Below are 72,089 nucleotides of genomic sequence, written 5' to 3'. Positions count from 1 at the left end.
AGCTTAGCTCAAGATTACTTCAAAACATGTTTCGAGAAACAGATTAACAAATTCCTTTCCTTCGAAATTCGACTTTAACAATAACTCCCTAGTAGTAGACGAAATCGAAGAAGAATTCCCCGCAACTCTTTTGCACCGCTTTTTACCACCGCCGAGTCCCCTTGCCAACAACCATTCATCCCTTGATGCTATGACGGAAGATGAATTTTTCAATCTCTATCCCAGTGATCCTTTTGACCCACCTATTGAGGAATGTCTTGCATATATCAAGATTTCGATGATATGGACTTGAGAGCTCTAGGCGAGAATCATTCACCTTCCATCACCAATATTTTCCACCCTCCCACCTTTTCAAAGGAACCTCGAGTTTGCACTCAATCCTTTAGTTTCTCCCCGTGCTTCATGATTTTTAAATCCACCTAGTAAACAAATACTTACCAAGGATAAACCACTTGACACCTTCATTTTCAGACTTGAGACAGTCCCCTAACTACACCATGAATGAGTTTTGTGCTAAACCCACACCCTCATTTTTTTTCCATGCTTTCCCTCTAAAACTTATCCCAATCCACCATATTTTCCACAACCATTCACTTTTCCACACTTATTCACTAGGACACCCTCTCGCTCAAAGATGAAACATAAGGTGCATGCTTCGGTTATGTTATAGGTCTATCCGACTTCGCTTTCATTCCACTAGGTCGTCAGAGGGAAATCTTGGTGCTTGATTGTGTTTGGATATGTTTTCTGTGATATTTATTTATGGAACGATCCACAACTATTTCGGTTGTTGATATATGATAAACTGCATATTCATACATATGTTTAGATAAGTCTAGGGAATCTGACTTTAAAAGACCCAAGTTTTCGTACAATACCAACTTTCTGGAGTATAGGCCAAACAAAATTTTCAAACTTAAAAAGAGTTTTCCAATTTTGTTTGGGGGTGGCGTATTTTGGTATTCGTTTCAAATCATGTTGCCACCCTAAGCCTGTCATGTTGACTCCAGTAGAGTTTGTGTTAGTTAGTACGTACCAGTTTAATTGTGCTTCATATTATCATTTCATCTTTATAATATTTCTGTTATAGGTACTACCAATTTTTGCCACGTTTCTATAGTAAATTCTTTCCTTATCTCTTTACACTTTGAGGACAAAGCGTTCGATTGTTTGGGGGTGGGATAGAAACATTGCAAAAATTAGACACTTTTAGGATGTAAATTACGCACTTTTATTTATAAAATGTTAAAAATTATAAAAATTAGTTAGTTACATAATTTAATTGTGCTATTGAATTGTTTCATGAACCCCCTTCTCCCAAATTGTTTGGGGGTGGTATAGAAACACGATATAAATGTTAAGCACATATTAGGTTGTATATTACGTATTATTTGCCTTAAAAATAATAAAAATAAAAATAAAAAGTTTATGCTATACACTTAGGAATATTGGTATTGTTTCTTTCTCTATGCTCTTAATAATCTAGAAGTCTCAATGTAGCTTTTGCATTAGAATAGTTTTTAGAAACTTAGGTTAATATGTAGGTAATAATCTTTGCATCTATCTATAAATATATTACATGAGTATCTATGATTGTTTGGCAGTAAGTTTCTGAAATTTAGGCTAGAGTACTTATTCTACAAATCCTGTGAGAATATAGCCTAAAGCCTTATATGAGTGAAACATTTGAGAAATGACACAAGGGAGAAGTATATTCCGAATAGAGAAATCACACGTCCACTTGCTTGACCACTATATCATGTCCTAAGAGAGAATTTAGGCCCTTTTTGGATCGATATAGCTAGAAATTCTGACCTAAGTATATTTTCCGCTAGTCGCCCCACTGAGCCTTTCATTAGCCCTTTCATAAACCACAAATCATTTACCCTGTTACAAAACAAAACAAAATAAAAAATTCAACGTACCCAATTTAGATAAGTCTGAGAATAGAATGAGGAAGAAAGAAGAAGAGAAAAACCTGTGTAAACAAAAGTTAGTTAATTGCTTCAGAAAATAAAGAAAAGAAGTTTCCATCCAAAGAAAAGAAAAATAAAAATATAAATAAAATAAAAAATCCAAAAAAATAGAATAAAAGGAGTCAAAATCCAAAGAAAAAGAAAAAAAAAATATGGCTAAGGATGGAAACAAAGTGTAGAAGCAAAAGTAAATAACAAGGCTTTCTCTAGTTACATAATATGAAGACTCTATTATCTTAGCCTTGTCCTTTTTGAATATCCATTTCCTTCCTTCTTAAACCATCTCCTAATCCCCGCAACACCTAATAAAGACCTCTAGCTCAATTAGGAATAAGTTAGTGGGATAGTAAGTGGCAGATGTGTTTGATCAACTTCGCTTCCTTGTGTGTCATTGAGATTGTAAGGTAAAGTATGCCCACTGCATTAATCGGAGTAGCAAAATTGAGTGGAAAAATCAGAGTGATTTTTGTCTTGACTTTTATGTGAGAACCTATTTAAGGACGCTTATTCCAAAGTTTCAAACGGACTTCATTCTCGCATTTCATAGCATTACTCATTGTATATATGTTTATTCGTAGATGATTGATTATTATGCATATATTAGCTTAGGTTTTGACTTGGTTATTCTTATTCAATTGCTAGTGAGATGTATAGATAGTTGAGACATGAATGAGAAAACAATAGTTTTATTTCTTAGACGTTGTAGTATAGATGAAGTTTGTGAGTACCTTCACTTGAAAACTCTCACGAGGCTATAACTCGTCCACTAGGGAATTCCTAGTGGTTTAAGGCCTTGTTGCATATGGTCAATGCAATCGCACTCAACGAAACGAGAGTAGATAGAACTCCATTTTTGGTCACTTATTCTAATTTCTCATCTTTGCTTGAGGACAAGCAAAATGCTGTTTGGGGGTGGTTTGATAAGAGCCCAAAACTGTAGTTTTAACCCCTTAATAATCATATTTTTAGACCAATTATGTGAATAATAAGTAAGAGTTAATACTGATTACGTGTTTTTATGCATTTCAGGCTTCAAAGTTCATTATGTGCAGAAATGTGCCACTTTAGCTAGATAAAGGAGCAATGGTTGGTTGCTAAGGAGTTCTGTGATTAAAGGCCAAGATTCAAGAAGACAAAGCCTTTCTAAAGCCCGGTCAAAGCTGAAAAGTCAAAACGCTAAAAGAGTAAAACAAAGACACAAAGTGAGCAGAACTTCCGAAGACCATATCTTTGGACTCAGACCTCGGAATTGGGCCTACCTTATGTCAAAACGACCGGATCAGAAAGAGCTTTCCAATGGTCTAAGCCTTGACCCAATTAGAGGAGCAAAAGTGGACGAAACATCTGTCGAAGCCAACTGCAGCTGAAGAGCCCATTTTGGACTAAAGAAATTGGGTTTTGGGCCTGATTCTCTGGTCCAAAACATGGCTCCAAGCCCATGCACGATTTTTGGATCTGAATGTATAAAAACCAAAGCTTCACTCTTTGTTAATGGTAGATAGTTAGACCTAGATTAGAAATTAGATTAGTAGCCTCCATTAATTAGTTTTAGATCTCAGTTTTAGAATTTCATTCTCTGTTTTAGATTAAAACTTTAAATCATTATTCTTTATTGATTAGATAAATAAAATAGTTATTCTTGTCAATTTCGATTTTTGTCATTTACAATTTATTAGATCTAATTTCAATTCTTGTTATCATTCAATTCTTAGTTATTAATTAGATTTCGATTATTGTTTAGTTAAATTTCATAAAGTTAGAATCTTTGTAATATGTTGTATTCAATTTCAATGGGAAATGATGGTTTGATGAATCAAGGCTAAAACCTCCATTAGAGGGGTTGATGAAGCCTTGATGAAAACTTAGTTGTATAGTGTAGAAGCGTTGTAGAGTCTATTCCATTCTAGAAGGTCGTGTTTCGCCATGAGAATGGGTGGACGACCTCACATGCTAGTTATAATTGGTAGAAATGCCATGTTAATTAGGGATTAGAACGAGCAATTCTTACCGTAAGAATATAAGAATTGGATTACAACAGTCTATTCTAGGTGATTAAGTTGGATTCGAGGTGGATTCAATTCCCCTCTAATTCTTTATCTAGATTCAAGAACATTAGTATTTCCATATATTTCGTAGTGACATTCAACATATTGCTTTTCATATTGCATCGTAGTATAATTCCCCTTCGTAAAGCTCTCATTAGACTTAAGACCGACTAATTAGATTAGAAAACATTTCATGCTAGAGCACTAGGAGTGGAACGAATTTGTTACTCCACTCTATTTCGATAGATTCGAGAGTAGAAACTTTGATAAAAATAGACACTTAAAATAGTTGTAGTTTACTTACGTTTTGAGTTCATCGTTCATTTCGTAGGTAGACTATTCAATTTTATGTTTATCAACTACTGAAAAAGAATTCTTAGCTGTTGTTTATGCTTTAGATAAGTTTTGTCTTTATTTGGTTGGTTCTAAGACTCTAGTTTACACGGAGCATGCAACCCTTAGGTACCTTCTCGTAAAGAATGATGCTAAGTAGAGATTAATCCGATGGATTCTTCTCCTGTAAGAGTTCACATTAGAAATAAAGGACAAAAGAGGGGTCAAAAACGTAGTTGCCGACCACTTATCTAGACTTACAAACGACGATGATAGTGATTATGGGTCCATACCAAACTTTTTTCCTGATGAGCATTTGTATGCTATTTTTTCCGCACCATGGTATGCTGACATTGTGAATTATTTAGCGTCTGATGTAATTATTTATGATTGGTCAAGAAATGAACGTAAGAATTTCTTTGCCAGAGTTAAGCTATACTACTGTGATAAACCCTACCATTTCAAGTATTGTGTGGATCAGATTATTCGTCGTTGTATTCCCCAATGGGAATATAATGAGGTTCTCTCATTCTGCCATGACAAAGAGTGTGGTGTCCATTTTAGTGGTATGAAAGCAACTACTAAAATTTTTCAATGTGGGTTTTATTGGCCTACTCTCTTTAAAGATGCTGAAGTGCATTGCAAGATGTGTGTTCATTGCCAACAACTTGGGCAAATCACGAAGCGTAATATGATGTCATTAAATCCAATCATGGTGGTAGAAATATTTGACGTATGGGGCATTGATTTCATGGGTCCCTTTCCAGCTTCCCACGGTTTCATCTATATTCTAGTTGTCGTGGACTACGTGTCTAAATCTATAAATGTCATGGCTTGTCGTAGCAATGACCATAAGATAGTTGTGTTTTTTGTTACATAGTATATTTTCTGTCGATTTGGCATTCCCAAAGCCATCATTAGTGATGGTGGAACACATTTTTGCAACAGAGTTGTTACATCTCTCGTGAAAAAGTATGGAGTTACACATAAGAAAGCAACTCCATATCATCCACAAACTAACGGACAAGTAGAAGTTTCTAATAGGAAAATCAAAAAGATATTAGAAACAACTGTAAATCCTGATAGGAAAGACTGGTCAAAGCGTGTATCTGATGCCTTATGGGCATATAGGACTGCTTTCAAAACTCCTATAGGTATGTCTCCATTTAGACTTGTATTTGGGAAACCTTGTCATTTGCCCGTTGAATTGGAGCACCGCGCTATGTGGGATATAAAAAGCCTTAACTTCAATTTTGATGAGGCGGGTGTCAAGCGCAAGTTGTAATTGAATGAGCTTGAAGAAATCCGTAGCGATTCTTATGATCTCACGAAGGATTATAAAGCTAACATGAAACGTGTTCATTATAAGCAAATCTTGCGCAAAAAGTTTGTGGTAGGTCAAAAGGTCTTACTTTTCAACTCCCGTCTACATATTTTTCCAGGGAAATTAAAAACCCGTTGGTCTGGTCCTTTTCTAGTTACTGAAGTCACCCCTCGCGGGGTAATCACCTTGGTAAATCCCAAGGACAACAGTACTTTTCAAGTCAATGGCCAACGGTTGAAACATTTCCACGAGTTTTTGTCCCCTGATGTAGAGGAAGTCTTTTTACAGAACTCTATCTATGAGGACTGACCTTTGTTGGGGTGTACTTCCTTTCATTTCCATATATTGGTAAGTGCACCATTCAGGTAACCGGGCCCTCCCTATGGAATGTGTGGATGTAAGTACCGAATCCTAAGTCCACGGTTAACATAATTCACGTTTTACACTCTTGCATGTTTTCTCGGATTTTGAGTCATGTTCCTCTATGGTGTGAATTATGCATTTATTGCTTTCTTGTTTTTCTTATATTAAATATTTTTCATAAAAAATCAAAATTGTTAAAATCATAAACATAGTAATTTAGAAAGTCTCGGGAATCTGACTTTAAAAGACCCACTTTTAGAACAAATTTTCAAACTTCATCGCCAAAAATTTGTTTGGGGGTAGGGTATTCGTTTTTCTATCCGGGATTGTTCAACTTTCCATTTGTGTTGCTTAGGCCATTTAATTGTATTTCGATTCGAGTTGACATTATCTATGAAATTAGATTTCACTCGTTCGCATAACTTACGTCATGCACACACTTCGAGGCATTTTCCATCTTCTTATATATCACCCACGGTCGGAATAGAGTGTTTTATGGATCATTGGATTGGAAATTCTCTCCTGATTATTTCCATAGCTCATTCGCAAAAATTGCCACCAGTAACGAAGCGGCAAATTTAGTTTGAAGTTGCGCGAAAAATCGAAAAAATTTAAAAAATCAAATTGGGCTTGGGCCCAATCTCATGCGCACGTGCGTCCCTTTCCTTCAAACCAACAGTTCGTGTTTTCTATTCCGCCACCGCCATTAACCAAACTTCAAACCCTAGTTCAAAATTTAAAAAAAAAAAAAAAAAAAAAATTAAATACACCCACGCCCAACATTTAAAACAACTCCAAATCTTCTCCAAACATTTCCCACCACCATCCCCAACAATTTCAACCACCGAAAACATTAAAAAATCAAAATAATTGGAGGTGTCGGGCCACCACCATTGTTTTTCTAGTGAGGTTGTTTTGTATTGTTTCCTAAACCATAGACAAACCCTCAAATCAGTTCAAAACTTCCAATAGCGCAGAGACGGAGGATTTTGCCAGAGCAAGCCTTTACGGCCGACCACTTCGCTCCGTTTTACGGTGACGAGATGGTTAGGAGAGATTGGAGTAGGTTGTGGTACTCGACAGACAATTTTTACCACGAAGATTTGGTCCAAAAATTTTATAGGACGACGGAGTTGGATGGGAATAAAATTTTTGTTAAGGTGGCCGGGAGGAGGAGAGAAGTATCTACTAGGTTCTTAGCTGAGATTTTAGGCATTCCGCCTAGATGCCATCTCGATGCCATATTATAGGAATCCCAATTTACTGGGATCGAGTCTTTGATGAATGCGACTGTTTTGGAAGGGAACTACAGTGCGAGCTCGCAATGTGTTCGCCAGTCGTCTCTGAGAACCAACCAACTGGCTGTAGCTCATTGGATTGGTAGGAATGTCATCGGGAAGGAGAAGGTCAGTGACATCAATCTGAACTTCCTTCACTTTCTATAGATACTCCAGGAGCAGAAGTATGAATTTTGTATTCTAGAGTTTTTGAGTAATATGATTAGGGGAGTTGGGAAGAGTATTGCACCTCTCCCTGTTTTGATAACGAAGATCATGATGACCTTAAGAGCGACTCCGACGTTTGATAGGATTTGGCTGAAACAGCACAAAAATCCTACTATTTATACGGAGTGTATCCAAAAGGTTTGGAGGTTGCCTGAAGAGAGGGTAGTTGAAGAGGATGACTCGGAGGTTGAGGAGGACACGGCATGTCTTGATGCCGATGCCTTGGAGAGGTGTAGGTCGGATGCAAAACGCATGTCGGTGCTTCATCGTGGCATGCGTTCCCTCAATACTATTTGCAAAGATCTCCGGACTCGGCAGGCTACCATGCATCATAACTTCGAGACTCGTGCCCAGCGCGAGGATGAGCGTTGGGAACAGATGAAGGCCGAGATGGAAGCTCAGCCCAAGTTTCGAGAAGATATGCTTGAACGCTTCCCACCCCAGGGGGGTTCTTCTTTTGAGGAGGTTTCTGTGAGGCACGTGCATCGTCGCCGCAGGACAGATGGCGCTGGCCCATCGGGAGCTCAGGGCCCATCCTCCTCTCATGCTCCATCCTCTACCAGTAGTGCGTGGTTTAGGGATTTTATGAGTTGATGTTGTTTTGTATTTGTTTTTATTTAGTTCGGATGTTAACTTTTTTTTTTTTGAATTCAGTTATTAGATTTGTATTCGGTAGTTAATTGTATTTGAATTTTAATTTTAATATAATATGGTTCTTTTCAAATTGTGCATTGTTTTTATTGTTAATCCCACCTTCCCAAATTGTTTGGGGGTGGTATTATTTACTCTAGCATAATTTGTTATATGATCTTCCATTTTAGAAGTTGTTTTGGAGTGATGGTTGAGAATATTGCCGATATGGGCATGGCTATTGTCACACCCCGAATTTCGACAGAATTCGGAAAAACATTATTTGTCCCCGACTCGTCGATTTCCGAGGTGTGACACACTCTCCACTTCCAAAAACCCATAAACAGTTTAAAATATGCGGATAATTAAAAACCAATAAAAATTTTAACTTAAACAACAGTCATCTTCATTACCAAAAACAATTTACAAATGAAAATGCAAATAATCTTATCTCAACTGAAAATCTATATCACCTCAAGGGAAAACAAAACTTATCCTGAGATGCAACGCTAACGCAAACCACAAGCAGCAACCGATCTTCTTCAACACTAAACCTGTCAAAACTTATCAACTATGTTCATTGAATGAACACACCCGATAAGCAAACATGCAAATCGGGTCAGCATTATAAAATGCTGGTGTGAGTAGCCCTAAAATACAACATATAATTATACATATATATACACAACCCATACGGCAGTTAGTTCCTCCACCGAGGCGCCTTAACTTTCAACGACTAATATAGCATCCTTATGTACAATAATTAAGGCAGGTAGTTCCTCCACTGAGGCGCCTTAACTTCCCACTAACCACACAACAAACTATACGCATCATAAATAAGGCATGTAGTTCCTCCATCGAGGCGCCTTAGGTTCTAACTAAACACATAACCAACCAAACATATTACCATAATTAGATTATTTCAGGCTTTCTTTGCGTGTCCCTAAAATTCACGTCGTATCTATGTCTTACCTAGTTTCCCTGGCTACCACAATCGCAAACCCAACGCCCGAACATGTACATCCACATGCCTCCCTTTACATAATGAGCCACTCCGCGCGTAACCACCCGGCGGGATGCCGCGACACCGTAAATCCTCACACACGGAAGCCAAATCTATGTAAGCACTGCCACTATTCGGCATAAAATATTGCGCATCATCGTTCTATTTTGCGAACGGAATATATCAAGCCACTATTCGGCTACGATTGCCCAACACATGGGTCAATCACATCTTATATATACACCCAACACATGGGTCAATCATATCACATAAGCCCACACAAGGCAAATCTCATGAGTTGTGGTAGTCAGGTTCTAGGATTTTCGTTACGTAATTTATTCAGGTGTCATACATTAATGACTCATAAACATTCCATTATATCACGTGCAGGTCAATTACCTTATTGCACTAAGCCACAATCTCTAGAAATATCTCAATATATCTCATAACCATATTTCATACTTTCACGTGCCAATATCTTATTGCACTACACCACACTCCCGTGGGCAAATATTCACCAATGCTATATTAGCATTTCACATATAAAATAATGGAGTGTATATACATTTCTCCAAGATATTGCATTAATACAACTATCCTAGCATATTATATCATGTCACAATGCTTCAACGTATCACATACATTATAACGTATTAGGAATATAATATCTCCTAACATCTCAATATCGTCACGTGTCAAAAATACACAATATCAATGTCAAATCTTTATTAGATAATGACAACCAAAGTTGTACAAGCTTCCACAAAGATTTTATTACTACATATGTCCATATAATATACAACATAAAACGTGGTACAATTAAACAATCCATTATCCCACAATCAAAGCCCAATATGCTTTACACACTACTCACGCCAAATCTAAATTAGATAATTTACCAACCAAGTTATACAATATCCGACAAGATTTTATTACTATATATATCCATATAAACAAACATATGAAAAACTTGAAAAGTCAACATCCACACCAACGGTCAATACCAAAGTCAACGGTCAACGGTCAAAGGTCAACACCTCATGGTCAAGGTCAAACTCAACATGCCATGGTCAAAGTCAAACCGCTATCGCCAAAGTCAAAGGTGAAAGTCAACCGCCCATGGTCAAAGGTCAAAGTCAATCGTCCATGGTCAAAGGTCAAAGTCAACCGTCAAAGTCAACGGTCGATGGTCAAAGTCAAACTGTCCTAGTCAAAGTCAAACTATCCTGGTCAAAGTCAAACTGTCCTGGTCAAAGTCAAACTGTCGTTTTTGTGTTCGACAGGGCTCAGGTCATAGCCATGGTTCATGGCTAAGGACAAAGTGCATGGCTCATGGGCTCGTGACCAAGGTCATGGTTCGGACCCAACTGGCCAAGCCCAAACCTTAGAACCCGAAAGTTTAAACATGTAAAAACCCAGAAAGATCTATTTTAAGTCCAATGGACTGGTCCAAGCAATATTAGAAACGGCCCAAACACTGTTAAGTTAAACTGGTCCACAAATACAAATGTAACGGACCATAGGCTAATATTAGAACTGGTCCCAAACTTAATTAAAATCGGGCCCAAACAAAACAACCAAAATCGGGCCCAACCAACAAATGAAATTAGAATCGGGCCTAAGCAAAACCGACCCACTTGGTCTTGACCCAAGCCCAAGCCCAACCCGAAAATTACTGTTCATCTTCTTCAATCTTCTTCCACCACCAAATCCGGCCACCACAAGCCTCCACACGACCACCCAATTCAACCTAGCGGTTTGACTCCTCATAGAAACCCACACCACTTTAATGAAAACAAAAACTCCAATATCAGTGATTCAATACTCTTCTTCAACCTAGATCTAAGATTTCGATCTCCATTAAAGCTTGGTTCAAGCTCCCCACCGCCCTCACTCAACAGCCCTCACACCCATACATCAAACCCCAACAATCAATCAACACAAAAACACAACAATGACAGTCCTCATACTTTTACTGGCGATTTCTAGCCGCCATTAATGGAGCTTCCCGACAGCTCGTCCATTCTCCAGCACGCCATCCCTACAACCCATCCCAACAGTCCGTCCAACACTCCAATACTCCAATACTCCAACCCCCACTACGGCTAATCATCCGACAATCAACAGTTTAAAACAACCACAACCACCACAGTAAATCAACAAGAGTATACACATAGAAAACAAAGAAAATAACGATTTCTCTAATGGGGCTTTAACTGCCCTTAACGCCCATCCGCTTCGACAGTGAAATGTCGAGTTTCCGAGTCTCAACAGAGTTAAATCTACTAATACGACACTTTCGCCGAAAAACAATATAATGAACAAAAAAAAGAAAAATGTAAACATTAAACAAGATCATATACGAAAACTATAACTCCGTGAAATAGCCAAATAGCTACTCACTGACGTAATGTACTCGACCGATCCTCCTAGCCCGATTCGTCAAGGGCCCAACGCCTCCAAAGAAACCAAACTTCTCTCGCCTCCATTTTTAATATTCTATTCTCCAGAACCCTATTTTCTAGAAAAATGTGTTTATATACTTGGGTCCTAAACCCAAGCCCAACACCGACTTCGAGACTGCCCAAAACCGTGCCCACGTATCCCGAAGTCCGTCCCATCTAATTTTTAAAATAAATAATTTAATTAATTAATTAAATAGAAAAATACGTATTTAAAAATACGGACGTTACAGCTATGATTAGATATTGTGGTAGGATGAAATCTCAATGAGTTAGGCAGTTACTATCCTAAATTCAACCTAAAAGATATTGGGTTTGTTTTGGAATAGAGAATATGGGTTGTTTCCGTTTTCGGTTTCAGAAATATTTTGTTTCCGGCAATTGCCTTAAAACTTTTTGGCAACTTGCCGATTCGTTTTGGAAGCTCACAATCTATATAAACTTCCTTCATTCTACACTCATAACCCACACTACACCTCACATTCATCTCTCACCTTTCACTCCCAACTTTTCCTTCTTTTTCCTTCTCACTTTTGCATTTAAGCACCTCAGAGCGCACCTGCGCCCCAGTGGAGCACCACCTTTGCCCTAGGCACTATCAATCAAAATTTCTTCAGAGCGCGACCCGCGCCCTACCAAGCCCAAACCTGAGCACGACCTGCACCCAAAACACTGGAATTCCGCCATCCCGAAAGGCGACTGCGCCATCCCAAAAGTGAGCTGCCGCGCTGCCAAGTGCCCGAACTCAAAATTCACAAAGGCTTAACCCCGCAAATACCGACCCCCGGGGGCACAAAAACTTCCAATTTTTTGTAGGTTGTTCCAGGATCATTGCAGCTGTTCTAGGGAGTAGTTTTGTGATGACTTCTCATATAGTGATACCGGTGCAATCTTTCGAACAATTGTTAGGAAGCGAGACTTATGGACATTGGTTCCGCGAAAGGATCTTGCAGTTAGGATGGATGCATCTACTAGTAAGTGAAGACAACTCGTATTCACCTAAGCTTACTGCATATTTTTACAATAATGTTAACTTCAATTGTAACCAGGATGGAGAACAAAAATTCTCCGTCACGGTTGATGACACGCCACTAGAATTCAATAAGTATGTGGTAGCGTTAGTTTCGGGAATACCAATACCTGATCCTATTCACACGTGGGGATATATGACCGATAATGCATACCTCTATGACTATACATATTTCTATGAGTATTATGAGGGAGGGGTATTTCGTATAATGGACCAAGGGCGTTACAACATAGCCCTTGGTAGGCTATCCTTAAATGTAGGCACCACCATGTTATTCATCCTAATGAATATTTTAAGGGATTAGCAGTTTACCTCTGCAAATAGTACTGCTGGTGACGTTTTCCTTGCTATAGCTAAAGGACATCGCCGATATGACATTCCCCGAGTATTAGTGGCTAGTTTTAAGAGAGCCCAAAGTATGAGGCATAAGTATCTTCTTATGCCTATTTTGGTTTGTCGCATCATGCTCAGTTGTCTACCTGAATTCTGTACCCAGTTCATGGATTGGAAAAGGGTTGAAGTCATGAGACCCACCAATTGGGTAGTTCGCTCATTTTGAGTAATGACTTGGCCGGGATGGCAGGTCCAACCTTATTTGGTTGCTCCTTACACCCTATCAGACATAGTAACATTCGACAGGTTAGCACAAGTTGATGACATACGGCGACAGGCTTGGCAAGTTATCATGGCATGGCAGGATGCGAAGGAACCTAATCTCTTTGGAGAGGAGGATGACGCTTAAATGGGAGTTAAGGTTAGTTTTTATTTCAGTTAGTGTCTGCTTATGTCCCAAGCAATTTGATTCTTCTTAACCCCATAACGGGTGGAACTCATATCGAGTTGCGCCAGTTTTTATTTTCTATATTAGTATGTTTTAACCTTGTTTTGCAGATGTTCCAGAATTTCACATGTTTCCATGGTATTTCTCTACCGTTTTTATTTTAATACTTTGAGGACAAAGCATGCTTCTTGTTTTGGGGTAGAAACACGATAAATTAAGGCATCTGTTAGGATATAGGTATGTATAATATGTACTTGTTTTCTAGTTAAAAATTCAAATTTTTTTAAAAAATATTAATAAAAAGTTTATGATGTACACTTAGGAATATTGGTATTATTTTCCTTCTATAGGCCCTTGATAATCTAGAAATCTCACGTAGCTTTTGCATTAGAATAGTTTTAGAAACTTAGGTTAATATGTAGGTAATAATCCTTGCATCTATCTATAAATATATTACATGAGTAGCTATGATTGTTTGCAATAAGTTCTTGAAATCTAGGCTAGAGTACTTATTCTACAAATCCTGTGAGAATATAGCCTAAAGCCTTATATGAGTGAAACATTTGAGAAATGACACAAGGGAGAAGTAAAATCCGGATAGGGAAATCACATGTCCACTTGCTTGATCACTATACCATATCCTAAGCGAGAATTTAGACCCTCTTTGGATCGATATAACCAGAAATTCAAGCCCTATGAATTATTTTTCCGCTAGTCGCCCCTCTGAGCTCTTCTTTAGCCTTTCATAAACCATAATTCCTTTACCCTGTTACAAAAACAAAATAAAATTATATATATATATATATATATCAACCTACCCATTCTTTGAATAAGTCTGAGAATAGAGATGAAGAATAGAAAAGAGAAAGACCTTTGAAATCAAAAATTTGTTAGTCGCTTCAGATAAGAAAAGAAAGTTTCCATCCAAATAAAAAATAAATAAATAAATAAATAAAAGAAAATAAAGAGTTAGAACTCCAAAAATAGAATCAGAGGAGTCAAAAGCCAAAGAAAAAGAAAAATATGGCTAAGGATGGAAACAAAGTGTAGAAGCAAAAGTACAGAATAAGGTTTTCTCTAGTTACATAATATGAAGACTCTATTATCTCAGACTTATCCTTTTTGAATATCCATTTCCTTCCTTCTTAACCCGTCTCCTAATCCCCGCAACACCTAATAAAGACCTCTAGCTCAATTAGGAAACTGTTAGTGTGATAGTAAGTGGCAGATGTGTTTGATCGACTCCGGCTTCCTTGTGTGTCATTGAGATTATAAGGTAAAGTGTGCCCATTGCACACTGGAGTAGCGAAACTTGAGTGGAAAAATCATAGTGGTTTTTGTCTTGACATTTATGTGAGGACCTACTTAAGGACGATATTCCGAGTTTTTCATAAATGGGCCTGCTAGTGTATTTCATAGTATTACTCATTGTATATATGTTTATTCGTAGATGATTGATTATTATGTATATATTAGCTGAGGTTTAGACTTGATTATTCTTTATTCATTGCTAGTGAGATATATAGATAATTGGGAGCATAAATAAGAAAACAATAGTTTTATTTCTTTGTCGTTGTAGTATAGATGAAGTTTGTGAGTACCTTCACTGGAAAACTCTCACGAGGCTATAACTCGTCCACTTGGGAATTCCTAGTGGTTTAAGGCCTTGTTACATATGGTCAATGCAATCGCACTCGGCGGAACGAGAGTAGTTAGAACTCCATTTTTGGTCACTTATTCTAATTTCTCATATTTGCTTGAGGACAAGCAAAATGCTTTTTGGGGGTGGTTTGATAAGAGCTCAAAACTGTAGTTTAAACCCCCTAATAATAATACTTTTAGACTAATTATGCGAGTAATAAATAAGAGTTAATGTTGATTACATGTTTTTATGTATTTCAGGCATTGGAGCCAATTATGTGCAGAAATGTGTCACTTTGGCGAGATAAAGGAACAAGAGTTGCTTGCTAAGAAGTTTTGTGATTAAAGGCCAAGATTCAAGGAGAAAAAGCCTTTGTAAAGCCCAGTCAAAGCTGAAAAGTCAAAGTCAACGCTGGGTAACAAACAAGACAAAAAGTCGATAGAACTTCCGGCGTCAGATCTTTGAACTCAGACCTCGGAATTGGGCCTATCTTATGTCCAAACGACTGGCTCAGAAAGAGCTTTCCAATGGTCCAAACCTTGACCCAATTAGAGGAGTAGAAGTGCATAAAAAGTCTATTGAAGTAAAATCCAACTAAAAATGCCTTTGTGTACTGAAGAAATTGGGTTTTGGGCTCGATTTTCCGGCCCAAAACATGGCTCCTCAGCCCATGCACGAAAATGTGGATCTGGTCTCCTCTATTTCCATACACAAGACTTAGCTCTTAAGTCATATTTAGTTTAGGTAGCAAGTAGCCATTAGAGCATAGTTCTAGATCTAGTTTTCTTCAATTAATTAGTTTTCATACCTTGTTTTAATTTAGATTATTGAATCATTATTATTCATTTATTAGATTAATAAAAATAGTTAGTTCTTCATAATTTCAGTTTTGATTTATTAAATTACTTAGATTTAAATTCATATCTTAGTTGTTAATCATTTCATAGTTATTAGTTTAGTTTTGAATTATTGATTAGAATCTTTATATTATTAAAGTTAGAATCTTTATATTATGTCTTGTTTAAATTCAATTGGAAATGATAGTTTGATGAATCAAGGCTAAACCGCCATTAGAGGAGTTTGATAAAGCCTTGATGAAAACTTGATTGTGTAGTGTAGAACTAGTTGTAAGAGTCTATTCCACTCTAGAAGGTTGTTGATTCGCCATGAGAATGGGTTGGACTTCTTCACATGCTAGTCATTATTTGGTAGAGATTGTCATGATTGATTAGGGATTAGAATGACCAATTCTTATCGTAAGAATGTAAGAATTAGATTACAACAATCTATACTAGTTTATGAAGTCAGATTCAAGGTGGAATCAAATTCCCCTAATTCTTTATCTATATTCAAACCTTAACATTTCGTAGTTAAGTTATTCATATCTTGTTATTTGAATTCACATCGTAGTATAATTTCCTACCATTACTCTCATTAACTTTGGCTAGGACTGATAAGATATAGAAAACTTTGAATGCTAAAGAACTAAGAGTTAAACGAATCTTTTACTCCACTCTATTTCGATAGATTCGAGAGTATAATAATCTTTGATAAATTAGTATTCGTAAAGTTTTAGTTTTACTTACGTTTGAATTTCATCATTTATTCGTAGGTAGAAATATCCATTTTTACATTTATCAAGAACATTGAAGGAGGAGCTCGATCCTAGCAATTTCATAGCTCTCAATTCCACGCCTGAAGATATTTTGCAGAGAATAGCGAAGGAAGATTTTGTGGTGTGGCCAAAATATACTCTTAGGGAAATGAAAGGAAAGCCTTATTGTCAATTTCACAAGATCAAGAACCATGAGACTTATAGGTGTCTTCAATTATTAAAAGAGATAGACAGGCTCAAGAAAGATGGGAAGCTGAGAGAATTTCGTGCTAATGTTAAACCTGTAGAGACAGCGACCATAAGGGAGAAGCCATTGGGCGTGATAAACATGATTTACAAGGGGGAAATTCCTCAGAAAAAGATTTTTCTAGATAAGATAAGAAAGATCTCAACGGTCAAAGAAGTGCTCGAGGTCAATATCGAACCAATACCAGTGAGTCAGCATCTAATATCGGCTAGCATTCCTGGGGCAATCATGTTCGTACTGGAGGACTTGTCTAAGGTAATGTTACCACATGATAATGTGTTGCTAATCACTTTGCGTATTTCAGGCTATGATATACAGAAGATATTAGTGGACTGTGGTAGTTCAGTTAATATTTTGTTTTGGAAAGCGTTCAAAGGAATTGGTCTCGATGAGTCACATTTAAAACCGCCAAAGTTCAACTTATATGGTTTTAATGGAACTTTTACCAAACCTGCTGGAGAGATAAAATTGCCAGTTCGAGCTGGGCCTCAAACGGTGATGACGAAATTTGTGGTCATCAAGCACCAATCTGATCACAATGCCATATTAGGAAGGAAATGGATACACAAAATGCGTGTTGTGCCTAGCACATTTTATTAAGTTCTCAAATTCCCAACTGTATATGGATTACACGAGATTAGGGACGATCAGTCCGAATTAGAAAAGTGTAATTTTGTCACAGTAAAGGGAATAATGAAGGGCAAAAGCCAAGACAGTGGGGGCGTCTTGGAAAACTCTACTTAGCAGTTACAGCAAGCTTTACCTGTCGATACCAACATGCAGATACAGAAGCAGGTAAAGTTCACTCAAGAGATGAACAAACATGAAGAACCACCATGGGAAAGAAAAATCATAGAGGCGGTGGAGAAGATTAATATCGGTAAAGGGGAAAATGAGCGTCACACGTCGTTCATTGGTACATAAATGGATGTAAGTATAAGAAAGGAGTTGGTGATGTTTTTGAAAAAGAATCAAGATGTTTTTGCATGGTCGATGTCGGATCTCACCGGTATCGATCCAGATATATGTTTGCACAAACTAAATATGGAAGAAAACTGCAACTCCAGTGCATCAAAAGCATAAAAAAGTGAGGCCAATATATGAAAAAGTAGTGCAAGTGGAGATACAAAAGATGTTAGATAATGACATTATCAGAGAAGTTGAGCATTCTAAATGGGTATCAAACATAGTGGTTGTACCCAAGAAAGATGGTAGAGTTCGAATTTGTGTCGACTTTACCGATGTGAATAAAAAGTGTCCAAAGGACCACTATCCCATGCCTAGAATTGATGAATTGGTCGACCGAACGGCTGGTTTCGAGTTGATTAGTTTTTGCGATGGTTATTCAGGATATTTTCAGATTCTAATGGCTATGCTAGACCAGTTAAAAACAGCATTCGTGGTTAATGGAGGAATATACTGTTTCATCAGAATGCCATTTGGATTGAAAAATGCAGGAGCCACTTACCAAAGGCTAGTGGAGAAGATGTTCAAGAAACTCATCAAACGTATTGTCAAGGTCTATATCGATGATATGGTCATCAAATCTATGAAAGCTGGAGATTACATAAAGGGCCTCGACACTGTATTCAAAATATTGAGAGAGTTTAATATGAAGCTTAATCCTAAAAAATGTACTTTCGGGGTCAGTTCTGGCAAGTTTTTAGGGTACATAGTTACGAAGAGAGGTATTGATGCTAATCCTGATCAAATACGAGCACTTTAGCAAATGCCATCACCTACAACTCGAAAGCAAATACAAAGGTTGACGGGGAGAATAGCGGCGTTCAATAGATTTATCTCCAGAACTTCTGATTAATGTAAGCCACTTTTTAAGTTGCTTAAAAAGAATGTCAAATTCTGTTAGAATGAAGAATGTGAAGAAGCATTTTCTGAATTAAAGAAATATCTGCAAGAAATGCCAACTTTGACAAAGCCAGATGAGGGAGAGAGTTTGCTTATTTATTTGGCTGTATCATATTTTGCTATAAGTTATGTCCTCGTAAAAGTAGAAAATGGATTGGAAAGACCAGTGTATTTTCAAAGTAAAACAATGCTTGAGGCTGAGACTCGATATTCGATGATAGAAAAGTATGCCTTGGCACTGTTATTCTCGTCTCAAAGACTAAAACCATATTTTCAAGCACATTCGGTGATCGTGATGACGAATCTCCCATTAAAGCAAACTCTGGCGAAAACTACTAAGTCAAGAAGGATGTCTAAATGGTATGTACTAATAAATGAATTTGGAGTCGAGTATCGAAACCGCGTATTAGAAAAGAGTCAGGTACTGGCCGACTTCCTAGCTGATTTTCCATCTGAGGATGCCAGTTGGGGCATGGAAGAAGAAGAATTCGCGATGCTGCAAGAGCCTGATGATGTTATCAATGCAGACGATCCATAGGATGGAACAAATGGTTTGAGACTTTTTGTCGATGGATCCTCTAGAGGAAAGGGGTGTGGCATCAGAGTGGTGTTGGTTACTCCTGAAAATCAAAGGCTCGAGACTGCAATAACATTGGGTTTCCATGCGTCCAATAATGAGGCTGAGTATGAAGTCTTAATAGCTGGTCTCGAGATGGCTAAATCTCTCAATATAAAAGAGTTATCGATTTTTAGTGACTCGATGCTCGTGGTCAGCCGGATTAATGAGGGATACTCAGCAAAATGTGAAAATATGGTCGATTATGTGAGTTTTATAAAATCCAAATTGAAGAATTTCAGTAAAATAAGACTTCAGCATCTCAATAGAAATGAGAACAGGCATGCGGATGCCTTTGCATATGTTGCAACGATGCTGGAAAATACAGAGGGTCGTACTCTGCATATTGAAGTTCAACAGAAGCCAAGCATCGACATTGACGACTCAACAATCATGGAAATTGATACACTGGGGGCATCATGGATAGAAGCATATGTCTCATATTTAGCTGATGGGAAAGTAGTGGAGGACAAAAATGAGGCCAGAAGAATTAAGTCTGGCACCCAAAGATATGTATTGGTTGATAATGAATTGTATCGAAAGAATCTTGGAGGTCCACATTTGAAATGTATATCGTATGAGGAAGCACAGTTGATCATTGCTGAGCTTCACGAAGGCGAATGTGGAAACCACTCAGCTGGTAGATCGTTGGCCAATAAAATCACAAGACAGGGATATTTTTGGCCTCAAATGCGAAGGGATTGTCTTCGATATGCGAAAAAGTGTGTACAGTGCCAAGTTCATGGGAAAGCCATACATGTCCCAGCTGAAGAGTTACATTGTCTCAAACCCATGGCCTTTTGCTCTATGGGGTATGGATATTGTCAGTCTACTTACACCAGGAAGAGGCAAAAGAAGGCAGTCACAGATTATTTTACAAAGTGGGTAGAAGCCATAGCTCTACAGCATATCAAAGAACAAGATGTCATAAATTTCCTTTTTGAACGAGTCATATGTCGATATGGATTGCCTTATGCCATTATATCTGATAATGGCCTGCAATTCGAAAGAGGAAAGCTGAAAGCTTTCTTGGAATCTTACAAGGTTAAGCACTTCACATCTACGCCATACTATGCTCAGGGTAACGGGCAAGCAAAGGTAACAAATAAGACCATTATGGATAATATCAAGAAAAAAATTAGAAGACAAGAAAGGTCTTTGGGTGGATGAGCTAAATAGTGTTTTATGGGCTTATAGAATGACACCTCGAACAGCTACAGGTGAATCACCTTTTACTTTGGCATATGGTATGGAAGCAATAACTCCATCTGAAATGGTGGTATTGACATCCAGAACAAAGATGATAGAGAATGGTCAAAATAATGAAAGAATGGCTTCAGAGGTTCTAAATCTCGAGGAGACAAGGGATCAAGCAAGGGTAAAGCTCGACACCTATCATAGGCAGCTTAGAAAAGCTTTCAACAAAAAAGTAAGAGAAAGGTATTTTCAGGAAGGTGACTTGGTATTGAAAGTGCTCACTCAAGCTACTAAAGAAAAAGGGGCTGGCAAACTAGCAGCAAGCTGGGATGGGCCTTATATCATTCACAAGGTCGGAATCAATGGAGCTTATTACTTAAAAATGGCTGAAGGCGTAATATTACCAAAGCCTCAAAATGTAAACAATTTGAAAGCATTTTATCAATAAAGAATGTTTCAAGTATCATGGTGTAATTTTTGTTATCAAGGTTATACATTCAATAAAGATATTGTCATTCTCGAAATCAATATTTATACATGTATAACAAATATTTGTATCTCTAGAATTATATGATTGATAATAGGTCAAGCAAAAGCTTGGTGATCTATAGATCCTCATCTCGGTACCAGGTCAAGAAAAATCCTGGTGATCTGTAGATCCTCATTTAAATACCAGGTCAATAAAATCATGTTCTTGGCAGAAATGCGAGTTCAGGTTAATAAAATTCAGTTCTTGGCAGAAATGTCAAGTTCGGGTAAAAAAATCCTGGTAATCTGTAGATCCTCATCTCGATACCAGGTCCATAAAATCCTGTTCTTGGCAGAAATGCTAGTTCAGGTCAAAAAATCCTAGTGATCTGTAGATCCTCATCTAGATACTAGGTCAATAAAATCCTGTTCTTGGCAGAAATACAAGTTCATGTCAATAAAATTCAGTTCTTGGCAGAAATACAAGTTCATGTCAATAAAATTCAGTTCTTGGCAGAAATGTCAAGTTCGGGTCAAAAAATCCTAGTGATTTGTAGATCCTCATCTCGATACCAGGTCAAAAAAATCCTGTTCTTGGTAGGAATGCAAGTTCAGGTCAATAATATCCAGTTTCTGACCAGAATCAAAATATTCAATTCCTGGCAGCAATGTAAGGTGAATTAATAAGGTATGTATTTATAAGTGATATTTTAATACAATATTGACGTCAAAAGATATTCAAAACATATATTAAGTATCGATACTGCTTTTAGTTGGAGTGATATCAAAATTCATTTTTTATATTCAAAATATATATTAAGTATAGATATTGCTTTTACTTGGAGTGGTATCGAAATCATTTTTTATATTCAAAATATATATTAAGTATCGATACTGCTTTTAGTTGGAGTGGTATCGAAATTCGTTTTTTATATTCGAAATATATATTAAGTATTGATACTGCTTTTACTTGGGGTGGTATCAAAATTCGTTTTTTATATTCAAAATATATATTAAGTATCGATACTATTTTTAGATGGAATGGTATCAAAACTCGTTTTTTATATTCAAAATATATATTAAGTATCGATACTGCTTTTAGTTGGAGTGGTATCGAAATTCGTTTTTTATATTTAAAATATATATTAAGTATCGATACTGCTTTTAGTTAGAGTGGTATCGAAATTTATTTTTTATATTCAAAATATATATTAAGTATTGATACTGTTTTTAGATGGAATGGTATCGAAACTCGTTTTTTATATTCAAATATATGTTAAGTATCAATACTATTTTTTAGTTGGAGTGGTATCGAAACTCGTTTTTAAATTCAAGATTAGGAGTGGTATCGAAAATTAGATTGTTTCTTGTTTAAGTATGATAAATATCAGATGTGTTTGTATACAAAAGGAGGTTATAAAAAGCAAAAAGATCTATTTTTCCATAATTCAAAAGGAGTGTTAAGCAGTTATAAGATCATTTTAACCAACATCAATATCAATATTCAACATCAAGATCATTTTCAAGAGATAGCTAGATCATTGTATTAATATTACAATTGCAAAGCCTTAAGACAAGGAACTAGAGCTGGGTGGAGATCTCGGTAGGGTTTGTATCAAGTTTTTTCGTCTCGAGAAGGATATTGAGACCATCTCGAATCGCTGGATCGTCCAAGTAGTTAGTAGTGATAATGAAGGAATCAGGATTGAATACTGGGCTAGACATGTTGGCCTCGATAGTCCCAGCAGCAGGGGTTACATAGTTAACAACATCGGTATCCAAATCCTGAGCAGCAATACCGGAGGGCACCTCGCTCTCGTCATCCGAATCAAGGTTAGATTCTTTGATAAGAGCGGCAGGTAGATATGGTTTGAAGCTCTTCATAGTATCAACACAATACTGCATCTGCTCAGTGTTGGTAGCTAGTTTAGCAAGGGCCTTCTCTAGTTCAGCTTCCAGATCAATCTTTTAAGCTGCCCATTTCGTTTTCTCAGTGGCAATGGAGGTTTTGGTTTGGGCAAGTTCTTTCTCCATAGCTCCAAAAGAGCTTTGCAGTTTCTGGTGCAGCGCTATGTGTTCGGCAAAATATTTCTACATCTCGACAACATGTTCTTTCTGAACTTTCTCAAGGGATTGTTGAAGATTTTCTTTATCCTTCTTCAATTGTTGGTTCTCATCCCTATAGTGGCGGAAGTTGGCCATTTCGCTATCAAACTGTCCCACAGCAGCAACTTTAACCTGGGATTAACATAGATATAGTTAAATGAATACAGAATAAGTAAATTAAGATAAGAGTAAGGAGAATGATAGATACTTACTTTTTCAATAGAAGAACACAAAAGTTGGAATCGTTCATCTATACTGATCTCAGTCATGGTTGTCATATCTCGAGGAAGTATAGTGTTCCGCACAAAAGCTTCTCCGAGGCCTGGTATCGGAGGTTCAGAAAATAAAGTAGCAATTTTGGGGACTGTGGTGTGATCTCGAAGGACAAGTTTCACCTCGAAATCACCAGCTGAAGAAGAAGAATCAGAAGCAGTAGTCTTTGGATTGGATGGAATAGTTGAAGATTTGGAGGGCATATTAACAGGTGCAATGGTAGTAGTTTTTGCAATTTTGCTCGGTTTCGAGGCTGGTGGTGCTGGAACATGGCAAGGTTCTTTTCTTTTCTTTGAAAGAAGTCCAGTGTCGACATTCTTATCTTTGGAAGAAGTGGGAGCTTGGGAAGAATTGCCATTTGTTGGTTTTCTTTTGAGCAGAAACTTGTCTAGAGATTTTGATGATTTGACTGGAACTTGGGGAATATGAGATGTCATTTCTGTGAACAATAAGCAGTGGTGATCAAACACATCGTGCAAAAGAGGATAATTATAGAAATCGGGAATCTCTTGTTTGATTTGAGGAAAGAGATCTTCAGTCATTTTAAAACCATTAAGCATATATTCAAAATAACATCGAGGAGTATTAGCAGGTAATTCAGTGGAATCAAAAGTTTTTCTTAATACTTTTTCAGAGGAACAAGACTGTAAGGGACATGGAGTAGCATTACATGGCATAATAGATTGGGGAGGTAAAGAATCTTGACCTCGAAGGACGGTACTTTTTAAGAAGTATAAAGGAGCAACATAATTATCGACATCTAGAAGGTCGACAGTCAATTTTGGATTGCCGTTTTTTATCGGGCTCGAAAGCGGCGATGATTTCTTCATCGCCCTTTTAGAAGATCCATTACTCTAGTGGACTCTCCTAAACTTCTCATCGAGGTTGGTTTTGGCACTCAAACAAAAGCGCAACGATAGAACAGTCAGATAGCAGTTCCGAGATAGAGGAGGGATGGGGTGTCGTAAAATAGCGTACCTTTAATGTTGAAAACAGGATAGGCCAAGGATGGACAAACGACCGAAGCAGATGACTCCCATTGCCCAGATACAATGATAGGGTATAATGGCCATCTGAAATCACTATCTCGGTTTATCCTTATAATGCATGCGCGGTTAATTCGTTTTTTGGGATAAAAATAACCACTGAATTCGTATACCATGTTTATTCTTCTCGTTACGTTCAACAAAGGTATAGTGTTTCTGGATATCGATAAGGCGAATTCTTTGGGATATCCGAACATCGGATGCAAGATGAGAATTATAGAAATTACAAATGTACAACAATCTCCAGAAATTGCCTGTGCCTTGGCCAGGAGAAATGGTCAAGTAGTTCAGAACTTCTCAATCAAGATTAGATAAGGGAAGGCGCAAGCCAGCAGCTAGTTGCCCAATGGTTATAATGGTGGTTTGAGGATCGCCGCTTTGACATCGAGTTTCTTTTGTACTCCCAGCATAATGTCAAAGATGGACAGAGTCTGGTATTTGGTAGGCAGCTTTAACTATGTCTAAGTTGGGTCTTTTGGGGAAACAAGGATTCAAGCCATTACTCCACATGCTATGATCATCCATAACTTCGCGATCAGATTCTGAATCTACGGTTTCGAAGGGATGGCAGGATAAGCCATCAGCCAGATACGTGGCACGCCATTCTGGTTCGTCAGTCTCAGTCTTTTGTGATGACGAGGTTGAAGAGGATGAGTGGATTCGAGTTGCAGATTCAATACTTTCGTTCGACATGTTGGTATCACTAGAAACAATAAATTTTTTATTAGAATTATATCATTTATCTGAGTCACTATCCCTATATCTAGTATAAGTATATAATATATTATTAATTAAACGCGTATCGAGGTCTCTTGGGTATAATGTCGGGTTTCGATGTGAAGAATTGTGTGTTGATAGCATGCGTTCTTGACGTTGAAGCCAGGATTGTTTCGAGAGGGTGCGTTTAAAGTTAACACAAGTTTTTCTCCTAACCATACTGTTAAAAATTATAATTCAAGGTCTAGTTAGTATAGAGATATACAAATAGCACATTTAAGCTCAAAACCCTAACCCTAAATTTTAGTGATTTAGAAAAAGAAACAGGTGTAATTCTTCAAGAAAATTAAAGACAACGATGAGTTTATTGCAGAAAATCCCATATTAAGTGTGTATGTTGACTAACCTGACAAGTTTGCAGAAAATTTTGATGATGGAGACAGCGAAAAAATCCAAGTTGAAGTTTTTTCAGTTTGTTAATGGTGGTGGGGTTGGAGTGTCTCAAGCTTTTTGTGAATAAGTGAAGAGAGAGAAAGCGATTGGAAGCTTTTATATCTAATATTTCGTAATAATTGTTCATTTTCCAGATGTAACCGCTTGATATTTTGAAATTTTAAATTTTGAAAATTTTAAATTTGTGTTGGTTCTCGAAACATTCAAATTTTTCGTAGTCGAAATTTGAAAGTGTCGAGAGGGGGCGATGTCATGGGCAAATATCGTCAACCCGATATTCCAACCCGTATATCGTGACTAATAAGAAATATCGATGTAATAGTCGATATTTCGCAAATATAGTTTGTGTATTGCAGGTTTAAGGCGGGAAAATGAGGAAGAAAAAGAGGATGGACACGCGGCAGTTGATAATTAGACAAAGTTATCCTTACAATACTATATAAAAACTGGAAGTTGAAGAAATAGATTCATTCCAAATCATTATAAAAAATCTATAAAACCAAAACATGAGAAAGAGAAAGAGTACTGTAACCGATACTGTTTTTCAATACAAAAATTCATTTCTAGTTTGATTCAATCTTTAGTTCTTCATTTTTATTAGCCTTAGTTTCTTCTGATCACTACAGCCTGCTCTATACCGTCTTAACTAAAACTAACTCAAAACTAATTAGCTGCGTAAATCCCAAAAACTTATTATGAATTATTATGCACAGTACACCATTGTAAACTCCGATGGGGTCTAAATATCTCAACATAAACAAGAGACCAAGTGACCAAACTATTCAATTATATATAAAGCATAAGTCCAAGCACACTAAGATACTAAACTACCTTAACAATGGTAGCCTATAACAGCTGATATATATGTCCTTATCAAATGAGAAAACAATCAATAAAAATCACTTGGCCGAGTTGACTAACAAAACATGTGTTTTGATGATTATGTGTCTGTACGTCATAGAAATTGTGTAACGATGCTTTGAATAGAAAGTTCAGCGACCTCCTTATATTATCAAATTTAATTATGGGCTTACTGGAGTCAATCTAGCATTCTAGCAAGAGTTCCAAACTTCCAATTCTGTAATTATGAAGATACAAGCATAAAATAAGTTACGTACATGAGACGATCAGTTCAATGCTAGAGAAAAGATTACATCCGATCCATGATTGCGACACTGAATTGGCAGAGGGGCTGCATTTTTATTTTTGGGATGACAAACATTACAATTTATTTTGTTTAGTTTTTCAAAAGGATGGAGACATATATTCGTATGGACGAGACCAGCTAGAAGTAAGAGTTATCAAATGGAAAGCGCGTCCCATATCATTATCCGTTAAAGACATCTAAAAGAAAAAAAAAATTAAAGCGCCCTAAACATAATGTCGGATTAATATATATTAATACAAAATAAAATAACAAAGTACCTAGCTAAGAAATGAAAGAAGTTCCGTTTACTCTCTTTGGCTTACACCCATTTTGAAACTTTGATCCAAATATTTTACCAATTATTAGTGAATATGATCTCCTCCTCACATTGGTTATCTCCTTGAATAATCAGCTCATTTTGAAATTTCTTGCCCTCATAAAAGGAACCTTAGACAATATATATGAACAGTCACCCCATACAGACACAAACACACGCAATCGCAGACATAGTATACCCTGAAGAAACTGAAAAAAAAAAACAAATAAATAAAATAATAATAAATGAAAAAATGAATATTTAACGGTATTGCATTTCTCTATAGCATAGTGACATACACAACAATATATAACAGCTATAAATGCGTGCATATGGTTTTGAATTTCTAACACTCCAAAGGGAAGCGGTAGAAGATTTGAGGAGCAAGCTGGGCAACACAATATAAGAGATTAGTTTACATGTGCTCCTGGTGGAGGAGAGGACCTCCCTCTTTTGTTTAGCAAGAACAATATGTAACCATCCTTGATTGATTTTAATAAAATTCTTTATCAATAAAAAAAAAGGGTTAACTAGTATTACCCCCCACTAGATGAGCCGATTCCCCCCTCTTAGATGGGAAATTAGAGTCACTCCCTTAAATACACACAAAAAAAAATTCGGTCAACTCACTTTGACTTTTTTTTTTTGTGTATTTAAAGGGAAAACCCTAATTTCCCATCTAGTAGGGGGGAAATCCTAATTAGCTCATCTAGTGGGGGTAATACTAGTTCACCCTAAAAAAAATAGACAAACGAACATATACCCATTCCCGGCCCTAACTGAATAACATGCGCCTCCTCCAAACCGACACTAAAATGCACCTCCTCCATGGGCAATTGTTGCTTCTATGCAAAGAACTAGCTATCTAACATCAGCACATTATTAGCTTAGACCTGAAACAGAACTACCAGACGTATGAGGCCTCCCTTTGCTACCTACTTCCTAGTGCCTCTTACATTCTACGTATTTCTTATATTGTCCATGACCACCATAGTTTTCACATCCATTAGGCTTCAATGTTTCCTTCAGAGGTATAGCAGCTCGTTGGTGCAGTTGAGGAATCCGAGCTTCCCCCGCTCATTCTTCTCAGGCCTCCCCCTGCCTTAGAGGCTACTTTCATGACTGATTTCACAAGCTTTCCTATGATTTTGGCCTTGATCTTGCCTCTTTTTGGCGGAAGCATTATTTCTCCCTTTTGTGGAGATTTGGCTATTCCAATATTTTTCATTTTTGTGACTTGTTCAGGCATAATTGAAGCTCTCTTCAAGTAAAAGATGGAGAAGAAAGAAAACATCTAAAACTGCCTTAAAAAGAAAAATTTCAGAAGAATAGAGATAATGGACTTCAGCAAGGGTCTTTGTGTCTTATGCGTGGTGAGACTTTGCACAGATTTTTAAGTCAAACCACAAGTCTCCTGGTTTCATACTAGGTGTATTTATCTCGTTTTTCCTACGTAAGAAATTAATACAGAAAAAGGAAATAACAGTGCAAGTACCAGTTACTTGGTTCGAAATGACAATGCAATCTATTGTGGGATTTATGGCCGGTTAGGTGGGCTTATAAACCTCAAAATATCTATGTAGACTCTCTTCATAACTCCCTAGCCACTCCCTAGCTTAAGTGTCACCCAAATTATATTTCTATTTCCAAAAATCAAAAAATAAAAATAGAAACAAATAAATAAGTAATAACTTATCCAATTAAATAACTAAACCCAAAATAGTAATAAATAAATAACAAAAACTTATCTATATTGCACGTAGAAATCAAACAAAAAAAATAAATAAAAAAAAAATAAAGAAAGAAACAACAACAACGCCAAAAAAAGTTTCACTCCCTCTCTCTTCCATTCTTTGTCAAAACCAACGCCAAAAAAATATCAAACACACTGTACTTCTCTTGAATGGAGAACAAATATCCATACGGTTCTATTGACTTAAACAAATGTGTAGATGAACTAGACATGGAAGATAATGAACGGTCTGAATATCAAAATGGTGTGATTGAAGATGAAGATGGTAAAATAGGATGATTTGTTTGCCACACCCAATTCAACTTTTTGATTTTTTTTTCTTTCTTTTTTTGTTTGTGGAAATATTAATAAGTTTGTTGATTTATTTATTACTATTTCTAGTTTTAGTATTTAAGTATGTATGTTAATTGTTATTATTTTGTTTTTATGTTTGGTTTTTGATTTTTGGAAAGAGAAACTGAGATTTGGATACCACGTAGGAAATGGAGTCCCAGGGGAGTTATAGAGGGAGTCTGAGTAGAAGCACTCTATAAACCTACTTACTTTTGGAATGAATTTTATTGGGGATTAGTAATGATGCTACATATAAATTATTAGAAATGTTTACCTCCATTGGTCCACCATATTGCAGAAATACAAAACATGTTTTGCCATGGACATACTTAATCCTCCCCCCTAAAAAAAAGGGTATATGCCTTTCTGTCATAAAAAAATTGGGATGCTACATATCAACATTCTTATTCTATGGGCTATCATGAAAGAGGAAAGAGAAACCACTGTGGTACTGTAGAAATTTAGTTGCAAATATATGGTTTGCAAGAATGCAGTTTGAAGAAGTTTCGTTTAAACATGTTTTTAGAGAAGAAAATCAAGTTGCTGATTACCTGTCCAAAGTTAGTATGTTCTTGTGTAATGAAACTTAATGAATTAATCAACGGGATCAAAACAAAAAAAGTACTTGTGTAAAAGGTTAGGGTGTCTTTAACCCCTAAAAAAAAATCTTATGATGAGCTCAAACAACTATTAAAAAAGAAGGAAAGAGTGAAACCATTCTTTCTTTTTTAACTGAGTTTTAGTCATAGTTCGGGATTTTGGAATTATTGGAATTCCAGAAATCTGGAAAACTGAAATTCACAATGTTTCGACCCATGTCATATTTTGATTTCGACTAATTTCGGAACCATCAATATATTCGACCCTATATTGTTTTTTCCATTTTGTTTGAAAATCGGAAATGTCCGGTGGAATTCTGACATTCGATTCGAAATCATGAACACTAGTTTTAGTCTGACAAGATAATCTCTGTCTTTAGTTTTTTGTTTTTTTTTTTTTTTGTGTTTCTAGAAAACTTTTACAAAATTTGATGTTCTAGCTATCCCATGGTTCATAGTATAGTTCGTGATTTCAAATGGAATTTTAGAATTCAGTCAATATTTCGGTTTGTGATAAAATCAAAACGCCGTTGAAATAACAATATGGGGTTGGTAGAAAAGTATAAATTCCAATTATTATTTTTTTGGTCGAAAAAAAATTGGAATTTTGGCTAACATAAGTGATGTGTTTTTAAAATGAGCTAATTAAACACATGGGAGGTAAGCACCATACAATCCACATTGTTCAGTGCGCAAGTCATAAGAGCATCTCCAACGAGGGATGGAAATTGTACAAAGGATAAAGTTTACACCCCAAAATGTCAAAAGGGGGTAGGGGTAATAAGCTATTAGTTAATAGGGCGAGTGGGGAATTCCCCATCCGGCTATTAGTTGATAAATATATCAGACGTCACTTTAACTAACGTCCGAACAAATAAAATTTCGGACGCCACTTAGAGTAATGTTTGATCCGTTGTAACTCATACGTCACTTAAAGTAATGTCTCATATAAATTCAAACACATACGTCACTTAATGTGATGTTCCTGGGTGTAACAGGTGAAAAACAACTTTTTCTCGGTTTCATCTCTTAAAATCACGAATTTCAACCTCTTAAATCAATTTTATATCCATTTTTTTCATTATACTTCACTCTCATACTCTTAAGATTCATTCTTCTTTTCTCTTGTCAATGGATTCTCAACATCAAGACGAAATTTCTACAACACCTGCCAATGGAAAAAAAAAAACGCTTATCGAGTTTCACCATTGATGAAGATGTCAAACTTTGTGAAGTTGGATAACAATTGGAGAAGATGCGATTGTAGTTATGGGTCAAACTTCTGGTAATTATTGGCAACGAATAACAAATGAGTTCAAATTGCGCAATCCCAGCACTCCACGCACTTTAGAATCAATCAAAGCGCGTTGGCAAATGATTAACAATAGTGTGAGCAAATTTGTTGGTTATATGGCACAACTGGAGAACAATCGTCTTAGTGGAACTACTATTCAAGATATGGTAAGTTAAAATTTGGATCTACAATTTTTTTTAAGATGATCGCTTAATGATATTTTTTCTTTTCACTTTTCTAACTTTTTTTTTTGTAAGATGGCATGAGGAAGGGTATTTTACCAAGAAAAAGAAGGAATTGATTTTGCTTATGACCATTGCTATCTTATCTTAAAAGACACTCCCAAATGACATAGGTCAATGGAAACAAAGACAAAACAAAAGCTTCTCCAAAGAAAATTCATGGTGAGGGGTCAACGAATGTTAATGATTCACAAATTAACTCCAATTTCTTTAGATGAAGATGTTAATGCATAATCTACTATGACGATTAATGATCTTACACGTCCGGATAGCATGAAGAAGCAAAAAGAGAGAAAAAGAAGAGCTAGTGAAGCGGCAAAAGTGGTGGAGGGATTTGCTAACCGTGTTGAGGTGAGGATGGAAAAACAAGGACAAACTCTTGGAAACACAACTTCAATCTAAGGATCTTGACCGAGAGTTGAATAACAAAAAAATTGAAGCTATGGAAAGAAGAGAAGAAGCTAAAGTTATGGCTATGGATCTTTCCGTTCTTCCGGATTTTCGGCATGAATATTTTGAAGCAAAACAAGCCGAGATTTATAAAAAGTGGAAAGAAGGCAATTGAACAAGTGAAGGATAGTTTAAGATGTAAATATTTATTTATTCTAGTATTTGTTATTGATGCTTATTTAATTTGTTATTCTAGTTTGTAAATCTTGTTTCGAAACTAGATTATGCTATGTTTAATGTGTTGGACTATGGTTTACTTTAATTATAATGAATTTTAGCATAAGATTTATCTCCTTAATCTTACTTTGTGATAAAAGGGAAAACGATAGTTTTACCTACGAATAAACGATGAAGCTCAAACGCAAGCAAAACTAAACTATTTTCTTGTCTCTAAATTGTTTATCAAAGATTTCTACCCTCGATTCTATCGAAATAGAGTTGGAGTAAAAGATGCGTTCCACTCCTAGTTATTTAGAATTCGCGTTTCCTAAGATTATCAATCTATCCAAAATTAATGAGAGTTTTACGAAATTATACTACGATACAAATTATACTAACAAGATATGATTTAATACGACTACGGAATACTAAATTGATACTATGATAAGGAATTAGGAGGGATTTATTCCACCTTAACTCGACTTAATTTACTAACGAAGAATCACCGTAATCCAAATTGAACTGCTTCCGCATAACAATTGGTTCTTTCTAATCCCTAGTTGTTCATGGTAATCTCTACCAACTAACATCTAGCATGTGAAACAATCAAACCTATTCTCATGAAAAACTAATTATTTTCTAGAATGGAATGGGAAATTACGACTATTCTACGCTTAACAAAAATCAAGCTTCATCAAGGCTTCTTCAACCCCCTCTAATGGAGGTTTAGCCTAGAATCATTATGCTATCATTTCTCATCAAATTTAAACAAGACATGATATCAAGATTATAACTTTACTATATTGATATAATCAAGAATTCAAATCTAAATTAACAACTAAGAAATGACTAACAACTAAAACTGAATTTAGATCTAAGTAATTTAATAAACCAAAACTGAAATCATGAATAACTAACTACTTTTATTAATCTAATGAAGGATTAACAATGATTCAATAATCTAAATTAAAACAAGGTAATAAAACCTAATTAATTAATAGAGTCTAAATCTAGATCTAAAACTATTCTCTAATGGCTATTTGCTACCTAAACTAATTATTGCTTAAGAGTAAAGTCTTATGTCTTGAAATGGAGAAGACAAGATCCACATTTTTGTCCATGGGCTGAGGAGCCATGTTTTGGGCTGGAAAATCGAGCCCAAAACCCAATTTCTTCAGTCCACAGAGGCCTTTTCAGTTGGATTTTGCTTCAACAGACTTTTCGTGCACTTTTGCTCCTCTAATTAAATCAAGGCTTGGACCATTGGAAAGCTCTTTCCAAGCCGGTCATTTTAACATAAGGTAGCCCAATTCCAAGGTCTGAACCCAAAGATATGGTCTTCGGAAGTTCTGTTAACTTTTGTGTGATGTTTCTGCCCGCGTTGACTTTGACTTTTCAGCTTTGACCGGGCTTTACAAAGGCTTTTTCTCCTTGAATCTTGGTCTTTAATCACAGAACTTCTTAGCAACCAACCCTTGCTCCTTTATCTCGCCAAAGTGACACATTTCTGCACATAATTGACTTCAATGCCTGAAATACAAAAAAGCACATAATCAATATTAACTCTTATTTATTACTCACATAATTCGTCTAAAAGTATTATTGTTAAGGGTTTAAAACTACAATTTTGGGCTCTTATCAAACTACCCCCAAACAGCATTTTGCTTGTCCTCAAGCAAATATGAGAAATTAGAATAAGTGACCAAAAATGGAGTTCTAACTACTCTCGTTTCGCCGAGTGCGATTGCATTGACCATATACACCAAGGCCTTAAACCACTAGGAATTCCCTAGTAGACGAGTTATAGCCTCATGAGAGTTTCCAGTGAAGGTACTCACAAACTTCATCTATACTACAACGACTAAGAAATAAAACTATTGTTTTCTTATTTATGCCTCAACTATCTATACATCTCACTAGCAATGAATATAGAATAATCAAGTCGAAACCTAAGCTAATATATGCATAATAATCAATCATCTACGAATAAACATATATACAATGAGTAATACTATGAAATGCACTAGCAGGTCCGTTTATGAAAACTCGGAATAGCGTCCTTAAGTAGGTTCTCACATAAATGTCAAGACAAAAACCACTCTGATTTTTCCGCTCAAATTTCGCTACTCCAGTGTGCAGTGGGCATACTTTACCTTACAATCTCAATGACACACAAGGAAGCCAGAGTCGATCAAACACATCTGCTACTTACTATCACACTAACCTATTCCTAATTGAGCTAGAGGTCTTTATTAGGTGTTGCGAGGATTAGGAGATGGTTTAAGAAGGAAGGAAATGGATATTAAAAAAGGACAAGTCTGAGATAATAGAGTCTTCATATTATGTAACTAGAGAAAACCTTGTTCTTTACTTTTGCTTCTACACATTATTTCCATCCTTAGCTATATATTTTTTTCTTTGGCTTTTGACTCCTTTGATTCTATTTTTGGAGTTCTAACTTTTTTTTTTTTATTTGTTTATTTATTATTATTATTATTAATTTTTTATTTGGATGGAAACTTTCTTTTCTTATTTGAAGCGAGTAACAATTTCTTGATTTCGAAGGTCTTTCTTGATTTCAAAGGTCTTTCTCTTTTCTATTTTTCATCTCTATTCTCAGACTTATCCAAAGAATGGATAGGCTGATTTTTTTTTTTTTTTTTTTTTGGTTTGGTAATAGAGTAAAGGATTTGCCGTTTATGAAAAGCAAAAGAAAGGCTCAGAGGGGCGACTAGCGGAAAATAATTTCAAAAGGTTTGAATTTCTGGCTATATCGATCCAAAGAGGGCCTAAATTCTCGCTTAGAATATGGTATAGTGATCAAGCAAGTGGACGTGTGATTTCTTTATCCGGATTTTACTTTTCCCTTTTGTCATTTCTCAAATGTTTCACTCATATAAAGCTTTAGGCTATATTCTCACGGGATTTGTAGATTAAGTACTCTAGCCTAGGTTTCAGAAATTTACTGCCAAACAATCATAGATACTCATGTAATATATTTATAGATAGATGCAAAGATTATTACCTACATATTAACCTAAGTTTCTAAAAATTATTCTAATGCAAAAGCTACGTGAGACTTCTAGATTATTGAGAGCATAGAGAAAGAAAACAATACCAATATTCCAAAGTGTATAGCATAACTTTTTATTTATATTTTTGAAATTTTTGAATTTTTACTAGAAAACAGGTGCATATTATACATATATATATCCTAACAGATGCCTTAATTATAATGTGTTTCTATGCCCCAAACAAGAAGCATGCTTTGTCCTCAAAGTATTTAAATAAAAAGGGTAGAGAAATATCATGGAAACGCGTGAAATTTTGGAACATCTGCAAAACAAAGTTAAAACATACTAATATAGAAAAAGAAAAACAGACACAACTCTATATGAGTTCCACCCATTATGGGGTTAACAAGAATCAAATTGCTTGGGACATAAACAGACACTAATTAAGACTAAAAACTTACTTATCTCCCGCTTAATCGTCATCCTCCTCCTCATCTTCCTCTCCAAAGAGATGAGGTTCCTTCGCATCCTGCCATGCCATGGTAGGTTGCTAAGCCCGCCGTCGTGTGTCATCAACGTGTGCTAACCTGTCGAGTGTTACTATGTCTGATGGGGTGTAAGGGGCAACCAAATGAGGCTGCACCTGCCATCCCGGCCAAGTCATAACTCGTAATGAACGAACCACCCAATTGGTGGGTCTCATGACTTTAACCTTTACCAATCCATGAACTAGGTACAGAATTCAGGTAGACAACTGCGCATGAAGCGGCAAACCAAAACAAGCATAAGAAGATACTTATGCCTCATGCATTAGGCTCTCTTAAGACTAGCCACTAATACTCGAGGAATGTCATATCGCTGACGTCCCTCAGCTAAAGCAAGGAAAACGTCACCAGCGGTACTATTTGCTGAAGTAAACTGTCAATCCCCTAAAATATTCATCAGGATGAATCACATGGTGGTGCCTATATTAAGGGACAGGCTACCAAGGGCTATGTTATAACCCCCTTGGTCCATTATACGGAACACCCCTCCCCATAATACTCATAAAAATATGTATAGTCATAGAGGTATGCATTATCGGTCATATATCCCCACGTGTGAATAGGATCAGGTATTGGTATTCCCGAAACTAACGCTACCAAATACTTATTGAATTCTAGTGGCGTGTCATCAACCACGACGGAGAATTCTTGTTCTCCATCCTGGTTACAGTAGAAACTAACATTATTGTAAAAATATTTAGTAAGCTAAGGTGAATACGAGTCGTCTTCACTTACCAGTAGATGCCTCCATCCTAACTGCAAGATTCTATCGTGGAACCAATGTCCATAAGTCTCGCTTCCCAACAAGTCTTCGAAAGACTGCTCTGGTATGACTATAGGTGATGTCATCACAAAACTACTCTCTACAACAGCTGGAACGATCAGTGTTTTGGGCACGGGTCACGCTCCAAATTGGTCTGGGTAGGGCGCGGATCGTGCTCAGGAGGAAATGGACTGATAGTGTTTTGGGAGTGGGTGGCGCAACTAGCGCAGCGGCTCCCGAAATGCCGAAAGTCTTTGAAGGAAGCAAAAAAGAAGGAAAACTTTGGAGTGAAAGGTGAGAGATGAAAGTGAAAGATGTGAGTTTTGTGTGGAGAATGAATGAAGTTTATATAGGTTTTGAGTTTCCAAAATGAATCGGGAAGTTGCCAAAAAGTTTTAAGGCAATTCTCGGAAACAAAAAAATTCCAAAACAAAAAACGGAAACAACCCATATTCTTGATTCTAAAACAAACCTAATATCTTTTAGATTGAATTTAGAATAGTAACTTCTAAACTCTTTTAGATTTTATCCTACCATAACATCTAATCATAGGCATGCCAATATCGGCAATATTCTCAACAATCACTCCAAAACAACTTCTAAAATTGAGGTTCATATAAAAATTATGCCAGAATAAATAATACCACCCCCAAACAATTCGGGAAGGTGGGATTAACAATAAAAACAACGCACAATTTGAAAAGAACCACATTATATTAAAATTGAAATTCTAACAGCATTTAACTACCCAATTCAAATTTAACTACGGAATTCAAAATTAACATCCGAACTAAATAAAAACAAATACAAAACATAAAAGGAACAATAAAAACAACTTCTCATCCATAAACTCTCTAAACCATCCACTACTGGTGGAAGATGGAACATGAGAAGAGGATTGGGCCTGAGTTCTTGATGGCGACGACGCTCATGCCTCTCAGACTCATCTGAAACAGAACCCCCCAGGGGTGGCATGCATCATAGAATCTCTACTTGGAACAGGTGTTGTGCTTCCATTGCTGCTTTCATCTCTGTATAATGCGTATCATGACGCTAAAGGAGTGTCTCCATGTTACACAAAAGATCCTCCTGGCCCTTTTCAAGCATTTCAAAACTCATCTGAATGTTCTTTTGTTTATTTCGAATTATAATCTGCCTATCCCGTACAACTTCACAAATACAATAAACGCAATGCATGCCAGTATGCAGCCCTGACATGCGTTCTAAATCAGAAGTACACCTCTCCAAGGCATCTTCATCCAAATATGTCATATCCTCCATTTCCTCATCCGAATCAACCACCCTACCGTCAACTTCTAAGTCTTTTGGATACACTTCATATAAATAATTGCATTTGAATGCAATTTTATCATAATAGGAACATATTTTGTGACAGCTTTAAAAGACAGCATGATCTTAGTGATCAATACCGGAAGGGGAGCAAAGCTCTTTCTAACTCCTCTAATCACATTTAATATAAACTCGAGGATGCAGAAATTATACCTCTTCGTCTACAATATCCAGAGAAGGTGCAGGCATGTCAGACCGATGTCGTTGACTTTGTCCTTCCCGATGACATTCTTACCAATCCCCTGAACTACAGCCAGTTGGTTGGTTCGCAAAGATGACTGTCGAACGTAATGAGAATTCGGATTGTACTGACCATCCACAACAGTGTCTTTCATCAATGAAGGAACTCCAGTATACTGGGGTTCCTGCAAGGTGGTGTCGAGGTGGCGTTCCAGCTTGATGCCTAAAATCTTGGCCAACAACTCTCTCGATACTTCTCTCCTCGTCCCAACTACCTTAACAAAAATTCTATTTCCATCTAACTCCCTCTTCTTATAGAATTGTTCGACCAAATCAGAGTGGTAGAAATCATTAGTCGAATACCACAACCTATTCCAATCCCTCCTAATCATTTCGTTACCGTAAAATGGCACTAAGCGGTCGGCCGTAAAAGCTTGTTCCGGCAAAATTCTCTGTTTTTGAGCCATTGGAAGTTTTGAAATGATGTGTAGGTTTCAATAAGGTAGGGAGACGAGTTTAGAAACAAACTCACTAAAAGTAATGGGAGGGGGCGCGGTGGTGGCGGTGGCAGTTTGAAATCTTGGATTTTTGGATGTTTTTGGTGGTTGAAATTGTTGGGGATGGTGGTGGGAGATGTTTGGAGAAGATTTGAATTTGTTTTAAACTGTTAGCGTGGGTGTATTGAGGTTTTCTATTTATTTTTTATTTTTTATTTTTTATTTTTTATTTTGGTTTCTAACGTTTGGAAGCTTTGTTAATGGTGGAATGAAAAAGAAAATCGCGATCTGTTTTAGTTTGGAAGATGGAGACGCACGTGCGTGCGAGATTGGGCCCAAGCTCAATTCAATTTTCGAAATTCATCGATTTTTCACGCAACTTCAAACTAAAATTGCCGCTTCGTTACCGGTCCAATTTATGCGAATGAGATATGGAAACGATCAGGAGAGAATTTCCAATCCAATGATCTATAAAACACTCTATTCCAACCGTGGGTAACATATAAGAAGATGGAAAATGCCTCGAAGTGTGTGTGTGATGTAAGTTATGCGAACGAATGAAATCTAAATTCATAGATAATGTCAACCCGAATCAAAATACAATTAAACGACCTAAGCAACACAAACGGACGTTGAGCAATCAAGGACGGAAAAACGAACACCCCACCCCCAAACAAATTTTAGACAACAGAGTTTAGAAAATTTGTTTTAAACGTGGGTCTTTTAAAGTCAGATTCCCGAGAGTTCCTAAATTACTATTTTTGTGATTTTAGAATTTATTTATATTTTTTTATGAAAAATATTTAATAGAGAAAAACAATAAAGCAATAAATGCATAATTCACACCATAGAAGAACATGACTCAAAAACCGAGAAAACATGCAAGAGTAGAATACGTGAATTATATTAACCATGGACTTAGGATCCGGTACTTACAGCCACACACTCCATAGGGAGGGCCCGATTACCTGAATGGTGCACTTACCAATATATGGAAATGAAAGAAAGTACACCCCAACAAAGGTCAGTCCTCATAGACAGGGTCCTATTACAGAACTTCCTCCACATCAGGGGACAATAGCTCGTGAAAATGTTTTAACCGTTGGCCATTGACTTGAAAGGTATTGTTGTCCTTGGGATTTACCAAGGTGATTGCCCTGTAAGGGGTGACTTCAGTAACCAGAAAAGGACTAGACCAACGGGTTTACAATTTCCCTGGAAAAATATGTAGACGGGAGTTGTAAAGCAAGACCTTTTGACCTACCACAAACTCTTTGCGCAAGATTTGCTTATCATGAACACGTTTCATGTTAGCTTTATAATCCTTCGCGAGATTATAAGAATCGCTACGGATTTCTTCAAGCTCATTCAATTGCAACTTGCGTTTGACACCTGCCTCATCAAAATTGAAGTTAAGGCTTTTTATAGCCCACATAGCACGGTGCTCCAATTCAACGGGAAAATGACAAGGTTTTCCAAATACAAGTCTAAAGGGAGACATACCTATAGGAGTTTTGAAAGTAGTCCTATACACCCATAAGGCATCAGATAGACACTTCAACCAGTCTTTCCTATTATGATTTACAGTTGTTTCTAAGATCTTTTTGATTTCCCTATTATAAACTTCTACTTGTCCGCTAGTTTGTGGATAATACGGAGTTGCTACCTTATGTGTAACTCCATACTTTTTCACTAGAGATGCAACAAATCTGTTGCAAAAATGTGTTCCACCATCACTAATGATGGCTTTAGAAATGCCAAATCGACAGAAAATGTATCCCTTAACAAAAAACACAACTGTCTTATGGTCATTGCTACAACAAGCCATGACCTCTATCCATTTAGACACGTAGTCCACGACAACTAGAATATATATAAAACCGTGGGAAACCGGAAAAGAACCCATGAAATCAACGACCCATATGTCAAAAACTTCTACCACCATGATTGGATTTAATGGCCCCATATTACGCTTCGTGATTCGCCTACGAAAAACGGGTAACAATTTAAATATATTTGGGGGAATTCGGAAATCCCCCACTGGGTTTGATAGAACGATGCAAGATTTTGGGCTATCGTTCAAGGCTTTGTAAAAGTCAGAGAGAGGAGACTCTCTTTCTTCAGTCATTATTTTAGGTGTTGTGTGTGGTATATTAGCTAGAGGTGTAGTGAGTGGTATACTAGAAAGGCGTGTTTGTTGAAATTACCGGTTGATTACGGTAGGCATTTTTCTTCGGCCTGACCTTAATCTCATGCAAGGCTAAGACCAATCTTAACTAAACACGACAACACCCCAAACAATCCTGATATGCTAGTATGAACCTCTAACAGGAGATGCGAAGTGTGGAAGAAAGAAGTACCTGAAAGCCTCCTTGCTTCGCTTATGAATAACGTCTTGTTTACGCGAGCTCAGTGTATATAACAAGTTAGAAACACTGAATAACTTGAAGAAATGGAAGTTTGAGCTAACCTGCGGAAATCAGGCATTTTCAGAAGAGGGCGGGGGGCGCACTCTGGTTAAGCCTTGGGAGGGCGCGGGTCGTGCTCCGATCAAGATCGAGGTCCAGTGATTTGGGCGCGGGTAGCGCTCCAAGTTTGCCTACGAAGGGCGCAGTCGCTCTCCGTACTTCACTGATGTCCAGTGATTTGGGCGCGGGTGGCGCTCCAATTTAGCCTACCAAGGGCAGGTTGCGCTCCGTGTAATCCAGCGAGGAAAATTTTAGTTTTGAAACGGACGACCACAATTAGAATCAAACAAGGGTGGGTGGGTTTAATGGGACTTTGGAAAAACTAATTATACTAACGAAAACAATTCTAAAGGGAACTAAGATGGCAGCGGCACCATTTGATAAAAGTAAAATGATAGTTTTACCTACGACTAAACGATGAAGCTCAAACGCAAGTAAAACTAAAACTATTTTGTTGTCTCTAAATTGTTTATCAAAGATTTCTACTCTCGATTCTATCGAAATAGAATTGGAGTAAAAGATTTGTTCCACTCCTAGTTCTTTAGATTCGTGTTTCCTAAGATTATCAATCTATCCAAAGTTTATGAGAGTTTTACGAAATTATACTACGATGCAAATTATATTAATAAGATATGATTTAATACGACTATAGAATACTAAATTGATACTATGATAAGGAATTAGGGGAGATTGATTCTACCTTACACTACAAGAAAAAAAGCTTTATATCAGTGTTAAAAACAGTCACAAAAAGTCTTTTGTCATTGTTTTTTTTTTTTCCAAAACTGTGATGGAGTGAGAGTCATTTATTTTTTTCCCAAAACCGTCACAAATATTTGTTCCAGACTAGCCTCTCTCTACCATAAAAAACGGTAACAACTGCTCAAAAACCATCACAACAAATCATATAATTTGTGACGATTTTAAATAAACGGTTATGCATTCATCCTTTTTAACGATCATAAAACCATAAAAAATAGTAACAACTGCTAAAAAACCGTCACAACAAATCATATCATTTGTGACGGTTTTAAATAAACTGTTATGCATTCATCTTTTCTATCGGTCATAAAAAGACGGTTTGGGTAAAGCAGTGATATATATATATATTGTTTTTTTTTATTAAAAAAAGAAAAAAAATACGTGAATATATATAAAAACCTCCAAAATTGGGGACCTGCAAACACTCATAAACTACATATCTGAATATAATCCATTAAATTTCAAGTAACACTCATATATATTGCTAATTACAGAACAAGTATATTATTCCAAGCAAAAGGTGCCACAGTGCTTCCCCTCCAATTTCTTTTGTGGAGGCTTTAATGGTAATTCCAGAGCCTCATCCCATTTTATTTGTGTAAATTCTGAACTCGAAAAGTATGCATCAGTATAGGAAGAAATGTATACTTCTAGAAAAAGTATAACTAAATCTCCTTTCAAGACTGCAGTAGTAGATGCAGAGGAGATGCAAGTCTTAACCATGCATGTCAACATGTTTTCTACGTACAGACAGAACACATGAGAAGCCAAACATGATAAAAGCTCACCAGCTCCATCAAGAAAGAGGCCAAGGCACAAGAGAAAAAGGTACAACAGTTTCAAAGATGAGCAAATCAAGTCTAGCCTTTTCATAAGATCCTGGAGTATGATGTTCTACAAAAACAAGAAAAGGAAAAACAACTATGAGCAATTCTTCTATCGTTGTGGATAAACAAATGTACGCAAAAATAAAGTACAATATCATGGTACTATGATGCCTATACACGCTTTTTAACGCTAACACTACTACACTTGGGTATGTCATTTAAAATTGCAAAAGTGGGGAAAGTTGTTATCCAATTTCCTATTAAGATAATCGGTACAACCGCAACAACATACAATACCTTCTTTAGCCTTTATAGCTTGCCCCATGGATTGAATGACATCTTGAAGCAATGGTAATCCCATGTGGTAGTTTATTGATTTCCCATAACCTTTCAATATAAATACTTCCAAGTCATCCGTCCACTCCAATAGAGAAATCTGTATATGCATCGGAATTCTCATCAGCAATATACTAAAAGCAAGAAAAAATATTCAAAACAATTAAACTACGCATCGCCCATACAAAACAAAACAAAAAAAGGAGCAATAAATGAGACATGAGAAGCAAAAGAAAGAATAGTGATATTCAATAGTTGAACCAAAATGCATGAATAACAGTGATAAGAGCCCAAAACTGTAGTTTTAACCCCTTAATAATCATACTTTTAGACCAATTATGTGAGTAATAATTAAGAGTTAACACTGATTACGTGTTTTTATGCATTTCAGGCTTCAAAGTCCATTATGTGTAGAAATGTGCCACTTTAGCGAGATAAAGGAGCAAAGGTCGGTTACTAAGGAGTTCTGTGATTAAAGGCCAAGATTCAAGAAGATAAAGCCTTTCTAAAGCCCGGTCAAAAGCTGAAAAGTCGACGCGGGCAGAAACAGAACACAAGTTAGCAGAACTTCCGAAGGCCGTATCTTTAGACTCAGACCTCGGAATAGGGCCTACCTTATGTCAAAACGACCGGCTCGGAAAGAGCTTTCCAATGGTCTAAGCCTTGATCCAATCAGAGGAGCATAAGTGGATGAAAAGTTTGTTGAAGCCAACTGCAGCTGAAGAGGCCTTTTTGGACTGAAAGAATTGGGTTTTGGGCCTGATTCTCTAGCCCAAAACATGGCTCCAAGCCCATGCACGATTTTTGGATCTGAATGTATAAAAACAAAAGCTTAGCTCTTTGTTATTGGTAGATCTTTTAGAAAAGAATAGTAGATTTTTAGGTTAGAAAATAAAGGTAGCTTAGAATAGAAAGTAGCCATTAAAAATAGCTTCTAGATCTAGTTTTTCATGTAGATTAATTAAGTTTAGTTCCATTTCAATTATTGTATTAGATTAAACCTTTGAATCTTGTTCTTCATTTTGATTAGGTCAATAAAGTAGTATTTCTATCAACTTCAAATTTTGTCATTTCCATTTTTAGATCCAATTTCAATTCCTGTCCTTATTGCATTTTAGTCATTAAATTAGATTTCATTATTGTTTAATTAAGTAAATTTCAATTCTTTATATCATGTTTAGTTTAAATTTAATCGGAAATGATTGCGTAATGATTCTCGGCTAAACCTCCATTAGAGGGGGTTGAAAAGCCTTGATTCCGATTAACGTAGATTCGTCGTAATTTTCTTTCCACTCTAGAAACGTTTAGTTCACCATGAGAATGGGTTTAATCGTTCACATTCTAGTTATTAATTGGTAGAAATGTCATGTGTAATTAGGGATTAGAAAGAACCAATTATTCTGCGAAGCAGTTCAATTCGGATTACGACGATTTGTAGTTAATGGGATTAAGTCGAGTTAAAGTGGAATTAATTACCCTCTAACTCCTTATCATCGAATCAACGTAGCATTCCCTTAGTTATTCCCATCGTCGACTAGTTGCATTTCGTGGGTAGTTGCATTGTAGTCTAGTTGCCTTTTTCGTAAATCTCTCATTAGACTTTAAATTAGATTACTTACACGTGAGAACACAGCATGCGGAAGGACTAGGAGTGGAACGAATCACTCTACTCCACTATATCTCATAGACTTGAGAGTAGAATCTTTGATAAAACATAGACCCATAAGTTTAAGTTTAGTTTTACTTGCGTTTAAAGTTCATCGCTTTATTTCGTAGGTAAGACTATTCATTTTACTATTATCAAATGGCGCCGCTGCCATCTTAGTTTCACTTTCGTATTGTTTTCGTAGTGTTAATACTGTTCTTAAAGTCCCATTTCACCCACCCACCCATGTTTGATTCATACTGTGGTTGTCCATTTCAGAGTTGAAAAATTCCGGCCGAAATTACACCGATGCTACCTTTCCTTGAGCGCCGACCACCCTAACTCATCGGCCCCCTCGAAATTCTCCGCCCCCATGGGAGCTTGATTCACCCTTTAAACTCTGAAATTCTAAGATACACCGAGCGCCGACCACTTAACAAAACTTTTCGGATTTTGACAGTTTTGATTCGAACTTTGATATTTCATATTTTTCAGTGTTCTAACCTGCTATATACACTGAACAAGCGTAAACAAGACGTTATTCATAAGCGAAGCAAGGACGCAATTAGGTATTCCTTTCTTACACACCTCGCTCTCCTGTTAGAGGTTTATACTAGTATATCAGAATTTTTTGGAGTGTTGATGTGTTTAGCCAAGTTTGGTTTTAGCCTTGTATGAGATTAAGGTCTGGCCGAACAAAAACACCGAACGTAATTACACAACAACGTCAACAAACAAGTCTATCTAGTATACCACCCACTACACCTCTAGCTAATATTTCACACACATCACCTGACACAATGCCCGACGAAGAAGAGAGGCCTCTCTCTGACTTCTACAAAGCCTTGAGCGATAGCCCTAAATCTTGCATCGTTCTAGCAGACCCAGCGGGGGATTTCCGAATCCCTCCAAATATTTTTAATTTGTTACCCGTTTTTCATGGATTAGACCATGAAAAACCTTATCAGCACATGCGTAGGATTGAACAAGTCCTAACAACATTCCACCATCCTACGGTTGGTACGGAACAAATTAAATTAAGGGTATTCCCTTTTACCTTAGCGATAAAGGCGTCTTGGTTAACTGCCCAATTCCCATTCTCAGGAGTCGTGGGCTAAACTTGTTCACTGTTTATGGAACATTTTTACCCACCCCTAAAGACGGATGAGATGCTTTCCAAGATTCATTTCTTTTCGACAAAATCCTCATGAAACATTTTCGAGGCTTGGAATCGTTCACCGATCTCCTTATAGAGTGTCCACATCATAACTTAGCTTAACGACACGTTAGTTCGTGGCCTTTTCAAAGGACTTCTACACCACCATAAAGAAGTCCTTGACATAATGAATGGGGTAGTTTCTTAAGCAAAGGAGCTTCGGAGGCTTATAAATTTTTAGAGGACCAAACTAAGCGAAAATAACAACCGGGGGTAGTGACGATTACTCCCGCTCCACTAGTTCTTCTTCAACAGCTTAAGGCTACCAAGATGTTTGAGGTTAAATCAGATCCCGAGCTAAAACTCTAATTGAATCCCTCACAAAAAAGGTAGAGGCCATTTCAGACAACAAAAGCCAATCCCCGTCATGAATGTAAATTCAAATCCATGTAGTTTCGGTTGAGCCCTAAGCATCCCGACTCCCAATCGTCTATAGCCTATGAACGGGCTTGTTCCATTAATAGTGAACCTAACGCCCTTGGAGACAAAATCCCAACTTCGGTTGGAGAAATAACCAAAACGTCACACCTCAAGGGTACAATAACCAATATGTTAGGCCTACGCACAGCTTTAACCAAGCCCCACTATGACAAGGACAGGGTCAGGGGAATTTTAATAATTATAACAACCAAGTGCAACCTCGACAAGGTCAAGCACAAGGTCAAAGTAGTTATAATAATTATAATGCTAGTAGAGGTATCGTTCCGATAAATAATAACTACCAAAATCCACCCATAAATAATTCACGTGAAATAGTTCCAATCACACCACCCGTGACTACTACACCCACACAACCGGATCGTCTTGACACCTTCATACAAGTGAGCCAAAAACTTTTCCAAACCATGGCTCAATCTAACTAACAGCTTCTACAATCAGTTAATAATTTAACCAAACAGTTGGCTCAAGATAAAGCCCAACCCAAAGGTGTGTTGCCAGGTCACGAAATACCTAATCCTAAAACAACAAATACAGCCTTTGAGGTAACCGATAATACTAGTAGTGAATATGAAAAAAATGTAGGTGAGCTAAAGGCCATCACCACTCTCCGCTCGGGCAGAGTGGTTGATAACAAAGTAACTATGCCTATAGTTACCCCACCAAGAGTCCCCCACACCTTTATATTACTAGATACCAAATAGAAACTCAAGAGCCTACCACTCGTAGAGTAACCCGGTTACAACAAAACCTAAGAAACAGAAGCCACGGTTAAACACCCGTAATACCATTGCTAAATATAGACGAAACCACCGTTTCCACAAAAATTAGCCATGTTAACTAGGGATACAAATTACGAGGAGATTAGGGATGTTTTAAGAATCTAACAATAAACCTTCCCTTCCTCGAAGCTATAAAAAGCTACCACACCATGCTAAGTTTCTTAAGGAATTGTGTACTACTAGGCGTAAAGACCAATATACCAAAAGACGCTTTTTAATGCAACAATTCCCAACTCTATCCGAACGTAATGGAATTGTTAAGTACAAGGACCCGTCGCCCTATTGCATACAATGCACCTTAGAGATTCCTATCGACGACCGCATTATTAGACTTGGGGGCTAGTGTAAACTTACTCCCATTTTATTTGTATAGACAAATAGGTCTAGACGAGATGCAACCCACTAGAATGACGCGTTGCAATTAGTCGATCGGTCTATTAAGTATCCTAAGGGTGTCGCCGAAAATGTTCTCGTAAAAATTCAGGATTTTTACTATCCGGGCTGATTTTGTCATCCTCTATACGTAAGTCGCAAATGACTCGTCCCGATCATCTTAGGGCTTACCTTTTCCTCGCAACCGCCAATGCGGTCATTAATTGCCGCTGATGGTTCAATGTCCATGTCTTTTGGCCATCTTGCTGTTGAAGTCAATGTTTTTAAAACAAAGACACAGTTACCCGATTCGTCTATGGATGGAGAGGTTAGCATAATCGAGAGCGTTGCTCGAGATTATTTCAACAACACGTTCCCTGATAATCATATGCCCAAATTTCTTTCCTTTGGAAGTTCAGACTCCAACATTTCCATCCCTACACTAGTCGATACACATATTACGGATGAAAATGAGATAGATGACTTTCTCAAAGATGTAGAGGACTATCATAGTAACGAGGATATGACCAATCTAGATGAGCAATTCGATGAGTTTCTTCGAGAAGGTGATGAATCACCCTATCAAGAACTACTTTGCACAACATCCACCTCGATTCCCCTCCTTCCACCCTTTCAAAGCAATCTCGAGTTTGCACTCGATCCTTTTGTTTCTCCCGTGCTACATAATTTTTTAAATCCACCTAGTAAAAAACTACTTCAGAAGGACAAACCATTTGACACCTTCATTTTCAGAATTGAGACAGTCCCTACACACACAATGAATGAGTTTTGTGCTAAAACCACATCCTCATTGTTTACAGGCTGTCTTTCTACAACTTATCCATATCCACCATATTGTTCACAACCATTCACTTTTCCACACTTATTTACTAGAACACCCACTCATTCAAAAATGAAAAATAAGGTGCATGATAGGTTACATAATAGGGTTATCCGACTTCGCTTTCATTTCACTAGGTTGAGTCATAGGAAATCTTGGTGCTTGATTGTGTTTGGATATGTTTTCTGTGATATTTATTTATGGAATGATCCACAATTATTTCGGTTGTTGATATATGATAAACTGCATGTTCATACATACGTCTAGATAAAGTCTCGAGTATCTGACTATAAACGACTCAACTTTTGTGGTTGGTGCATTTCCTTTCATTTCCATATATTGGTGAGTGCACCATTAAGGTAACCGGGCCCTCCCTATGGAGTGTGTGGCTGTAAGTACCGGATCCTAAGTCCACGTTTAAACATAATTCACGTTTTCCACTCTTGCATGTTTTCTCGGATTTTTTTTTTTTTTTTTTTTTTTTTTGAGTCATGTTTCTCTATGGGGTGAATTATGTCTTTATTGTTTATTGTTTTTACTTTTAAAATTAATATATATATATATATATTAAAGAATAAGCATAGTAACCTAGGAAGTCTCGGGAATCTGACTTTAAAAGACCCATTGTTAAAAACAAATTTTCTAAGCTTCGTTGTAAAAATTTGTTTGGGGGTGGGGTGTTCGTATTTTTGTATTAAATATTTATGTCCCATTAGAGTTGCTTAGGCCGTTTTATTGTATTACGATTCGGGTTGACATAATCCATGAATTTAGAGTTCAATTGTTCGCATAACGTAAGTCATGCATGCACTTCGAGGCGTTTTTCACTATCTTATATGTCATCCACGGTCGGAATAGAGTGTTTTATGGATCATTGGATTGGAAATTCTCTCCTGATCATTTCCATATCTCATTCAAGAAAAATCGGACCGTAACGGCGGCAATTTTGATTTGAAGTTTCGCTAAAAATCGAAAAAATCACAAATTTCGATTTTGGGCTTGGGCCCAACCCCGCCATCGACCGACCGCCGCCTTTACCTTAGCCAACAGTCGCGATCTTCTTCCTCCATTCCGCCATTAACGCCCAAAAGCTTGAAACAAATAAAAAAAAAATAAATTAAAAAGAAAAACAATTAACCCACGCCCACAATCCAACTCTAACTCCAAATCTTCTCTTAAACCATACCCACACCACCTCCACCAATTCAAACCACCAAAACCACCAAAAATTAAAATTCAAAGCTGCCGCCACCACCACACCACCACCACCATCGTTTTTGATCAGTGAGTCGTTCCTCATTACTCCTACACCTTCTACAAACACCAAATCATATTCAAACTTCCAATGGCTCAACAACGCCGAATTTTACCGGAGCAAGCTTTTACCGCCGACCACTTCGCTACCGCTTTTACGGTGATTTAGATGATCGGTCGAGATCGGAGTAGCATGTGGTACTCGACCGGGAAGCCTATTACCACGAGGACTTAGTCCGACGGTTCTACGATACGAGGGAGTTGGAAGGGACGAGGATTTTTGTAGTTGTGGCGAAGAGGCGGAAGGAAGTGACGACTGGGTTGTTGGCTGAGATTCTAGGCATTCCGCCTAGAATCCATCCGATGTCACCCCAAGAGTCCCAACATAATGGGGTAGAGCCATTGATGCACGAGACAGTTATTGGAGGCTTTTCTACAATGCGAGATCGCATTGTGTTCGACAGATTTCCCTTAGGACCAACCACCGCTACCCTCCGATTGGTTGGAACGTCCAGGGGAAGGGGAAGGTCAGCGACATCGGCCTGAACTGCCTCCACATCTTATGGATACTCCAAGAGCAGAAGTATGACTTCTGCATCTTAGAGTTTTTACTGAGCATGATTAGGGGAGTAGGAGGTCTCCGCTGCCCCCCCCCGGTTGATAACAAAGATCATGCCGAAGTTGAGAGAGCGCGGCTCAGCGCGACGATCGGACATACATCACCCTCCACCGTAACCCTCGCATCTATAAGGAGTGTGTCCAACGGGTTTGGAGATTGGCTGAGGATAGAGAAGAAGAAGAAGAGGATGGTGGAGCTGAGAATGAAGAGGAGGCTGGGGGAAATCAGGATGCCTCGGAGGATGAGGAGGACTTGACGTGTTTTGATGCGGATGCCTTGGAGAGGTGCTGGTCAGATACAGAACGCATGGCTGTGATCCATCGTGGCATGCGTTCGCTCAACACTATCTGTGAAGACCTCCGGACTCGACAGGCAACGATGCATCATAACTTCGAGCCCGCGCACCCGAGAGAGGACGGAGGTGGGAATGATGAGGGCCGAAGCTAGAAGCTCAGCCGCCCGGAAGAGATGCTGACACGATTTCCACCTCACGGGGACTCTCCTTCTGAGGATACACCCTCGAGACACGAGCGCCGTCGCCAAAAGACGAATGGTGCTGGTCCATCAGGAGCTCAGGAGCAGTCTCCGGACCATGTGCCCTCCACTACCAGTTCCGGAGTAGCTAGGGATAGTATAGTTTGATGTTTTATGTTTTATTTGTAGTTTCATTACTGTCATTTATTTTTATGTAAGTTTCTTTCCGTAAGTTGAATTTTGTAGTGAAATGTACTCCGCATGAATTATTGTTAATATAATGGGTTATTTTCATTATGCGTGGTTGTTTAATATTGACCCCACCTTCCCAACTTGTTTGGGGATGGTTTTATCTATTCCAGCATTATTTTTATATAACCCTCGTGTTAGAATTTATTGTGGAGTCAAGGTGAAAATATGGTTGTTTAGGCATATATATGAATAAGTATCATGGTAGGATGAAATCTAGATTAAATAGGTACATTCTATCATAAAATCAACCAAAAAGATACTGGGTTTGAATTAGAATCAAGGAAATGAGTTGTTTCCGTTTTCGGGTTTGGAAATTTTAGGATTTTCGGAACCTGCCGTAATTAGTTTTGGCAACTTCCCGATCCATTTTAGCAACTTTAAACCTATATAAACTTGATACAATCTATCCTCACAACTCACACTACACCTAAACTCCATCACTCACCTTTCACTCCCCGCCATTCCCTCGTTTCGCTCTCATTTTCCGAAGTTTCGCAACTCCGAAAGCCACTTTCAAGCCGAAGCCGACTTCGCCAAACACCGAAATTTCAATTTCTTCAGAAGGCCAGCCGCCTTTCGGGGACCAGAAATTTCCAGTTTTTCGATGCGTAGTATCCGGATCATTCGCAGCTATTCCAAAGCGTAATTTGAGATGACATCTCTAACATTGATACCGAACAGCCTTTCAAAGATTTGTTCCAAAGCTCTACTTATGGTGCTTGGTTTCATGGGGTTTATCACATTCGCTGGCTGGGAGCCGCTTTTATGGTAAGACCGGATGCACTTTATTCTCCAACACTAGCATCTTATTTTTACGATAACTGCATTTTCTTTGAAAGACCGGATGGAGAACAAGTGTTCTCCATCAACATTGATAATGAACCAATGGAAATTACCGTGTTCTTGCTAGCATTTGTTCTTGGACTTGCTATGCCCGCTGAAATACAAGACCCATGGTGCTATTGGGTCGATAATATGTATATCTACACTTACGAAGTTTTTGCATGAGTCGTATGGCGGGCATTTTCCGTATTGAGGACCAAGGGAATATAACGCCGCTTTGGTAGCCCGGTCCATGAACATAGGAACTGTTATGTTTTGGATCATGCTAAACATTTTAGGGGAATGGCGTTTTCTTACGTGAATGATGCCACTTGCGCGCGTCTTCCTTGCTTTAGCCACGGACGTATGTGTCATGACCTTCCCCAACCTTGATGTCTAGTTTACCTCGATCCCATAGCATGAGGCATAAGTACCTTCTTATGCCCGTTCTAGTTTCTCATATTATGCTATGTTTCTTTCCTTCACTTTTTTTGTACACGCTTCACGGATTGGATTACGATTACATCGCATTTACCCACCAATAGTATTATTCGATCTTTCCGCAATGATTTGGCAAGGGGTGGAGGATACAACCTCATCTGGTTGCACCCTACACCCCGTCGGACCAAGTGGCTCTTAATAGGTTAGCAATAATAGATGATAAATGGCGGAAGCCCGCAAATTATCATGGCATGGCAGACGCTGAAGGAACCTCACTTCTTTATGGAAGAAGAGAATGAGGAAGATGACGAGTAATCGCGAGGGGATAAGGTAAGTTTCATTCTAGTTAGTGTCCGCTTATGTCCCAAGCAATTTCATTCTTGTTAACCCCATAATGGGTAGAACTTCGTATAGAGTTGTGTCGGGTTTTATTTCCTATATTAGTATGCGTTCTAACCTTGTTTTACGATGTGTTTCTGAATTTCACGCCGCTTCAATGGTATTTTTCCTACCCTCTTTATTTAAATGCTTTGAGGACAAAGCATGCTTCTTGTTTGGGGGGCATAGAAACACGGTAATTAAGGCATCCTGTTAGGATATAGATAGAGTTAATATGCATTTGTTTTCTAGTTAAAATTTTAAAAATTCAAAAATATAAATAAATAAGTTCATGCTATACACTTAGGAATAGTGGTATTGTTTTCCTTCTCTATGCTCTTAACAATCTAGAAGTCTCACGTAGCTTTTGCATTAGAATAATTGTTAGAAACTTAGGTTAATATGTAGGTAATAATCTTTGCATCTATCTATAAATATATTACATGAGTATCTATGATTGTTAGCAGTAAGTTTCTGAAATCTAGGCTAGAGTACTTATTCTACAAATCCTGTGAGAATATAGCCTAAAGCCTTATATGAGTGAAACATTTGAGAAATGACACAAGGGAGAAGTATATTCCGAATAGAGAAATCACACGTCCACTTGCTTGACCACTATACCATGTCCTAAGAGAGAATTTAGGCCCTTTTTGGATCGATATAGCTAGAAATTCTGACCTAAGTATATTTCCGCTAGTCTCCCCACTGAGCCTTTCATTAGCCCTTTCATACACAAATCCTTTACCCTGTTACAAAACAAAACAAAATAAAAAATTCAACCTACCCAATTTAGATAAGTCTGAGAATAAAATGAGGAAGAAAGAAGAAGAGAAAAACATGTGTAAACAAAAGTTAGTTAATTGCTTCAGAAAATAAAGAAAAGAAGTTTCCATCCAAAGAAAAGAAAAATAAAAATAGAAATAAAATAAAAACTCCAAAAAATAGAATAAAAGGAGTCAAAAGCCAAAGAAAAAAAAAAAAAAAAAAAAAAAGGATGGAAACAAAGTGTAGAAGCAAAAGTAAATAACAAGGTTTTCTCTAGTTACATAATATGAAGACTCTATTATCTCGACTTGTCCTTTTTAATATCCATTTCCTTCCTTCTTAAACCATCTCCTAATCCCCCTAAACACCTAATAAAGACCTCTAGCTCAATTAGGAATAGGTTAGTGTGATAGTAAGTGGCGGATGTGTTTGATCGACTTCGACTTCCTTTGTGTGTCATTGAGATTGTAAGGTAAAGTGTGCCCATCACAAGACTACTAGAGTAAATAAAAACTTGAGTGGAAAAATCAGTGTTGTATCTTGACTATTATTGTGAGAACCTACTTAAGGACGCTTATCCCGAAGTTTTAAAAACGGACCTGCTATTGCATTTCATAGTATTACTCATTGTATATATGTTTATTGTAGATGATTGATTATTATGCATATATTTTAGCTTAAGTTTTGACATGATTATTCTCATTTCATTGCTAGTGAGATGTATAGATAATTGAGACATAAATAAGGAAACAATAGTTTTATTTCTTAGTCGTTGTAGTATAGATGAAGTTTGTGAGTACCTTCATTGGAAAACTCTCACGAAACTATAACTCGTCCACTAGGGAATTCCTAGTGGTTTAAGGCCTTGTTGCATATGGTCAATGCAATCGCACTCAACGAAACGAGAGTAGATAGAACTCCATTTTTTGTTACTTATTCTAATTTCTCATCTTTGCTTGAGGACAAGCAAAATGCTGTTTGGGGGTGGTTTGATAAGAGCTCAAAACTGTAGTTTTAACCCCTTAATAATCATACTTTTAGACCAATTATGTGAGTAATAATTAAGAGTTAACACCGACATTTGTTTTTATGCATTTCGGGCTTCAAAGTCCATTATGTGCAGAAATGTGCCACTTTAGCGAGATAAAGGAGCAAAGGTCGGTTACTAAGGAGTTCCGTGATTAAAGGCCAAGATTCAAGAAGATAAAACCTTTCTAAAGCCCGGTCAAAAGCTGAAAAGTCGACGCTGGCGTAAAACGACACAAAGTCAGCAGAACTTCCGAAGGCCGTATCTTTGGACTCAGACCTCGGAATGGGGCCTACCTTATGTCAAAACGACCGAGTCGGAAAGAGCTTTCCAATGGTCTAAGCCTTGATCCAATCAGAGGAGCAGAAGTGGACGAAAAGTCTGTTGAAGCCAACTGCAGCTGAAGAGGCCTTTCTGGACTGAAAGAATTGGGTTTTGGGCCTGATTCTTTGGCCCAAAACATGGCTCCAAGCCCATGCACGATTTTTGGATCTGAATGTATAAAAACAAAAGCTTAGCTCTTTGTTATTGGTAGATCTTTTAGAAAAGAATAGTAGATTTTTAGGTTAGAAAATAAAGGTAGCTTAGAATAGAAAGTAGCCATTAAAAATAGCTTCTAGATCTAGTTTTTCATGTAGATTAATTAAGTTTAGTTCCATTTCAATTATTGTATTAGATTAAACCTTTGAATCTTGTTCTTCATTTTGATTAGGTCAATAAAGTAGTATTTCTATCAACTTCAAATTTTGTCATTTCCATTTTTAGATCCAATTTCAATTCCTGTCCTTATTGCATTTTAGTCATTAAATTAGATTTCATTATTGTTTAATTAAGTAAATTTCAATTCTTTATATCATGTTTAGTTTAAATTTAATCGAAATGATTAAGTAATGATTCTCGGCTAAACCTCCATTAGAGGGGTTGAGAAGCCTTGATGAAAGCTTGATTCCGATTAACGAGATTCGCCGTAATTTCCTTTCCACTCTAGAAACGCGTTTAGTTCACCATGAGAATGGGTTTAATCGCTCACATGCTAGTTATTAATTGGTAGAAATGCCATGTGTAATTAGGGATTAGGAAGAACCAATTGTTCTCATGGCAAGCGATTCAATTCGATTACTTAACGATTTGTAGTTAATGGGATTAAGTCGAGTTAAGGTGGAATCAATTCCCCTCTAACTCCTTATCATCGAATCAACGTAGCATTCCCTTAGTTATTCCCATCGTCGACTAGTTGCATTTCGTGGGTAGTTGCATCGTAGTCTAGTTGCCTTTTTCGTAAATCTCTCATTAGACTTTAAGTTAGATTACTTACACGTGAGAACACAGCATGCGGAAGGACTAGGAGTGGAACGAATCACTCTACTCTACTATATCTCATAGACTTGAGAGTAGAATCTTTGATAAAACATAGACCCATAAGTTTAAGTTTAGTTTTACTTGCGTTTAGAGTTCATCGCTTTATTTCGTAGGTAAGACTATTCATTTTACTATTATCAAACAGTACATAAATGCTCATGTCAGGGTCTTGCCTCTATTAAATGAGTACTAAATAACCAACGTTACGATGATGACCAGAACCCCATTCATGAAATACGTATTGAATGAATAATATATTTTTGACGATACGGCCTGAATGAGCTTACTATCATGCCATTTTTATGCACAAACATTTTCATGAAAAAGAAAAACAATATTAAGACAAAAAATTATTTGATAATAGAAAGAGAGGGAGGGCCTACGCATCTGCCCTTTCAAAGAAGGTGAGAGCCTCTCAACATGGCAACAAAAGGAACATAACAAAATAGTCAAAGAATCAAAGAAGAACCCACCAAAATGAAGCCTCTATTTTCAATGACACAATCTAGCACAATTGCAAAACTATAGTATATACTGAAGTAGACAACTGAAAATGTAGCGCGGGTTTATAGGTACAGACTGAAATCTCTAAAACAACCAAAAAAAATAAGACTAAGGTAATACACCAAGTTGCATGAGCTAGGTAAATTCTGGAAAAATTGAAAAGACCACGTATTCACCATGTAGCGAACCTAGAGACTTAAAAAGGGCTCATGAAATGACAGTCTCAATGCAATATTAGGTGATACGCACCAAGCTTTGAAAACAATAGACTCGATTCAGATGCTCATTCGAGCAAAGTGTGTGACAACAAAGAAAACGAAACATAAAGTAACAAACAAATAAACAAACGAACAAAAAGAGAAAAAACAAGTGGTACACAAAATGGAAATAAATATCCTTGTCAAATACAGATACCTCATAAGGGGAAAACAGTCCACAAGCTCGATCAGTTGTGTTCAACAAAGATGCTTCCTGTTAAAGGAGAAACAGAAGGGTTAGTATGGCACATTACAACGAAGCCCAGAAATATGATAGTTCATTTACCTAGATTCAGAAGAAGAAAAATAAGATATCCGTTTTGCACAATTTTTGCTAATGAAAGTCGTAAATATCTAGACCTATACGTATATGTTAACTTACTTGCTTGCACAGAAACCACAGTGAAGAAGTCTCATGTCTTGTAATATTAAGTGGGTACCGCTTAGCTAAAGTTGAGGTAACTTCATCTAGAATAGGTTCCTTCAGTTTTTCAACCTGCAGCTCCCGGGTTTTTCCCTGTAATCCTGCAATTATGTGATTAGGTTAAACAAATGAATTTAGAGCCAATTTGCTTATATTAAATTAGAATGTAATCACTCTTACCAAAAAAGAAATTACTCTAAATTGTGTACCTTGTAGCTTGCACAAGTATCAAAAAACCTAAGCAATGTATCACTTGCTCGACTCTCACTAATTACAGAAAAGCTCGATGCTGACCCGGTCCTAAACTTCCTTTCCCTTGAAACAGTCCCATCCTAAATGACACAGCACTAGCTGATGCTCGTGGAACCTGTCCAGTTGAACAAAAAGGTAGTACTAACTTTTTAGAACTAACATAATACAAAGAGAAGCTACTCAAAAACAATTGTATGCGTGCACTTAATAGTTGGGGGGTTGTGAGCATAATGAAAAGATACTCAAAAAGGCATGCAAAAAGAAGAGACATTACAAAGAAATAGATCAATATTTTCATTCGCAAAAGAATTGTTACGAAAATGTAAATACAGGCCCTTAATGTCTTCATAAATTAACAATTCCTCTATTACACTTTCTTATGATTGTAATGTGTACCAAATTATCGAAATCCATTCAATCTGTTGCATCCTTAACACCAATTAATCTATGCAAAGATATGAATAACAACAAATAATTAAAAGAAATAAAAAATAAAAATGTACACGGTAGAGGTAAACATAACACTGCAATGGGTTTCCAGAACTACGATTTGGCTACATTGCTACTTATATCAGTGTTGCACCCAACATAAGTCCTAGTTAATATATTTACTAAATTAGGTAAATGAACTATGAACAAATGACGACCTAGAAAGTGAGACTGTAATCCAAAGTCATGAGCCAATAAACGGGAAGGAAGCCAGAAACATCTCTTCTTTAAACTGACAATGGATCGAACAACAAAAAATAGTGTCAAGAATGCAAGTGCCAGCAACATGATAAAGGCATGAAGGATATGAACAAGACAAAGAGCCCAAAAGACTGCCTGAAAGCTAGTTCAGATTCCCTATATCAGACCATATGCCTACAATGTAACTATTGATCCACGGTTTGTATTCTCCTTGGTAAAATTTGAATTTATTATAGTGCCCTCTAATTTGGTCTACACAGTACATAAACAAAGATATACACCCTTTGAACCAATAAAAGAGTTTAGCTCCATTTACGAGTAAAAAAGCTAGACCCTTAGAAAGTCAAAATAAATTATAAACCATGTTGCAAGAAAATCTAACAAGCTAGTAACTTGGAATAGTGATGATAGAGACTTATTTTTTCATATTTTACCTCTTTCATTTTTTTATTATTTTTGTTTCCCTATTCTCAAATGGTAGGTTAATCTATTTCGTAATACACCCACAACAAGTGACTAGCTAAATTGTTTCCTAATGCCTTAGTTTAAATTAAGGCAGCTTAGGATTCCGCATTTATAGTATGGGCAAATTCAGCAACCTCATAGTCAGAGGTATAGTGAAATGGAAGCTCCTTCGAGTCCTGGGTATTATTCGTCTAGGCATCATGGTGGGCCATGATGCGAGGCAGGTGCCCCTGAGTTTCAACTTTCCCCGTCTTATGGTCGATATCGTATGGGATTTGGGGAGTTTACTGATAGGGCTTCAGCGGAGGAGTATGGGAGGTAGTCATTTAGTCATCAACCACAGCCACAATTTGATAATCGGTCACCTTTTGTCGATAATGTGGTCTGGGTTCCAACTGGAACAATACCTAGTGAGAGTGGTGGTTTTCCAGTTAATCTTGGTCACCCTCAGAATGGTTTCAAAGGGAATGGTAGTAGGTGTGAGCAGTGTAGGATGGCTTTGCAAAGGAATCAAACTCCAATTGATACTGGTCGTTACCCTGATCCTAGATGGATGCCAGCAGCCCAACCTCATTTGGAACCACAAAACTGTATGAACGAATTCCATCAGTTTGGTAGTCCTCCTTGTGCTGAGTGCAACCATAAAAGGAAGGCTTACCATTTTAATCCGGAAGCAAATTTGGAGTCTGGAATATACCCCAAGGAACTAAATGATCCTCGTAACTTATATAGTGAAGCTCATAATCACGAGTGAGGATGGATCCAGCATCACCACTTGAACCCTCGGGGTGAGGAGCCAAGAATTAGTTATGGTTACATTCAATATATTTTGGGTATAGTTAAATCTGTCAAAGAGGCATATTTCCTTTTGTTCTAGTTTGAATCAGACAAAAGGACTCTTAATTTCTAATAGAATGAAGGCAGTACCAAGTAAATTCAAAATAAAAAATTGCACCTTTGAAGCAAGAAAATTAAAATCGAATTCGCATCAACCCTAGTTTAGCAATGGAATCCCTAGAATACGGAAAACATAATTCGAAAGTGAAAGTTGAAGATTCGAATGGGTACTTACTAAATCGGCAGTAAGAGAGAATATTGAACAGCGTCCGCAAAAGAGACCATTGAGAAGCGGCAGGCGAGAAGGAAACCTAAGTTTAGAAGAAAAAGTATGAGAAAGAGATGGTTGTGTTGTCTAGTTCGAAGAAAATAATTAATAGAGCGCGATTTTGTGTTCTCCCGAAATTTCGAAGTTGTTCTGGGTTTTTGGATTTGCAACCCTTTCCACACGGTTTGGTGCAATTAATAAGTGTTACAAATTAATTTTAGAAAATCAACCAAATTAAAGTAACACTCAACGATATTGGTAACGTTTATTAAGAATAAGCGTAGACGCTTACCAATGGCAAAAGAGTGTTACAAAACAAAAAAGGTGTGTGTTACAAATATCATGTTATGGTGTAGTGTCACCTGAAGAGGATGATAGTTCTTCTTTGGTTGGGGAGTAAAAATGAGAGATCAATTAAAGATATGATGATATAGTTTTTGGATTGAGAGCGGTTTCTGTTCTGTTTTGAGAGTGGTGAGTGAACATTTTTGAGAATGTAGATCATGGACTAGAGAATGTTTCACTGATGGAGCGTGAGTGAAAAGAGAGTTGTGAGAGATCGAGGTTATTTTTTTTGGGTGTTCATAAGAGGCACGAAGAGTGAGTGAGAGTGAATGTGGGCGTGTTTTTGAAGTAGTTTTTTTTTAATGGGTGAGTTGTTGTGGGCGAGGACCAAAAATGGATGGGTCTGTCATATAAAGGCAGGGGAATATGTAACTGTTTTAGTAGAATGGTCACAAATATTACTCCACACATATGCCCTTACTTAGAAAAAAAAAACATTTGTGACAGTTTCTAATCCGACCGTCACCAAAATCTTTTTAAAACAGTCACAAAAACACTTTTCTGCCATTTGTGACCGTTCCGAACAGAACAGTCACAAAAACCCTTTTTTCTACTAGTGTTAACTCGACTTAATTTACTAACGAAGAATCGTCGTAATCCAAATTGAACTGCTTTCGCATAACAATTGGTTATTCCTAATTCCTAGTTGTTCATGATAATCTCTACCAACTAACATCTAGCATGTGAAACAATCAAACCCATTCTCATGGTGAACTAATTGTTTTCTAGAATGGAATGGGAAATCACGACTATTCTACGCTTAACAAAAATCAAGCTTCATCAAGGCTTCTTCAACCCCCTCTAATAGAGGTTTAGCCTAGAATTATTATGCTATCATTTCTCATCAAATTTAAACAAGACATGATATCAAGATTATAACTTTACTATATTGATATAATCAAAAATTCAAATCTAAATTAACAACTAAGAAATGACTAACAACTAAAACTGAATTTAGATCTAAGTAATTTAATAAACCAAAACTGAAATCATGAATAACTAACTACTTTTATTAATCTAATGAAGGAATAACAATGATTCAATAATCTAAATTAAAATAAGGTAATAAAAACTAATTAATTAATGGAGTCTAAATCTAGATCTAAAACTATTCTCCAATGGCTACTTGCTACCTAAACTAATTATTGCTTAAAAGTTAAGTCTTGTGTCTTGAAATGGAGGAGACAAGATCCACATTTTCGTGCATGGGCTGAGGAGCCATGTTTTGGGCCGGAAAATCGAGCCCAAAACCCAATTTCTTCAGATCACAGAGGCTTTTTTAGCTGGATTTTGCTTCAACAGACTTTTCGTCCACTTCTGCTCCTCTGATTGGGTCAAGGCTTGGACCATTGGAAACCCAAAGATACAGTCTTCGGAAGTTCTGCTGACTTTTGTGTGTTGTTTCTGCCCGCGTTGACTTTGACTTTTCAGCTTTGACCGGGCTTTACAAAGGTTTTTTCTCCTTGAATCTTGGCCTTTAATCACAGAACTTCTTAGCAACCAACCCTTGCTCCTTTATCTCGCCAAAGTGACACAATTCTACACATAATTGACTTCAATGCCTAAAATACATAAAAACACGTAATCAGCATTAACTCTTATTTATTACTCGCATAATTGGTCTTAAAGTATTATTGTTAAGGGGTTAAAACTATAGTTTTGGGCTCTTATCACTTTGATTATTTGATCTCAATTGAGCATCTAAAAATAATAGGCAGAGTTTCATTTGAATATGATCACATATCATATAAGCACCTAAAAAAAATTCGGTAGAGTTTGATTTGAATATTGAACATATCATATAAGCACCTAAAAAAACCCGATAAAGTTTCATTTGAATAATCAACATATCATATAAGCACATGTACTATTACAACCAAAGTTCACACTGACATTAGTACATTATCAGCTAGATGTAATAATCCCAAAGACAGAACTTCAATGAATGTAACAGCATCTGGAACTACTCCCGTAACCAATTCACCTGATAGAACCATTCGACTGCCTTTGTAGCACATCCAATTCATCGCTAATCCTACAATCACCGCAGTCCAAGAATATGTAGTAGCATCATTCCTTTGCATCATCATTCCGTTCAGTTGCTTGTAATTGTGTCAAATTCACTTTGTATCATCCATGCTTCTCTTTGGCAAGAACTTGTTGACACGTGTGGTTTTTATGTATGGAAGAGAATATGGATGATGATGGATGATGGGTGTCGTTGGTTAAAACCACACAAGATCAAAACCTAATATCCCTTTAAAGTAAATGATGAGTAGGGTATCAATCCGCTTCTAACTTATATCACCTATGAAGGATGAGAGTGGAAAGGGGTGTCGAGGGATTAAAAACAATGGTTGTAGAGATTGTGAATTACTAATGTCAAGCTAAACTAAACTAAACTAGTGATTGATTATATGAGAGGGAATTCAAGAGATTTGAATCCACTAATACCTTTGATCTGCGACCTTCTACTTTATGGTTGTTCTCACAAGTAGACTACAATTAGGCAATCAAGTGAGTGTTGATGCCCTCTTGGATGAAACATCGTTAACACTTATTTCTACTTAAGGTTGTTCCTATGTTTATGCTATTAATATCTTTTTTCCTTTTATTTATGCTCGGACAGCTATTCAATGTAATACTGAGAGCAACGTTAAGAAGTGCTTCCTAATTAGGCAGTCATTCAATGAATCACCACTTAAGACAAACACAAATAATTAATACTTCCCCTAAAAAGCCACTCCCTGAGCTACCCCTTCTAGGGAAGCACAAGTAATACTTCCCTAACTCTAAAGAACTGCACTACTAGAAGAAAAATAAAGAATACTAGCATGATATTAATATTGCAAAACATAAACTTTATCTACACTTCCATCCCCTGGTGTGGGAAATTGGGCTTATAACTAAAAACATAAAGAACTAACATGATTGGAGAACACTATGAACCAGAAAAATCACCGAACACTAAACACCGACTTCATCTCCTCCCCTTAAAAGAGAAAAGTAGCATTCCATCAAGAAGGATGAACACGAAAAAAAAGAACATAAAACTAGGGAGATTAATTTATTAAGACTTGGCTAGTGAAAACTGAATATCTTATTATTAACCTCTCTCTGCCTCAAGTTATGGAGACAAGAATGAATGAATGTGAATTGACAATTACAATTGGCACTGAGGTGCTCTACTTATTGGGGTTAAAATAAGGTCTAGAAACATCTAAAACATGGGCTTTTAGGTCCAATTTTCTATTCTATCGACCTTGACCAAGTCCCAAACGACTTTGACCTTTGTTTGAGCCACAATTAGAGTTTTGCTATGTTTCATGCATCTAGACGCATGGGATAGAACGATTTAATGCGTCTGGGACACATTGACTTTTTTAGCGCGACATGCAAATCTTGTAAACTCCGTATCTTTTGAACCATAACTCTGTTTGAGGCGTGTGATCTAACAAAACGATCACCATGATGAGCTCTACGCTAAGATATATGAAAATGCAATGTTCAATGAAGTACTTATGGACGAATTCTTTATCAATATCTTTAGCATCCAATAAAACTTCTAAAAAAGTCCATCTTTGCGAGCTTTGATCCAATCAATGAGTCTAATGCCTTGGGATCCCAAATAAACTTTAAAACAAGTACAAGTCCATTCTTTTCATAAGTTTATAAACCTTGGGCCTTCTCCATAATAATCCATAAGCTTCATATGATCTTTTAATGCTCCAAATAGCTCCGTTTTGTCCCTTTAACTCTAATATTTGGCAAACCTCTCTTTTTCACCTGTAAAATCATAAAACACAACTTACAAGTACTATTACTCCAATAAGATGGCTAAACAAGAGGTATAACTGAGGGTTAAAATACACTTTTTGAGCACTTATTATAACCCTAAACTAGCCTTTTGCTAGTCTCTTGGCAGATAAGATAAAAAGAGATCAGTGATTGAAATTACATCCTAATAACAAAAACAAAATCCTAACTCACTTTCACAGGCATCGCGATTGGATTTATCCTATACAACAAGGCTTTAAACTTTTAAATTCTCCAAAAAGGACGAGTTATAGTCTCGTGAGGGTTTTTAGGTGATATACCCACAAAATCAATCAATAGTATATTCAAGAATAATAGTATTTTTTCAGAAAGAGAAATTCCTTACCAACTTAGTGCTCAATCCAATGGATGGGTCTCTATTACTAACTTCATTACTGCAAAGACTCATAGATTATGCAATGAGATAGTTAAAATTGATAGAACTCTCAACCAAGGCTTATGTGTGTACTTAGTCAATCTCATATACTCTCCTATCAAAGAAATGGAATCCCTAGTCTACCTTTAGATAGATAATCTCGACTTTCAATCCTCACCGGTCATACTCCCATAAAAGAATATCTCTCAGAAGATGGTTTACTATTTTAACTCATGTATGTGGGGAAAATAATAAGAAATACGAACATCCCACATACTATCTTGAAAAATGGACTTCTGGATGAAAGTAGTCTCATGGATAGAATGTCAATCACATATGAAGTGTCAGATCCTTCGCTTTAGCATTCTTTCACCTATTCTAGACTTTGTATCATACTGTAGTGATAATGGGCCATAACTTGGCTTGGGATTGGTTTTTGAAAGAAAGGTAAAACAGATTTAAATGGTTTTTGAAGAACACTAAGTGTTTTTCTTCTTTCTTGGAAGATGTCTTTGATTTCTGTATTGTAGAGAAAATTCTTCATTTGTATTGGCTTCTCTATCAATTCTGCTCAACTTCTTCTTTTTCTTTTTTTCTATTTTTTTTCTTTTGCTCAGTGGTATATCTTTGATTAGTATTGAATATGTTTGCTTTCCACTAACTTCTTTCTTTTAGGACAGAATGATGGTCTTCATTGTATCTCTCTGGTATTTCCTTGTGATCTTCTTTTTGGGCTCTTTCTTCCTCCTTGTTTATTTCGTATTCTCAGAAACATATAGGTATGGCTAATAAATGTGTTTGGGTTATACTCCTTGTTTAGAGTTGGGTAAAAGGGTTTATGAAGGAAAAGGTTTGATGTATGGCTCAAAAGGGTTTAACATGATGGTCCTACTAGGTGGGTTAAAGGATGAATGGGTTCACTACTTGACTTATCAGTATGATACTCTGTTTCGAATAGACTACAAGACCTAATGGCTATCTCTCTAGTTAATGTCACTCCGTGATTAACCAAATTAACGAATAATGAGACTATATTACAACGAAATAAAGAACTGAAAGAGGTTGAGTCATGCAGACTCGGATTTTACATAAGAACTCTCCAAAGAATGGGTATAAAGCTCAAGTCTCACAGGTTAAGTCTAAAAAATTCTACTTCTAGTTTACTAGGAGTTTAAATCTATCTTCTAGCAGAAGTACACAAAACTGACCAATTCAAGTACTGGTGGTGCCTTGATAAAGAACTCTAAAACTCTATCAATAAGAACTATGTCTAAGCATAACAAATAGTCTAAGTGGTAATGAAATCAACAATATCAACTATTCATTAAACTCAACACTAAGTGATATAAAATATATATCCCAGACTCATCATTAAAATTCATGTCATGGTTCTAACTTAACATATGCATTGTCCTTAATGTATAGAAATTAAGTACATAAAATGAATGAGAAAAAGGGGAAATGTTACCATTAATGCTGAGTATCAATACAGAGATCTTTCTTTGTCAAATTAAGGTTAAGCTCACAAAAATAGAGAAAATCATGTATAATTAGTCCAAACCAAAATTAATCCTCATAATCAACATTTTTTTTTGTTAGGTCTTTTTAAGTCAGATCCCTAAGACTATATCATACCATACATTATCAATTTGGAGTGAGGAGATAAGATTTTCTTACCCAAATCTGACGAATGTTTGGCGGATGAGGAGGTCTAGCTCACCTTGTGGGTTGTCAAAAATACTATTGGATATGCTGGAAAGATTCTTGATGAAGTTGTTTCTCTGCCTTGAACAATATCAATTCTAAAAAGTGTGTGGTGGGCCCTGTGGTTATTGAATATAGAAGATGGATGAAAATCCTTCCTTCTAATAGGACAATAGTATTGATGTGTCCTTTACCACCACAATAATGACAATGGATGTCCTACTGACTCCGTTCAAGTTGGGCGGTAAACTGGTTCACACACGGCTCTCGTTCAGGCAATGATGGTGTAGCAAAAGCTTCGACAATGCAGTGCTTCGTATCAATATGGTCCACTTTCTACTTCAGGATACTCATATCATTTTCTAGATTCTGTTGTTTTTCCAAAAATTCTTTAAGCTGATTCTCTAGCAACTGATTTTTATGGGAATCGGACTATTGCGCATCCTGAAGTGTAGAGTTCATCTTCTCAAGATATGATACTCTGTCATTCAATTTTCCATTTTGCTCACTTAAATTATAAATTTTTGTAGAGATTCCAAGAACATGGCTAGCAACGCCTTCATGGTGGGATTCTCTGGTTTATCACAGGTTTTTGTAGATTGAGCACTCTCAATTGGATCTTTGAACGGGAATAATTCTTATATCATGCTATCAAGGAAGTACACCTCTTTACCTTCGGTGTCATCATTATCCTTATTCAACAGGTGAAAGATATTTATGTCCATAGACATCTTACCAAAGTTGATCTTCATTTCACCATTGTGACAATTTATCAAAGCTTTCACGGTAGCGAGGAAAGGCCAGCCTAGAATAATTGGATAGTAAATCCATTGGATAGTAAAAATCTGCAACTTTGACAAGAACATCCTCAACTATGCCTCTAGGAATCTTGGTAGAATGGTTAGCTATCTTTAATTTGACTTTTGTAGGCTTCAGGTTCTCCAAGTCTAAGGTTTGGTACACATGATATGGCAAGAGATTAACACTAACACCAAGGTCTAAGAGAGCATTACCCGTGAATTTTTCTCCTATATTGCATGATATTGTAAGACTTCCTGGATCTTTGAGCTTGACTGGAGCTTGTTGATGGATCACATATGTGGTTTGTCTAGCTAGAAATGCTTGCTTTGGAACATAAGTACTCCTCTTTATTTTGCATGCATCCTTCAAGAAGTTGGCATATGATGGAATCTGCTTGATCGCTGTGAGAAAGGGAATATTGATAATATCTTTTTCAAATTCATTCTTGATCTCTGAAAATTGCATATCTTTCTTGGACTAAGCAAAAAACATATGGAAAGGTGTCTTCGGTACAAACACATCAGCATGTGTTTGCTCTTCTTTCTCTTTGGCACTCTTGCATCTCCCATCTTTATCATCTTGATAAATAGGAGTGGAAAAGGTTTTTCCCATTTTCTTTCAAACTTCATTTGAAATCTTAACCGATTGCTCTGTAGCAATGTCATCATGAGAAGGTCAGTCAACCTTATTGTCTAGCTTCAGTCCGGATATGAGAGTGGTAACTGAGCTGACATGATCATGATGGTGATGAATTCCAATGTGGCATACATCTTCACTCTTCGATATCTGTTCCAATAAGCTAGGTTAAGTGTCTTTATCTTTTCAGACAAAGCAGTAATGAGTTGGTCAACCTTAGCCTTTAGAGATTCCATTCTAGAACATTGACTTGCCTGAGATTTCTGAAGGTTGAGCTGCAACTGTGCAATAAGCTCTAGAACACTTTCAAACTTCTGATTTTTCTGTGATAGCAAAGTAATAGCATTCTCTAGGTTGGCAAGTGCAGCATAATTTTTCATAGGATCAGGCATTAACTCTCCACTTGTATTAGAATTCTGCTGATAATGAAACAATTGTTTAGGAACCAACTGTGAAGCTTGATTTATCTGTGGAACATAACTTTGATCTTGAGAACCTGGGGCTCCAGCGTTCTGTCTTCAATAATTACCATGAAAGTTTTTACCACCTTGGTTGGGCCTCTGAAATAAGTTCAAATTGTACTCTCCAACTTATACATGTTGATAGTAACCAGGACACTCTAGAGTTGCATGAGAAGTGTCTAAACAAATTTCACAGTATCGGCTAGCTTGCATGACTAGGAGAGATTTAACTTGAGATTGGTTAATCTTGGAGGGTTTCATGGAGAACTAGTTGAATTTCTTACTCAGAGTTTCAATGCTGGTAGCCAGGCTGGCTAATGTAGACTACAGTTCTTGATCCGATTATTTATGTATTTGGTAACCAAATTGCTTTGGCTCCCCCTCCTCTCTAGCGATATCCTCGTTGCTAGTAATCCATTGTTGTGTTTCTTTAGCTAAATTATCAAAAAATTTGTAAGCTTCCTCTCCATCCATTGATATAAACTTGCCTTTGTGCATTGACTATATCATCTGCTTGTTCATCATCGAGAGTCTTCAATAGAAAAAATGAGCAAGTGTGCTCTTGTCATATCCATGATGTGGACACGAGACTAGCAGATTGTTGAATCGGTGCTCCCAACTATAATGGTATTCTTCAGTCGCCTTTCATTTGAAATTGCTAATAGCTTGCTGCATGGCATCTGTCTTCTAGATAGAACTTGTTCATAAACTTCATTCTTAACTTCTCCCAGGAATCAATGGAATTGATCGGTTGTGCAGATAATCATTCAGATGCTTTACATTCTAGTGAGAGAGGGAACAAGATGAGCTTGACACACCTGATTTAAGCAAATTCTTGTCGTTTAGAACTTGCAAATCAATAAATATATTTCTAAACCTACAACAATTACAAAGAATAGTAGCAAGTTAGAGTCATACCCAATCTTGAAGTGGAGAATTTATAAATAAGAAATTTGATGAACCAATTACTAACTAGATTGATTTTAAAACAATTTTTGGATTTTAGCGAACTAATTTAAACTAAGAATGAAAATGTAATTCTAAATATTTTAACTAATTGAACTAAATAATTGTTTTTCAAGAAATTAATGAATGAAGAAATCTTAATGGTGAAAGACTTCAACCCTAATTAAAGAAAATATAACTTTTATATTTCCAAATGTTCATTCTCCAATATTAAAATTACATCAAACTACGATGCTAGCCAAAAGTTAGATGAATAATTTTCAATTAATGATTTTCAATTAAAACAACGCTAGCCCTCCAATTCTTCTAGCATTGATATTTTCGCTATCTAAGCATGGAAAATCACTTCATAAAAAATGCATTAACCATCAAAGATAGTGAATTAAACAATAATGAATCATATAAAGAAATGAATGAACTATGAGAAATATCCCAAAGTGGTGATAAACTTCATAAAAACTTATGTCTCAATATATTAAATAAGAAGAACATCATTGGAACGTGTTAAGCACAAAAGAAATATTGGAGAATTGAAACATATAGAAATATAAAAATTAATCTAAATCTTAATGTTGGGGTATTTATCTTCCACCATTAGGGTAGTGATTTTAGCCCGACATGCTTAAAGAATGCATAAAGGAATAAAATAAAGTAACCATTGAAGCTTGAACCGATTCCTTTATTGAATTGTACGTCAATAGCAAATTATACACACTCCAAACTCTTCCTCACTAATTAAATGAACTAAAACTACAAAGCAAAATTTCTACTAATTGAATAATAGAATGAAAATAGAATGGGCCTCTCCTCAATACCAATTCTCTTCTCTATTTATAGCTTCCACAAACAAGATCTTGGTGCATATAATATCTTCACACAAAATGGAAATAATCTTTGGGATATGGGAAAAAAATATAAGATAAAAGAATTTAGGAAATAGAATATGGAAGAGATATTATCAAGGCATGAGGAAGGAATGAAATATAAATTGGTAATCAAATAAAAGATAAAATAGAATTATATGGTTTTGAATTAGGAATGGAGTGATTAACAAGAATATGAAGGATATGAGGGAATATATATGGTGGCAAAAATATAAGGTATTAAGGAATGATTTGATATAATAAAATCAAGGGAATAAATAATTAATGAAAATGGGGATATTTAATGTGGTGAAAATGGTAAGAATATATAGTGGTAGTTGCAATTATCCTTTCTTGATTTCTTTCCATAATTATCAATTCTCTAATATTTCATTCCATTCTTGATAGCACGATTTATTCCATGAGCTCTCACTTAAAGCATTTGGTCTATAAAGGGTAAAGAAAAGTGATCCTTACGTGTCATGGCATTTAGCTTCCTATAATCAATACAAATTTGCCACTTTATAAGAACTCAGGTGGAAACTAACTCACCATCTGCATTACGGATGACTGTAACACTCAATTTCTTAGGGACTACATGAACTGGGCTCATCCATTCACTATTGGAAATGGGATATATAATACTTGGATCGAGTAATCTCAAAACTTCCGCCCTAACTACCTCTTTCATGGTATCAAACGACATTGTGGCTCGCGTGAGGTCTTCACATTATCCTCCAAATGTATGCGATGTTTGCATACATAATTAGGTTCAATCCCTTTGATGTCATCTAGGGACCAACCAATCGCTGAACGATGTTCACGAATTACCCTAATCAAACTTGCCTCTTTAGTAGCAGATAACTGAGATGAGATGATAATTGGATGACTGCCATCCGGATCAAGATGAATGTCTTTTAACTCAGTGGGAAAATGTTTAAGCTCAGGAGTGGGACGAGTGGGTAGGAGGGTCTCCAGAGGTTCTTCCTCCTCAACAATGAAAAGTGATCTAGGAAAGAGTTCTTCAAACTCGGGAGTAGGATCCACTGAGGGATCATGGATAGGAGTGGACTCTACAAAGGCATGTACTTCTTGGATGTAGGAATCATCTATGGAGTCAATACTGGCAAAAGAAAGGAATTGGTGCATCTGGTTTTCTAGAAACGTTTTGTTGAAATATTCTTGAGCAAGGCTCTCAATCATGCTAACTTCTCTATCTATAGTCGAGTTTGGTGTCTGTTGCATCATCTTAAAAACATTTATCTCAATAGCAAGATTCCTAAAAGAAATGGACATGGAACCATCACGGCAATTAATTAGGGCGTTGGCAGTTGCCAAGAAGGGACGCCCTAAGATGATAGGAATAGAGTCATGAGCGACTTTTGTATCAAGAATGACGAAGTCGGCTGGATAGTAGAAGTCTTGCACTTTAACAAGAATGTTTTCAACTATGCCCTTGGGATACTTAATAGAGTAATCGGTTAACTGCAAAGTCATTTTGGTTGGTTTGAGTTCATGTAGACCTAGTTGTTTATAAAGGCAAAACAGCAGTAACTTAACACTCGCCCCCAGGTCTAGAAGAGTAGTTGTGGTGAAAGTATCGCCTAAGGTGCATTGTACAGTAGGACGACCAGGGTCCTTATATACTTAACGATTTTGTTATGTTCAGATAAAGAGGGAAACTGTTCTATTAAAAAGGCTTCCTTAGGTATATTCATTTTCCTCTTTGTGGTGCACAAATCTTTAAAAAACTTAGCGTGTTTTGGAAGACATTTAATGGCATCGAGTAAAGATTGGTTTATAGTCAGATTTTTGAAAGCTTCCCTAATATAGTCAGAATTATCGTCTTTCTTTATCTGGGGAAATGGGGGTTTATCCCTATACTTAGCATAAGGGTCAATAGGAGTATTGCCCCTTTCTTTAGCTATTGCTAATTTCCCCCTAGGTTAAGGTTTAGCTGGTACTTCTACAGTTGTAGGATCTTCAATTTCAACTACGGTATCTAGTAAGGTTCCATTATCTTTCTCAGTTTGTGGGGAATCATCATGCATAATCACTTTGTTGTCAACCACTCTCCCAGAACGAAGAGTAGTTATGACCTTTAATTCACCCTGGATTAGATTGTCATTACTAGGATTACCGGTTACTTTGAATGTTGTGTTTATTGATTTTGGATTAGGTACGGGTTGACATGGAAACACTCCTTTTTGTTGGGTCTTTTCTTGGGCTAACTGTTGGATGGATTGTTGAATGGATGGTAATATTTGTTGTTGAGCTTGCATGTAAGCATCGAATCTATCAGGCTGGAAAGGTTGAGCGGCAATAGGTGGTGTAATAGGAACTATCTCACATTGATTATTAACTAGTGGATTTTGATAGTTGTTATTTACCGGGATGATACTTCTATTGGTATTATAATTTCCTTGTTTTTATCCTTGCCTTGGTTGAAATTGGTTGTAGTTGTTGGTGGGCCTAACATTTTGATTACCAAAACCTGGAGGTGCGGCTTGATGGTGGCTATTTCGCCAACTAAAATTGGGATTTTGTCTCCAAGGTGCATTAAGGATATTAAAAGCACAGACATCTTCTGGCTGTGGTGGTGGTTTTTCATAGGTAATTGGACAATAAAAATCGGAATCCTCAAGACTAAAATAGAAATTAAAATGAAGAGAGTTAATGTTCATGACTAGAGTGGGTTTTGCTTCTTGTTTATGCACAGAGAGGGTATCAACCTTTCGAGTGAGGGAATCAATTCAAGTTCTAAGTTTGGGAACCTCAAACATACTGGCTGCCTTAGTTCTAGACGAAGAAGGGGTGGAGCGGGGTTAGTCGTTACCTCCCCAGTTACTGCTTTTATTGGATTGATCATCTAAGAAGTTATAAGCATTTGTGGCTCCTTTACTTAGAAAACTACCTCCATTCATGATGTCTAGAGTCTCCTTATGGTCTTGAGATAGACCCTTGAAAAAGGCACGAATAAGTGTGTCTTTTCCAAGGTTATCATAG

General features: G+C 36.8%; 4 protein-coding genes and 1 long non-coding RNA gene across 5 annotated transcripts; 3 read left to right on the top strand and 2 right to left on the bottom strand.

Moving 5' to 3' along the window:
- The first annotated feature begins 16,857 nt into the window (after window positions 1–16,857).
- Window positions 16,858–17,556, top strand: LOC147488054 (uncharacterized). The gene has a single exon (XM_086574243.1). It carries the CDS (start codon window positions 16,858–16,860, stop codon window positions 17,554–17,556), a length of 699 nt encoding a protein of 232 aa, XP_086430369.1.
- A 1,978-nt stretch (window positions 17,557–19,534) lies between these two features.
- LOC147488053 (uncharacterized) lies at window positions 19,535–20,608 on the top strand. The gene has a single exon (XM_086574242.1). The coding sequence runs from the start codon at window positions 19,535–19,537 to the stop codon at window positions 20,606–20,608; it is 1,074 nt and encodes a 357-aa protein (XP_086430368.1).
- A 28-nt stretch (window positions 20,609–20,636) lies between these two features.
- LOC147488052 (uncharacterized) lies at window positions 20,637–21,292 on the top strand. Its single transcript, XM_086574241.1, has 2 exons — window positions 20,637–21,053; window positions 21,200–21,292. Exons 1-2 carry the CDS (start codon window positions 20,637–20,639, stop codon window positions 21,290–21,292), a joined length of 510 nt encoding a protein of 169 aa, XP_086430367.1.
- A 6,090-nt stretch (window positions 21,293–27,382) lies between these two features.
- Window positions 27,383–28,511, bottom strand: LOC147488051 (uncharacterized). Its single transcript, XM_086572354.1, has one exon. The coding sequence runs from the start codon at window positions 28,453–28,455 to the stop codon at window positions 28,168–28,170; it is 288 nt and encodes a 95-aa protein (XP_086428480.1). The 5' UTR covers window positions 28,456–28,511; the 3' UTR covers window positions 27,383–28,167.
- A 14,183-nt stretch (window positions 28,512–42,694) lies between these two features.
- Window positions 42,695–56,685, bottom strand: LOC147488050 (uncharacterized). The gene is made up of 3 exons (XR_015201004.1): window positions 56,562–56,685; window positions 56,337–56,393; window positions 42,695–42,833 (listed from the first exon to the last, which is right to left on the bottom strand). It is a non-coding gene; the product is annotated as an uncharacterized LOC147488050 (long non-coding RNA).
- Window positions 56,686–72,089: the final 15,404 nt, after the last annotated feature.

This window comes from Coptis chinensis, chromosome 7, assembly GCF_015680905.1.
Source record: "Coptis chinensis isolate HL-2020 chromosome 7, ASM1568090v1, whole genome shotgun sequence".
In the NCBI taxonomy this organism is placed as follows: Eukaryota; Viridiplantae; Streptophyta; class Magnoliopsida; order Ranunculales; family Ranunculaceae; genus Coptis; species Coptis chinensis.
Note: the sequence above shows the minus strand (reverse complement) of the source record. Positions and strands in the feature narration are given on the sequence as shown.

Bases quoted from the DNA above. Each gene is read 5' to 3' on its own strand.
- LOC147488054 (XM_086574243.1), top strand. From the start codon at position 16,858: ATGAAAGGAAAGCCTTATTGTCAATTTCACAAGATCAAGAACCATGAG.
- LOC147488053 (XM_086574242.1), top strand. From the start codon at position 19,535: ATGGCTAAATCTCTCAATATAAAAGAGTTATCGATTTTTAGTGACTCG.
- LOC147488051 (XM_086572354.1), bottom strand. From the start codon at position 28,455: ATGTTTTCTTTCTTCTCCATCTTTTACTTGAAGAGAGCTTCAATTATG.
- LOC147488052 (XM_086574241.1), top strand. From the start codon at position 20,637: ATGACACCTCGAACAGCTACAGGTGAATCACCTTTTACTTTGGCATAT. The intron at 21,054-21,199 runs GTAAACAATTTG...TTGTATCTCTAG, and splicing joins TATTACCAAAGCCTCAAAAT to AATTATATGATTGATAATAG.